This window comes from Phoenix dactylifera, chromosome 15 (assembly GCF_051530095.1).
Source record: "Phoenix dactylifera cultivar Ajwa chromosome 15, Ajwa_hap1_PhDact_Kaust_v1.1, whole genome shotgun sequence".
In the NCBI taxonomy this organism is placed as follows: domain Eukaryota; kingdom Viridiplantae; phylum Streptophyta; class Magnoliopsida; order Arecales; family Arecaceae; genus Phoenix; species Phoenix dactylifera.
This window is the reverse complement of record NC_143204.1, coordinates 4,990,751-5,062,839: the sequence shown is the minus strand read 5'-3', so window position 1 is coordinate 5,062,839 and position 72,089 is coordinate 4,990,751. Positions and strand designations below refer to the sequence as shown.

The 72,089-nt window shown below is 40.2% G+C and overlaps 1 protein-coding gene and 1 long non-coding RNA gene across 3 annotated transcripts; one reads left to right on the top strand and one right to left on the bottom strand.

Annotated features, from left to right (window-relative positions):
• Positions 1-37,266: 37,266 nt before the first annotated feature.
• On the top strand, positions 37,267-40,185 carry LOC103723591 (putative cytokinin riboside 5'-monophosphate phosphoribohydrolase LOG4). Its single transcript, XM_017846754.5, has 7 exons — positions 37,267-37,684; positions 38,130-38,227; positions 38,357-38,387; positions 38,460-38,559; positions 38,645-38,715; positions 38,807-39,012; positions 39,105-40,185. Exons 1-6 carry the CDS (start codon positions 37,550-37,552, stop codon positions 39,008-39,010), a joined length of 639 nt encoding a protein of 212 aa, XP_017702243.1. The 5' UTR covers positions 37,267-37,549; the 3' UTR covers positions 39,011-39,012; positions 39,105-40,185.
• Positions 40,186-42,803: 2,618 nt separating this feature from the next.
• Positions 42,804-55,781, bottom strand: LOC149751200 (uncharacterized). 2 transcript variants are annotated; one of them, XR_016398496.1, is made up of 4 exons: positions 55,562-55,770; positions 55,055-55,400; positions 54,537-54,728; positions 42,804-43,184 (listed from the first exon to the last, which is right to left on the bottom strand). It is a non-coding gene; the product is annotated as an uncharacterized LOC149751200 (long non-coding RNA). The 2 variants fall into 2 exon arrangements; XR_016398495.1 differs by lacking the exon at positions 42,804-43,184 and having other exon boundaries at positions 53,397-54,728; positions 55,562-55,781.
• Positions 55,782-72,089: the final 16,308 nt, after the last annotated feature.

Here is a 72,089-nt window from a genome sequence, read left to right as displayed (position 1 = left end):
TCCAGGATAGTTTTTACTGTATTAACAAGACCAAGGCAATCAGACCTTGCCAATAATCACTATTCCTAGCAATCCAGTTTGTCTATAAAATTCATAAACATTATTCATAATAAAAACAAAGAACAATGCCAAATAGTTCAAAAATATTTTAGAAGGAATAGTCGTGTTCAACTAAGTGCCTTTTATATTAACATTTCTTGTTAAATACTCCTTAAATGGCACATCTTATTTCAATATTGGAAAGGACTACTGTGAGATACGAGGCTGAAGTTGGCAGCCCCAGCTGGCTTCAGCCCCATGCCCCTTTTTGGAAGGGGCCAAAGCAGGGGATCGCAATCGTGATCCCCCCTCCGGCTTCTTCAGGCGCAGCGGGGGCGGAGGCGTCGCAAAGATTCCGCGATTGCTCCGCGTCCACCCTGCGGCCGCACGAGTGTCTGTTGATTTTGCTCCACCACTGTGATTCCCACGGCAGAAAGCTGTTAAAATGGGGTGATAAAACCCCCGTTCTTCGACCTAGAGATCACCCGAGCCCTCCTCCCTCTCCTCTGTCTCCTCCTCTTCCTCTCCTCCCTTCTTCTCCTCCCTCTGCTCTTACTTTCCATGTGGCTGGCGTGCCGCCCGATCAACCACCATCACCAACCGCGCCTTCCCCTGTTTTGAGATCCACTTCCCCTTCGAAAAGCACCACCGCCGTTAGCCGCCGGACTGAGCCGCTCCTCTGCTGAGATCCCTCCTCTCCACCACCTCCGTTGCCCATCGGTGAGTCTCCCTCCTCCTTGTCTTCGTTCTATTGCCAAATAACTTGATTTCTTTCTCTGTTCGACCCTAAATCGAGACCACTTTTGGTCTCTTCTACATGCCCGTCGCCGCAGTAACCGCCGGCCGCCACTGCGGCCTGCTGGCCGTCGACCGGGGGACGATCCCTGGCCACCTAGGCCGGCCATCCGGCCGACCCTTCCTCCTCCTGCCGGCTCCTTCCTTCTCCTGTTCATGGGGAGGTTTGGGGAGGAAGAAAGCCCACCGTGGGCCGAGCTGGGCAAGCTTAGGCCCAATTCACTGTGGGCCCAACTTGGGCCCAGTTCGAATTCGAAGCCGAAGCCAAACTCGAAACCCGGAACCCGGAATCTGAAACCCGAACCCGTTTGGCCAATAAATAGAATTTTATAGTTAAGCCCTTGGCAGTATATTATTTCAAAACAGGGTCTTCTGTAATTTGTATTTGATCCCTATAGGAAAGATTTATTGCATAAAAGGTCCCCAACTATATTTGTTTGGTCCTTTTACTCAAGCTTTATTACGAAATAGTACTATATAATTAGGTATTGGCCCCTGAAATGAATTTTTATTGTATAAATGAATCAATTAGAGGCCAACCTTGGGGCCCCTATTGGGTCGGGTCTATGCGGGCCTATTGGGCCATGTCCGATGTGCGCCCAATCGGACCATGTTCATTATGGACTAACTCCGGACTCTGTTGGGCCGTGCCCAGTAGTATTATTTCTGAATTTTGCTTAGCTCTGAAATTAACAAGGAATTAATTAAATTTAAAGAGGTGAACCTAATCCGCCTATCTGAAGTAGGGGTTAAGCGAGAAGAGGTAAGTAACTTAATACTTCAAGTGTGATTTCTAAATTATTTGATAAACTGATTAAGTTTTGACATCCGTTTGTATTCTGTAAAATTGGTCAGGCAAGTTAAATTTTATTTGAAAATCATGTTATATGCTCTGAAATCTATGAAATATGACTGGACAATTTATGAAATCTATTTTTGTATATATGAAATCCCAGCATGGCTATGACCTGTTCTGTTCCATTTTGGCCCGGCCAATGGGGATTATACATTGGACCTTTCGACTTGTAATCTGTGAGGAACCGATTTCGACACCACTCCACCGGTGATTAGAATAATGGTTTCTGGACATCGTTGCCACTAGTAACTAACAATAGTGGTTTCTGGCACTCTGTGCAACCCATGCCAAGAGGTTACATGGCCGTAGCCTATTATGTTGAGATTCTAGTATCAGAGTTTTTGGAAAAATGATAATAAGTTTTGAAAACAGTAAAATAATGTTATTCATAATTTATTCCAGACATTATCCTGTATTTTGATTTGATATGCTCTGCCCCACTTTGGGGTATTTTGTTTCTTACTGGGCTAGTGTAGCTCATTATTTTATTTTCTCTATTTTTCAGATCCAGAGGCTTGATCGCACATGATTGGGGAGTGCGTTAGATTTTTCGATAATTTCTTCAGTTAGATCAGTTTGGACATTTGAATTATATTAGCAAATGTTATTTTAAAATTTTGTAAGACTGCTTTTGAATGACTTTAAGTATTTTTGTTAATTTTAAGCATCTGTGACTAACCCTTAAATAAGTTTTGAACATCTGTATTTTCTCCGATATATTTTGATGCTTTGCACACCTGTGCGGCCCGCCGTGCGGGCGTGCAGCATCTGCCGCACCTCGAGCTTGGAGCATGACAAATTTGGTGATATCAGAGCTCAGGTTTTAGATTCCTAGGGATTGTGTTTGAAATAGTCAACGGAGCTTAAGTTTTAGGATTTTTAGAATTCGTCGGAAGTTTGAGAGATGGATAGACATTAGACCATTAGATGAAGATATTTATTTGCTTTTGTTATTGATAAATTTATGTTATTTTATCAGAATTTTGAAATGCTAAAATGCAACCTAATTATGGTCTTAACCGAAGTGTGAATAAGCTATTCCGAGAGTTTTCTTGGTAGAGCTATTTGTATTTCAAGTTATGATTAATTAAATTTTGACTAAATTAAGTGAAGGAATATTAATCATGGGATATTATCGTGCAATGTAATTATTTTGGAAGTTCAACTTGATATCAGGTATTGTGGATATTACTTCTAGTTTGAAGTTAATTATTTGGTGGCAAGTTAAGTTTCGTTCATTAGAAGTTGTCTAATGTTTGAACTTGGAGAGATTTTATGATATTCTTCGAGGTTAAAATATGTAGATGGATCAAACATGAAATTGTTATATATAAGTAAAATATATTTAAGGATGAGACTCAAGAGTTCTTCTATGACTCTACTTGGGACCTGAAATTTTATATCTTTTTGTTTTACAATTAAGATTGGTATTTTGATGGAAAATCAATTAGTACATCTTGAGAATATTAGAGGATTAAAATATTTTTGGGTTGGTCAAAAATAGGACCTCTTTGATTTGGAAAGTTCTTGATGGTTTTTCTTGTTAATGAAAAATTTTGTTGGAAAGTATAGTGTTTTTGATTTTGATCGATATGGATATCATTGTGTTATTAGTAGATTCTTTTATCTGCAATATATATATATATATATATATATATTAAAAAAAAGGGAACTATTACTAAAGGGATGAAATAGTTAATGAGTTTGTGGTGTTTTAAATAGATTCTCTAAGTCAAGTAGTTTACAAGATTTCGAAATGTTTGCAGCATTGTAAATAAAAATATTTTACTTATTTAAGGAATTGATCTCAATGTAAAATCATAGAGCTTATATCTTGGTGGAATTTTTCGTAAATCATTGAACCGGATTATTAGATTTTTGTGAGTTAAATATTTATAAATCAAGGCCATGAGTTGATTATAGATTTTGTATCACAATATGAGAAATGCAAGTGGGATTTTATGAGAGGCCCAAACAAGTTTAGCCTAAAAGAAAAGATTCGGGATGATTGAGTAAGCTCCTGAGTTAGTTAATCTAGAATCTTTTAATTATCGAAGCTTAGAATAAATATCAACTTGTATAATGGAATTGTCAAGGGAAACTAAAATTGGCTTAGTTGAAATTTGGATCTAGAATATGATTACTTGATCATATGATGGTACAAATACGGCAACTATATCAAGGGTTAATCATGACCTAGTGTACTTGGGAAGCAAGGATAAAATTTTGCTTGGATATTATAAAAAAAAATGTTGACGATCTAGGATCATTAAGAAATTTTGGAGAATATTGATCAGAGTTGCGCAACGAAAGTATGATGGACTGCATCAATTTAAACTGGTCAAAAATATTGACTGTGTTTCGGTAACATGTTATTATGAAAGACTATATTGTTCAATAATGAAAGATTTTGTTAATAAGGGAAGGTGAATACTATTAATTCTCAGATCAATCATCATATGATTATGTTAACTCTTGGATAGACTTTGCCATTTTTGGGTATTCTAAGAAGAATTTGAGTATATCATGACCAGGATTGGTTGATTATTGATTAAATACTGCCTAATTTGTTAAGTATCTAAATAAACGATGCATTATTTGCTCCTATGTTATGATTTATAAGTTTAAGTTAAAAGCTTTGCGACATATTGAATCATAGTATCAATACTTTGCCTTTCCATACTTGCTTTTGTGATTTGATGCAAATCATTTTTGAGATAAATCATTGCTATCTAATGATCATCAGTACATGTTCATTTTGTGAATCATATTCTTAGCAATATAATGATTTGACTTTAAGGTTGGTCATTATTTATTGTGGGATCAGCTCCTTACCATAATATGGGCATCAAATTCATTTTACTTCAGGTTCTATCCCAAATATAATTAATTTTAATCAATCCGGTTGAGAATCGATCCTAATCCGATCTTGAGTGAACGTGCATCAAGATGATAATTTCAATCGGAGATTTTAGTTAGTCACTTATCTCGTGTTAATCTTGCAAGTTTTATGAAATTTTTGATAGTTGATCCAAAGTTATCTATCACACTGATTTTGATCGAGGAGAATGAGATCTTGGATTTATACTACTCAATGGGCCGAGCATCTTTAAATTTGAAAGGCCTAGAGCTCTCAAATTTCGAGGACGAAATTTTCTTAAGGGGGAGAGAATGTGAGATACGGGGCTGAAGTCAGCAGCCCCAGCCGGCTTCAGTCCCATGCCCCTTTTTGGAAGGGGCCAGAGCAGGGGATCGCAATCGCGATCCCCCCTCCGGCTTCTTCGGGCGCAGTGGGGGCGGAGGCGTCGCGAAGATTCCGCGATTGCTCCGCATCCACCCCGCGGCCGCACGAGCTGCTGCTGATTTTGCTCCACCGCTGTGATTCCCACGGCACAGAGCTGTTAAAATGGGGTGATAAAACCCCCGTTCTTCCACCTCCGGAGATCACCCGAGCCCTCCTCCCTCTCCTCAGTCTCCTCCTCTTCCTCTCCTCCCTTCTTCTCCTCCCTTTGCTCTTGCTTTCCAAGTGGTTGGCGTGCCGCCCGATCAACCACCATCACCAACCGTTCCTTCCCCTGTTTTAAGATCCACTTCCCCTTCGAAAAGCACCGCCGCGTTAGCCGCCGGACCGAGCTGCTCCTCTGCTGAGATCCTTCCTCTCCACCGTCTCCGTTGCCCATCGGTGAGTCTCCCTCCTCCTTGTCTTCGTTCTATTGCAAAATAACTTGATTTCTTCCTCTGTTCGACCCTAAATCGAGACCAATTTTGGTCTCTTCTTCATGCCCGTCGCCGCAGTAGCCGCCGGCCACACTGCAGTCGGCTGGCCGTCGACCGGGCGACGATCCCTGGCCACCTAGGCCGGCCATCCAGCCGACCCTTCCTCCTCCTGCCGGCTCCTTCCTTCTCCTGTTCATGGGAGAGGTTTGGGGAGGAAGAAAGCCCATCGTGGGCCGAGCTGGGCCATCGTGGGCCTAATTCACTGTGGGCCCAACTTGGACCCAGTTCGAATCCCAAGCCGAAGCCGAACCCGAACCCAAACCCGAAATCCAAAACCCGAAACCTACAACCCGGAACCCGAAACCCAAACCCGTTTGGCCAATAAATGGAATTTTATAGTTAAGCCCTTAGCAGTATATTATTTCACAAAAGGGTCTTCTGTAATTTGTATTTGATCCTTATAGGAAAGATTTATTACATAAAGGTCCCCAACTATATTTGTTTGATCCCTTTACTCATGCTTTATTACGAAATAGTACTATATAATTAGGTATTGGCCCCTGAAATGAATTTTTATTGTATAAATGAACCAATTAGAGGCCAACTTTGGGGCCCTTATTGGGCCAGGTCTACGCGGGCCCATTGGGACGTGTCCGATGTGGGCCCTATCGGACCATGTTCATTATAGACTAACTCTGGGCTCAGTTGGGCCATGCCTAGTAGTATTATTTCTAGATTTTGCTTAGCTCTGAGGTTAACAAGAAATTAATTAAATTTAAACAGGTGAACCTAATCCGCCTATCTGAAGTAGGGGTTAAGCGAGAAGAGGTAAGTAACCTAATACTTCAAGTGTGATTTCTAAATTATTTGATAAACTGATTAAGTTTTGACATACGTTTGTATTCAATAAAATGGGTCAGGCATGTTAAATTTTATTTGAAGATCATGTTATATGTTCTGAAATCCATGAAATATGACTGGATAGTTTATGAAATCTATTTTGGTATATATGAAATCTCAGCATAGCTATGATCTGTTCTGTTCTGTTCTGGCCCTGCCAATGAGGATTATACATTGGACATATCGACTTGTAATCTGTGAGGAACCGATTTCGACACCGCGCCACCGGTGATTAGAATAGTGGTTTCTGGACACCGTTGCCACCGATGACTAACAATAATAGTTTCTGGCACTCTGTACAACCCATGCCACTAGGTTACGTGGCCGTAGCCTATTATGTTGAGATTCTGGTATCAGAGATTTTAAAAAAATGATAATAAGTTTTGAAAATAGTAAAACAATGTTATTTATGATTTATTCCAGACATTATCCCGTATTTTGATTTGATATGCTCTGCCCCACTTTGGGGTATTTTGTTGCTTACTGGGCTAGTGTAGCTCATTATTTTATTTTCTTTGTTTTTCAGATCCAGAGGCTTGATCGCACAGGATTGGGGAGTGCGTTAGATTTTTCGATAATTTTTTCAGTTATTGGCATTTCAGTTAGATTAGTTTGGACATTTAAATTATGTTAGCAAATGTTATTTTGAAATTTTGTAAAACTGCTTTTAAATGACTTTAAGTATTTTTGTCAATTTTAGGCATTTGTGATTAATCCTTAAATAAGTTTTGAACATTTGTATTTGCTCCGATATGTTTCGATGCCTTGCACGCCTGTGCGGCCCGCCGTGCGGGCGTGCGGCGTCTGCCGCGTCTCGAGCTCTGGGCGTGACAGATTTGGTGGTATTAGAGCTCAGATTTCAGATTCCTAGGAATTGTGTTTGAAATAGTCAACGGAGCTTAAGTTTTACGATTTTTAGAATTCGTCGGAAAGTTTGAGAGATGGGTAGACATTAGACCATTAGACGAAGGTATTTATTTGCTTTGGTTATTGATAAATTTATGTTATTTTATCAGAATTTTGAAATGCTAAAATGCAACCTAATTATGGTCGTAACCGAAGTGTGAATAAGCTATTCCGAGAGTTTTCTTAGTGGAGCAACTTGTATTTCAAGTTATGATTAATTAGATTTTGACTAAATTAAGTGAAGGAATATTAATCATGGGATATTATCGTGCAATGTAATTATTTTGGAAGTTCAACTTGATATCAGGTATTATGGATATTACTTCTAGTTTGAAGTTAATTATTTGGTGGCAAGTTAAGTTTCGTTCATTGGAAGTTGTCTAATATTTGAACTAGGAGAGATTTTATGATATTCTTCGAGGTTAAAATATGTAGATGGATCAAACATGAAATTGTTATATATAAGTAAAATATATCTAAGGATGAGACTCAAGAGTTCTTCTTTGGCTCTACTTGGGACCTGAAATTTTATATCTTTTTGTTTTACAATTAAGATTGGTATTTTGATGGAAAATCAATTAGTACATCTTGAGAATATTAGAGTATTAAAATATTTTTGGGTTGGTCGAAAATAGGACCTCTTTGATTTGGAAAGTTCTTGATGGTTTTTCTTGTTAATGAAAAATTTTGTTGGAAAGTATAGTGTTTTTGATTTTGATTGATATGGATATCATTGTGTTATTAGTATATTCTTTTATCTTCAATATATATATATTAAAAAAAAAGGGAACTATTACTAAAGGGATGAAATAGTTAATGAGTTTGTGGTGTTTTGAATAGATTCTCTAAGTCTAGTAGTTTACAAGATTTCGAAATATTTGCTGTATTGTAAATAAAAATATTTTACTTATTTAAGGAATTGATCTCAATGTAAAATCATAGAGCTTCTATCTTAGTGGAATTTTTCGTAAATCTTTGAACCGGATTATTAGATTTTTGTGAGTTAAATATTTATAAATCAAGGCCATGAGTTGATTATAGATTTTGTATCACAATATGAGAAATGCAAGTGGGATTTTATGAGAGGCCCAAACAAGTTTAGCCTAAAAGAAAAGATTCGGAATGAATGAGTAAGCTCCTGAGTAAGTTAATCTAGAATCTTTTAATTATCGAAGCTTAGAATAAATATCAACTTGTATAATGGAATTGTCAAGGGAAACTAGAATTGGCTTAGTTGAAATTTGGATCTAGAATATGATTACTTGATCATATGATGGTACAAATACAATAACTATCTCAAAGGTTAATCATGACCTAGTGTACTTGGAAAGCAAGGATAAAATTTTGCTTGGATATTATAAAAAAAATGTTGATGATCTAGGATCATTAAGAAATTTTGGAGAATATTGATTAGAATTGCGCAGCGAAAGTATGATGGACTGAGTCAATTTAAACTGGTCAAAAATATTGACTGTGTTTTGGTAACATGTTATTATGAAAGACTATGTTGTTCAATAATGAAAGATTTTGTTAATAAGGGAAGGTGAATACTATTGATTTTCAGATCAATCATCATATGATTATGTTATCTCTTGGATAGACTTTGCCATTTTTGGGTATTCTAAGAAAAATTTGAGTATATCATGACCAGGATTGGTTGATTATTGATTAAATACAGCCTAATTTGCTAAGTATCTAAATAAACAATGCATTATTTGCTCCCATGTTATGATTTATAAGTTTAAGTTAAAATCTTTGCGGCATATTGAATCATAGTATCAATACTTTGCCTTTCCAGACTTGCTTTTGTGATTTGATGCAAATCATTTTTGAGATAAATCGTTGCTATCTAATGATCATCAATACATGTTCATTTTGTGAATCATATTCTTAGCAATATAATGATTTGACTCTAAGGTTGGTCATTATCTATTGTGGGATCAGCTCCTTACCATAATATGGGCATCGAATTTATTTTACTTCAGGTTCTATCCCAAATATAATTAATTTTAATCAATTCGGTTGAGAATCGATCCTAATCCGATCTCGAGTGAACGTGCATCAAGATGATAATTTCAATCGGAGATTTTAGTCAGTCACTTATCTAGTATTCATCTTGCAAGTTTTATGAAATTTTTTATAGTTGATCCAAAGTTATCTATCACATTGATTTTCATCGAGGAGAATGAGATCTTGGATTTATACTACTCAATGGGCCGAGCATCTTTAAATTTGAAAGGCCTATGTTGACCCCCTAATGGATTTTAATGAATACAAAACACTAGAGTATAATTTCATTTATCTTAACAATTTAATTGAGAAATTCATGTGTTTTATTAAGAATATTGTTAAGAAATGTCTAGGCAAGTTCCCATAATTTTTATGAATTTATTGAAGAATTTTTTGAGATGAAAGAAAAAGTTCAGGGACAGCCGAGACGTCTCCTGATAGTCTCAGAGACGTCTCTGGCACAAACAGGAAGAACTGGCACACTTGGAGACGTCCCCGGCACCTGCCGAGTCGTCCCCACGATAGCGGAGTCGACTCTCTCAGTAGCGGAGTCGACCTCTCAGTGGCGGCAGAAAGGCAGTTTTCAAGAGATATGCGCGAGATGTCCCCACCGCAAGCAGAGTCGTCCCCACAAGTAAAAAGGAGACTTCCCGAGTCGTCCCCAAGATAGCGGAGACGGCTCTCTCAGGGTTTTCCAGAGAATGATTTTTTCGGTGATAAGGCAGCGGAGACGTCCCCTGAAAGAGCGGAGTCGGCTCTCTCAGGGAATTCCAGAGGACATATTTTTCGGAGATAAAGAAGCGGAGTCGACCCCGAGACAGCGGAGTCGTCCCCATTCAAAAAGTGCAAACAAGCAGAGTCGTCCCCGTAAAGTGCCGAGTCGACCCCAGACAACGTAAAAAAGTAAAATCTTGTAGCCAAGACGTCTCTCGTTGAAGCGGAGACGTCCCCGGAACGCCTGGGACGCGACTGACAACTTTTACAGGTTTGGTTTGAATTTCAAATCTCTTTTACTTTATCTCTAACGGCTATATTTGCTTTTTGGGCTATAAAAGGGAGCTCTTAAGTGCTTCAAAACAACTTTTCACCAACCCAAAAGCTAGATCATTTAAGAGAGAAGCAAGAGAGAGAAGTTCAAGGGAGTGAGTGCATTCAAGTGAAGAAATCAAGTGCTTTCAAGCTTCCCAAATGATTTCAAGCTCAACCACTCTCTTCCGCTCGTGCATTCAAAGCTCACACTCAAATCTACGCGATCCACATCGGAAGAATCACCATTTCCCACGCTTCCAACGGCAAAAGGATTCTTCCGAGTTCTATTATTCATCATTGCCATATTTGCTTTTCTAGAGCTTTTCTTTTCTGTGTAAACTCTTTCATTGTGGTGCTTGTTCCAGTCAAGGGACTTGGAACAAGGGAAAGGCGTCCCAAGCCTAAGTAAAATTGGGGGTGTTAGGGTTTGTTGTGAGCCCGGTGTAAAACAACGAGTTAGGTAGTGAACTCGCAAAACTACCGTACTGTAATCTTGGATTATAGTGAAAATTCCCAAAGGTGATTTGGGGAGTGGATGTAGGAGCAGTGGAAGCTCCGAACCACTATAAAACCTTGTGTTTGCGATTGACCTTTCTCATTCCTCCTTCTTTACTTTAGTGCATATATTTGTGTGTTTTATTTTTAATTAGGCGAAAAGTTTTAAAACACCCAATTCACCCCCCCTCTTGGGTGACCATCTCTGGGCAACAAGTGGTATCAGAGCAGGTGCTCTGTGTATTTCTTGAAAGACCTAACCGTCTTAGCCAAAGATCTAGATGGCAACACCCTTTAACAATGTTCCTGCCGAGGGGCAAGCAACCAATAGACCTCCACTCTTCAATGGGACAAATTATACCTATTGGAAGACTAGAATGAGAATTTTCATTCAAGCACAAGACTATGCCTTGTGGAGGGTTATAGTCAAGGGACCACAAGAACCATCACACGTGGTTAATGGCATTCGAGTTCCCAAACCTGAGGAGGATTGGGATGAGAATGATGATAGGATGGCTCAACTCAATTCGAGAGCCATGAACTCATTATTTTGTTCTTTAGATGTAAATGAGTTTAATAGAGTCTCCACATGTAGTTCCGCTAAGGAAATATGGGATAGGCTTGAAGTTACCCACGAGGGTACAAATCAAGTCAAAGAGTCCAAAGTGAACATTCTAGTTCACAAATATGAATTGTTTAAGATGGAACCTAATGAAACTATTACATGCATGTTTACACGCTTTACCGATATTATTAATGGTCTAAAGAGCTTGGGTAAATCTTACACTAACCCGGAACTTGTGAGTAAAATTCTCAGGTCTTTGCCAAAAGCATGGGAAGCAAAGGTCACGGCGATCGTAGAAGCCAAAGACCTCAACACCTTGGGGCTAGAACAACTTTTGGGGTCATTGATGACGCATGAGCTCACGATGAAGCAACATGAAGAAGAGTTGCCGAAGAAAAAGACAATCGCACTCAAGGCTACCTCAAGTGTGTGTGAAGAAGAGAGTAGTGAGAGTGAAGAAGAAAGCCAAGATGAGGACTTGGGTTTGATAGTAAGGAAGTTTAAGAAATTCATGAGAAGAAAGAAACCCTTCCCAAGAAAGAAATTTGGAGGGAGAAATGATTGGGAAAAAGAAAAGGAAAAAGAAAGAGACCCAATCATATGCTATGATTGCAAGAGACCGGGACACATTCGTTCCGAATGTCCTCAACAAAAGAAGTATTTTGGAAAGAAGAAGAAGAAGGCATTGAAGGCAACATGGGATGATAGTGACACATCATCCTCCGAGGAAGAGAAGGAAGAGACCGCCAATTTGTGCTTCATGGCATTCGAAGACGACGAGGTATGTCAAAACCCAACCATAAATTTTACTTTAGAAGAATTGTATGAAGCTTTTCAAGAACTTATGGGTGATTATAGTATGTTAGGAGCAAAAAATAAAGAATTAAAAGCCTCCAATCAAAAACTGAAGGAAGATATTGAAAACCTATTAATTGAAAAGGAGAACGTTAAAAATATTAACACTACTAACCTAGAAATCAAAAATTCAAAACTTACCATTGAAAATGAAAAGGCAAAAACAGTAATTAAGGAATTAAATCTAAAAGTAAAATCCCTACTCGATAATAATACCTCACTTGCACAAAATGTTGAATCTCTTAAAAAGGATAAGGAAGAACTAGTCAAAGAAAATTTGAATCTTAAGAATGAGGTACATAAGTACAAACCAATTGTTGAAAAATTTACACAAAGCTCTGAAAAATTAAATCTTATTCTTTCAAATCAAAGAGCTGTTTTTAATAAAGCCGGATTAGGATATAAAACTAACAAGCAACAAAAGTATCTAAAGAATTTCTTTGTAAAAGCAAAAGATGTAAAAACTGAAAAACCTACATGCTTTCATTGTGGAAAGAATGGACATAAAGCCTACTCTTGTATTCAAAGAAAGATCCAAACTAACAAGAGTACATTTGTGAAAGCTAAAAACATAACTAAAGTATGGGTGCCTAAGGGAACCAACTACACTAACCACGAAGGACCCAAGAAAACTTGGGTACCTAAGAGCTTCACGTGATCATTTTGCAGGTATGCCTTGCAGCCGGAAATAAAAAGAGAATGTGGTATCTTGATAGTGGCTGCTCAAGGCATATGACCGGTGACAAGAGTCTCTTCGTCACCTTGGAATCAAAAGAAGGAGGAGTAGTCACATTTGGAGACAATGCTAAAGGCCGAATCATTGGTGTTGGTAAAATCTCCATATCACCCTCCTCATTCATTGATAATGTATTGTTAGTTAATGGACTAAAACATAATTTATTAAGTATAAGTCAATTTTGTGACAAGGGATTTAAAGTATCATTTGAATCATCACTATGCATAATTAGTAGTCCAATTGATAATGAGATCATACTCACAGGACATAGGCATGGAAATGTTTACATGGTAGATCTTGATGATCTCACCATGAAGGATGGCCAATGTCTTGTAGCCATGAATCCCAAAGTCAATGAGACTAGTTGGTTATGGCATCGTAGGTTAGGGCATGCTAGCATGGATTTAATCTCTAAATTAATTACAAAGGATCTAGTTAAAGGACTACCAAAAATAGACTTTGAAAAGAATAAAATTTGTGCTGCATGTCAATTAGGGAAACAAACAAGAAATTCTTTCAAGTCTAAGAACATAGTCTCAACAACAAAACCCTTGGAACTAATTCACATGGACTTGTTTGGACCCACTAGAACTGCTAGTCTAGGGGGTAAGAAATTTGGTCTTGTAATTATTGATGATTTTTCACGTTTTACATGGGTTTCATTTCTTGCACATAAAGATGAGTCCTTTCCCGCTTTTATCAAGTTTCACAATAGAGTTTCGAATGAACTCAATCTTAAATTAAAAGCAATTAGGAGTGATCATGGTACCGAGTTTGAAAATCAGCACTTTGAAAAGTTTTGTGACGAAAATGGTATCAATCACAATTTCTCGGCACCTAGAACACCCCAACAAAATGGGGGTGGTAGAGAGGAAGAATCGCACACTAGCAGATATGGCTCGTACCATGTTGTGCGAATCGGATCTACCAAAATATTTCTGGGCTGAAGCAATAAATACTGCATGTCACATTTTGAACCGTGCATTAGTTAGATCCATCTTGAAGAAAACACCTTATGAGTTAATAAAAGGTAAGAAACCAAATATAAGCTATTTTCATGTTTTCGGTTGTCGATGCTTTGTTTTAAATAATGGAAAGGACAATCTAAGCAAATTTAGTGCTAAATCAGATGAGGGGATCTTCTTAGGTTATTCCTCATCTAGTAGAGCATACAGGGTCTTCAACAAGAGAACTCTTGTTGTTGAAGAATCCATTCATGTTGTTTTTGATGAAGCTAATGGAGATTCTTCTAGAAAAGAAGAAGATGGTGATGCAGGTATACTTGAAGACCGAATGAAGGAATTCTCCATACAAGACAAACAACATGAGGATGAGATCAAAGAAGATACAAATCAGCAAGGTGAAGAAGATCAACCTCCATCAAGAATTCAAGATCTTCCTAAGGAATGGAGGTATGCACATGGTCATCCAAAGGATCTAATCCTTGGTGATCCTTCACAAGGTATAAGAACTAGATCCTCTCTAAGAAATACTAGTAATTATCTTGCTTTCGTTTGACAAATAGAGCCTAAATCACTAGAAGAAGCTGAAAAAGATGATAATTGGATGAATGCTATGCAAGAGGAATTAAATCAATTTTGTTGCCCAGATAGACAACCCAAGAGGGGGGGGTGAATTGGGTTTTAAAACAATTTGGATAATTTAAAACGTTATGGATGATTAATTAAAAACTATGCCAAGTTATTTAATTAATTACTATGTGCTGTGAGCAATATGAAATGAGAAGAGGAAGAGACAATCAATCACAAACACAAGTTTTATAGTGGTTCGGAGCTATCCCTTGCTCCTACGTCCACTCCCCAAGTTTCTCTTGGGAATACACTATAACCCCCTTGGATTACAGCCGGTTGTTTTGCAAGCTCACAACCAAACTTGTTGTTTTACGAGCTAACAACGAACTCGGTCGGTTTTCCCAGGCTCACCGACTAGAACCAACCCCGATTGTTTTCCCGGGCTCACAATCAAACCCTTTCACACGTTGGTTTTAAAACTGGCTCACCAACTAACCTTTATCCCCTTGATTCAATCCCCCGATTGAACCAAGTAAATACACGTAGTAGAAAGAAAACAGAAAATAAGCTTCTCAAAAGCAGGTATGAAACAATATATTCAAGGATGAGTTTAGAAGCCCTCAAACGCTTTTAAGCTTAAGTAGAGGAATGGCTTCTTGACTCTGGTCTCCTCTTGGATGAGTGATCGACTTGAATGTAGGAGGAGGAAGCTTTGAATGCTGGGGAGAAGTTGGTGGCGCAGTAAATGCTGATCTCCCCTTTTTCTCGTTGAAGAGCACTTGCAAAGCTTGAAGACTTGAATGCTTGGAGTGGAATGTATGTTCTCTATTTTGCTACAGTCTTCTGTGGCTATTTAAGCCAACCCCCACGGAAACTAGCCGTTACTCCACTTTTTCTGGCCGTTCTGCACACTCTGCGCAGCCTGACAATGTGACCGTTGGTGGGTTGGAGTCGACTCGCGCGATCAGGAGTCGACTCGGCTGTAGCGGGAGTCGACTCAAGCTTTTCAGGAGTCGACTCGGCAACTGTTCCAAGTTTGAATTAAAGTTGCCGTCACGACTGGGAGTCGACTCGTCTTGGCCCGGAGTCGACTCGCCAACTTCTGGCGCTGACCTGGCAATTTTGGAGTCGGCTTTTCCTCTGTAGACCGTGGATACAAATTTGAATTTTGCCCTCTCGAGTCGACTCGACTGTCCTGGGAGTCGACTCGAATCTCAGAGCCCGAACTCCCGATTCTCTGTCTTTTGGCTCATCCAGTCTTGGAGTCGACTCGAACTTCCTTGGAGTCGACTCGGCTCTCAGTTTCCGAAAGTTGGTCTTCTGCCTTTTGACGTGAAGCTTGTCTTGGTGTCGACTCGAGCTGTCTGGGAGTCGACTCGAATCTCAGTGGCAGTAACATGGTTTTCTCTGTTGATGGTCGCACAATCTTGGAGTCGACTCGCGTAATGCGGGAGTCGACTCGAATCTCAGAGTCCATAAAACACTCTCTGACTTTTTCTTTGTGCACCGGTGGGAGTCGACTCGCGTTCCACTGGAGTCGACTCGAATCTCAGAGTCCATAAAATACTCTCTGACTCTTTCTTTGTGTACCGCTGGGAGTCGACTCGCGTTCCACTGGAGTCGACTCGAATCTCAGAGTCCATAAAACACTCTCTGACTTTTTCTTTGTGCACCGCTGGGAGTCGACTCGCGTTCCACTGGAGTCGACTCGAATCTCAGATCTGAAAGACTGCTCTTCTATCCTTCTGTCTGTTTTCAGTCGGAGTCGACTCATACTGATTAGGAGTCGACTCGAGCTCGTGCCAGTGACCTTGATACGCTTGGAGTCGACTCGTGAAACTCGGGAGTCGACTCGAGTCTCAGACATTGGTTCAGCAGACTTCTTAACTTATCCAAAATACTGTAAACCATGTCTAGAAACACTTGAGCAGGATTTTCACTGAAACACTCAATTGAATTCATTAGTAATCACACGATATACTCAAATGCTTTGAGCTCATCAAAATCAAACGGGGTTTTAATCAATCACTCCACAATCTCCCCCTTTTTGATGATGACAAAACTTTGAGTATACGTAAAATGAATTGCTCAATAAATAATGAAATAAAATTCACAAGTGAATTCAAATGTCTGAAAATTTAATTTATCCAAGTTTGAAAGGTGTGAAACATTTAAATTTCGGAGTTAAAGCTCCCCCTTTCATTTGGAATTATATAAGCCTCCATATTATGCAATCAATTGTTTGGCTTATATGTTATCAATGATTTATCTTGATTAAAATTCAGATTCTCCCCCTCAACATATGCATTCAACTAGTTTTAGTTTTCTGAATTTCCTTTTAATGCTTTGAAATTTTTGAACTGAATTTTTTGTTTTTAGAGGGAAAATCTGTCAATTTGTTCTTGAGTACGATTAAGCTAATCTCCGAATATCCCTTGAATAGATTCTGGAGATTACTCCATTAGGAGCCCCAAAAGAGAGATAATGAGCCTCGAGGTACCGAATCCACTTAGAACAAATTTGTGTGTGTTTTTAAGAGTTCTTTTACATATTTTAACCATATTTCTCCCCTTATTACATATTTTATACATATTTCTCCCCCTTTTTGTCATCATATCAAAAAGGAGGTAATCACACACACAATCAATGGCACAAATGGCACAATCAAACATCAAATGGCACAGTCAATTGGCACAGAAATAAAGATAAGATGTCTACTCATTGTATTGATATGAAGGTGAATACATTTGAGCATACTATAAGTAAGGTAAAAACAATACAAAAGAAGATAAAACACAACTCAAAATCATCTATGTCCTCCTCGAGGATGTAGCTCCCCCTCTCGAGGATGTAGCTCCTCCTCTCGAGGATGTAGCTCCTCCTCTCGAGGATGCGTCTCCTCCTCTGGAGGATGTGGCTCCTCCTCCCAATCTGCTCCGCTCCATGAGGAGGGCGACTGCCTCTGTGACATGGCTAAGCTGTGTGATGATAGACGAGGTGGCTCTGCTGTGCATAGTGGAGAGCTCAGTCACCGACGTCTGAAGCCCAGTCACTGAGGTCTGAAGTGCGTCCAGCTTGCCGACAATCACATTCGACAAGCGCTCGGCCCCCTCGGTAGTGGTGTGCATGTCACGGCCTATCTCCTCTCGAAACTGTCGAGTGGTGCTCTTGATCTCCCTCATGTTGCGGAACTGGGCCTGCATCAAATCCCTGATATTATATATCTCTTCCCGCACTTTAGCCGTCATGTCTGTCACGGCTGTCAAGGATGGCACCAATGCGGAGGATGGAGTGGGTGCAGGAGTGGGTGCAGGAGTGGCAGCTGGCACGGAACCTCGGAGCTCCCGGAGCAGCTCGTCCCTCAAATCTCGGACGATCTCCTGCCGCAGCTCTCGGAGCTGCTCTGGATCAATACGGACCTCCATAGATGGTGGAGCTGAGGAGGAAGGTCCGGCAGAGGTGGTAGGAGCAGGAGGAGTGGATGGAAGGTCTGGATGATGTGGAGAGTCTGGGTAATCAGAGTCTGGCTCAGGACTGGGTGATGGTCTGGTGGTCTGAGCAGTGAGAGTGGACTTCCTAACCCAGATCCCGTCTTTCTTCCGAAATTCCATCCTGTGCATGGTCCCCGTACCCAAGCGATCAGTCCATCGCAAGGCACGAGAGGGTTCCCTCTCAGGAATGGAAATTTCGTACTGCCTAAACAGGAGAGTGAATATCATCCCGTATGGGAGGGAGAGCCTAGGTCTATCTAAAGGCTCACACATATACCTATAAATCAGCTTGGGGAAGTTGACCGGGGTGTCCTGAAGAATGTAAGACATAATAGCTAGGTCCCTCTCATTCACAAAATCAAATCTTCCTGTCTTAGGGAAGATGGACCTGGATAGAATGCTCAAGAGGATTCTCACTTCAATAGGAAGTGAGCTAGCAGATACCTCATCTAGGGGGGACTGAGGTGGCTGCCCTAAGACGATCGTAAGGGCCTCAAATCTATCCTCAGGATGTGCAGGAGCTACCCCTACCAGTGGGAGGTGGAGGATATGGGCAACGAGATCCTCCGTGACACGTAATGGGACACCTAATACCGTGCCCTCAATACCTCCATCTCCCCGATGGACGGTACTATAGAACTCTTGAACTAGGCCAGGATAGGTGGGAAGGTCCAAGGTGAGGAAGTACTCTAGACCCTGGGCTCTAAGCCTATCGCCTATGGTGAACCCTTCCCGGGAGAGGAAGTCAAAATCGACATACCTCCCGGTGGAGACGGCCTTCCCGGCCAATGGCCTAACATGAACCTCCCTAGGCGGGGAACGATCCGGAGGTGGTTGCCTCGCGGGATCATGCCGCGCCTTGGAGCGCCGCTCGGGAACGGCCGCGGGACGGGACCTCTTCCTAACGACGGCCTTACGAGGCATCTTGACCTAAACGGGAATAAAAATACCTTGAGGACGATGAAGGACGGACAGAGGAAGCTCGGGACGGACCGGAAATGACCTAGGAACGGATGGAAACTCAATGTCCGGCGAAGAATCGACGGGAAAAAGGCTTGGAGACGATCGGGGATGACCTAGGAGTCGGCTCTAGGGCTTTGTGAACAGTGGCGGCTTGAGGAAAAGTGTTTGCGAAACGACAAACCTAGGGTTAAAAAGTCGGATCCCGACTGCGAGTCGACTCCCCTGAGTCGCGAGTCGACTCGACCTCGAGTCGACTCCAGAATATGCGCGAGTCGACTCCCCTTTTGCTGCCAGCTTTGCGAGTCGACTCCCGCAAATGCGCGAGTCGACTCCCCCTTAGGAGCCGGCTCTGAAACTTACTCGAGTCGTCTCTAACCTTGGCACGCACTTAAAACTCTTGCTATAATCGCGCCAAATGAGGGAAAATCACCTAATTAAGGACTGATATGATGATCATTGAATAGAAACTCTCTTTTAACCTCATTCTCATCATCAAAATCAATTAATCTAGTGGTAACTCCCACTAGGATGGATCAATCACTCCTAATCCCCTTCTAAGCACACTAAATCTCTCTTCACTTAGGGGTTTTGTGAAAATATCTGCTAATTGATTATCAGTACACACAAAGTGGAGTGACACATCACCATTCAATACATGATCTCTTATGAAGTGATGTCTTATCTCAATGTGTTTAGTTCTTGAGTGTTGAATTGGATTTTTAGTTAGATTTATGGCACTTGTGTTATCACAATTAATGGGGATTTCATCTTGTTTAATGCCATAATCTTCTAATTGTTGTTTAATCCATAAGATTTGAGCACAACAACTCCCGGCTGCAACATATTCAGCTTCTGCAGTGGATAATGCAACCGAGTTTTGTTTCTTGCTAAACCATGAGATTAGGTTTTCTCCTAGAAATTGACAAGACCCGCTGGTACTTTTTCTATCAAGTTTACATCCAGCGAAGTCTGAATCTGTGTACCCTATTAAGTTTAGGCTAGATTCTTTAGAGTACCACAGTCCTATGTTCTTAGTTCCTATTAAGTATTTAAAGATTCTTTTAACTGCAGCTAGGTGTGATTCTTTAGGATTAGCCTGATATCTAGCACACATGCACACACTAAACATAATATCAGGTCTACTTGCAGTAAGATACAGTAAAGAACCTATCATACCTCTATAAAGTTTTTGATCGACGGATTTACCTGATTCATCTTGGTCTAACTTACATGATGAGCTCATGGGGGTGCTGATTGATTTGTTTCCCTCCATATCAAACTTCTTGAGCATCTCCTTGATATATTTTACTTGATTGATGAAGATGCCTTCTTCAGATTGTTTGATTTGAAGCCCGAGGAAGTAGTTCAGTTCTCCCATCATGCTCATTTCAAACTCACTCTGCATCAAATCAGCAAATTCTTCGCAGAGGCGATTGTTAGTGGCACCGAAAATGATATCATCAACATAAATCTGTACTAACAACATATCCTTATTTTGTCTTTTCAGAAATAATGTTGTGTCTACATTTCCCCTAGAGAATTCATGTTCTAATAGGAATTTACTAAGTCTCTCATACCATGCTCTAGGTGCTTGTTTTAACCCATAAAGTGCTTTGTTTAGTTTATACACATGATTAGGGTATTGATGATTTTCGAAACCAGGAGGTTGTTCTACATACACCTCCTCATTAATATACCCATTTAAAAATGCACTCTTTACATCCATTTGAAATAGTTTGAAATCTTTAGAGCATGCATATGCTAATAATAGTCTAATAGCCTCAAGTCTAGCTACGGGAGCAAAGGTTTCATCAAAGTCTATACCTTCTTCTTGATTATAACCCTTTGCTACTAGTCTAGCCTTATTCCGTATAACAATTCCATTTTCATCTAGCTTATTTTTATATATCCATTTTGTACCAATAATTGGATATTCAGAAGGTCTCTCTACTAGATCCCACACTTTGTTTCTAGTAAATTGGTTTAGTTCTTCTTGCATTGCATTTATCCAATTTACATCATTTTCGGCTTCTTCTATATGTTTGGGCTCAAAGTGTGAAACAAAGGCTAGATGATTATTCATATTCCTAAGGGATGCTCTAGTCCTAACCGGTTGTGATGGATCATCTAGAATTAGTTCCTTAGGATGCCCGTGAGCATACCTCCAAGCTTTAGTTAGCCCATGATCCACTATAGGCTCTTGGTTTGATGATTCTCCTTCAATCAACTTTTGATTATCATCTCGTAATCCCATCTCATCTATCTTTTCTTCAAGTATTTCAATATCATCATCAAAATTAACCTTCTTACTAGATGAGATGTCACTAGAGTCATCAAAAACAACATGTATGGATTCTTCTATAACTAGAGTTCTTTTATTAAAGATTCTATAGGCTTTACTAGTTGTAGAATAACCTAGGAATATTCCTTCATCAGATTTAGGGTCAAATTTCCCTAGATTATCTTTCCCATTATTATGTACAAAACACCTACATCCAAAAACATGAAAATAGTTAACCTTTGGTTTTCTGTTTTTCCACAGTTCATATGGTGTTTTCTTTATGATGGGTCTTAATAGAACTCTATTTAATATATGGCAAGAAGTATTAATGGCTTCTCCCCAAAAATACTTAGGGAGGTTACTTTCACATAACATCGTTCTAGCCATTTCCTCTAGTGTTCTATTTTTCCTTTCAACAACTCCATTTTGCTGTGGTGTCCTAGGTGCTGAGAAATTATGGGTTATCCCCTTTTTGCTACAAAATTCATCAAATAATTGATTTTCGAATTCGGTACCATGGTCACTTCTAATAGCTATAACTGAGGATTCTCTAGCATTTGTTACTTCCTTGTGGAACTTCTTAAACATAGAAAATGCTTGATCCTTATGCGCTAGAAACATGACCCATGTGTACCTAGAGTAATCATCTACTATAACTAGACCATATTTATTTCCACCTAGGCTTGTTGTTCTAGTAGGACCAAATAAGTCCATATGTAATAATTCTAGAGGCCTAGAGGTAGAGACACATTTTATGGATTTAAAAGAATTCCTAGATTGTTTGCCAAATTGACATGCTTCACAGATTTTGTTCTTTTCAAATTTTAATTTTGGCAAACCTATCACGGAGTCTCTTTTAACTAGTTTAGTTATTGTGTCCATGCTTGCATGACCTAACTTACGGTGCCATAACCAACTAGCATCATTTTCTTTGGTTTCATTTACAACTAGACATTGGTTATGTTTTGCAAGATCTTCTAGGTCTACAACATATACATTTCCACGTCTAATCCCTTTAAAGACCAAACTATTATCATTAGGATTTGTTACAATACATAGTGATGGTTTAAACATAACATCATATCCTTTATCACATAATTGACTAATGCTTAACAAGTTATGTTTAAGACCATCAACATATCTAACATTATCTATAAAAGTAGAAGGGGTGATTTGAACTTTACCAATGCCAATGATGTGACCTTGGTTGTTGTCTCCAAACGTCACAACACCTCCCTTCTTAGCTTCAAGGGTGAAAAATTGGTCTTTATCACCCGTCATGTGCCTTGAGCAGCCACTATCCAAATACCAGCAATTTTTGTTGACCTTGGCTGCAAGACACTCCTACACAAGCAAATCATGTCATCTTAGGTACCCAAGTTTTCTTGGGTCCTTCATGGTTAGTCAAGTTGGTTCCTTTTGGAACCCATACCCTTTTAATTTTTCTTTTAGTTTTCCTTTTCCTATAGTCACATGTATTTGCTTTATGTCCTATATTTCCACAACAGAAACAGGTGATTTTCTTAGTTTTTGTTTCCCCAGCTTTAACAAAGAAATTACTAAGAAGTTTTTGCTTATTCCTTGGTTTGTACCCTAAGCCTGCTTTATTAAATACTGCACGTTGACTATTTAGTATCATGTTTAACTTTTCTGAACTATATGTAAATTTTTCAACTAAGGGTTTGTATTTGTTAAGTTCTTTAGTTAATGTTTGATTTTCTGTTTTTAAATCATTTAGTTCTTTTGTTAGATCCTTGTTTAAGACTTGTTTATGGTTTGAAAGTTCCTTAGTTAGTTTTTCATTATCTTTAGTTAAGGTGTTAGTCTTCTTAATTAAAAGTTGATTGCTTGTCTTAAGTTCTAGATTTTCTTTGGTAAGATTATCTTTATCCTTAATTAATGAATCATGCTTATGAATATAAGTTTGATTAGTTACTTTTAGTTCTCTGTTTTTAACATTTATATTCTTATACTCAATCATTAATTCATTGAACGCATCATAAAGTTCATCAAAAGAAAAATCAGGATGCGTATCGGAAGTTACCTCGTCTTCGTTGGCCATGAAGCAGAAATTGGCCTTTTCTTCTTGTTCCTCGTCAGAAGAGGAGGATGATGAGTCGGAGTCGGATAGTGTAGTGACAAGAGCTTTCTTCTTCTTGTACTTACTCCCCTTCTTCAGTAAGGGGCATTCAGCTCTTATGTGACCCGGCTTCTTGCACTCGTAACATCCAATCCCCTCGTTTTCTCTTTCCTTACCTTTGTCCTTCCGGTAGAAATTTGAGGGCCCTCTCCTTTGATGATAGGACTTCTTGTGGTTGATGAATTTCTTGAATTTGCGCACAAGAAGAGCCTCACCACCATCTTCCTCATCTTCTTCTTCTTCACTGCTGCTGCTGCAAGATAAGTCCTTGTTAGAAGAAGTAGATTTTAAAGCTATTACCTTTTTCTTATGGGAAGACTCTTCCTCGTGTTGTTTCATGGTGAGTTCGTGAGTCATCAGGGATCCAAGGAGCTCCTCAAGTGGAAGCTTGTTCAAGTCTTTAGCTTCTTGGATCGCTGTCACTTTAGCTTCCCACAACCTCGGTAGACATCGAAGGATTTTCCTGACAAGCTCACTGTTAGTATAGTTCTTGCCAAGGCTTTTTAGGCCATTGACAATATCAGTAAACCTAGTGAACATGGATGTGATAGTTTCATTTGAATCCATTTTAAATAGTTCATATTTATGAACCAAGATGTTTATTTTGGATTCCTTGACTTGATTCGTGCCCTCATGGGTCACTTCAAGTCTGTCCCAAATTTCTTTTGCTGAATTACAAGTTGAAATCCTATTGAATTCATTACGGTCTAAGGCACAATAGAAGACATTCATTGCTTTAGAGTTTAATTGTGCCTTCCTCATGTCATGTTCATCCCAATCCGTTTCTAGTTTGGGTACCTTGACACCATCTATATATATGGATGGGATGTATGGGCCATTTACAACAATGGTCCACATCTCATAGTCTTGGGCTTGGATGAATATTTTCATCCTAGCCTTCCAGTATGAGTAGTCGGATCCATTGAAGAAAGGGGGTCTTTGGGTGGACTGACCCTCAATGTGAGAAGATCCAAATGGGGTTGTCATTTTGATCTTTTAACTCTTGAGTGGAAGAGTTTTTGGCTCTGATACCACCTGTTGCCCAGATAGACAACCCAAGAGGGGGGGGTGAATTGGGTTTTAAAACAATTTGGATAATTTAAAACGTTATGGATGATTAATTAAAAACTATGCCAAGTTATTTAATTAATTACTATGTGCTGTGAGCAATATGAAATGAGAAGAGGAAGAGACAATCAATCACAAACACAAGTTTTATAGTGGTTCGGAGCTATCCCTTGCTCCTACGTCCACTCCCCAAGTTTCTCTTGGGAATACACTATAACCCCCTTGGATTACAGCCGGTTGTTTTGCAAGCTCACAACCAAACTTGTTGTTTTACGAGCTAACAACGAACTCGGTCGGTTTTCCCAGGCTCACCGACTAGAACCAACCCCGATTGTTTTCCCGGGCTCACAATCAAACCCTTTCACACGTTGGTTTTAAAACTGGCTCACCAACTAACCTTTATCCCCTTGATTCAATCCCCCGATTGAACCAAGTAAATACACGTAGTAGAAAGAAAACAGAAAATAAGCTTCTCAAAAGCAGGTATGAAACAATATATTCAAGGATGAGTTTAGAAGCCCTCAAACGCTTTTAAGCTTAAGTAGAGGAATGGCTTCTTGACTCTGGTCTCCTCTTGGATGAGTGATCGACTTGAATGTAGGAGGAGGAAGCTTTGAATGCTGGGGAGAAGTTGGTGGCGCAGTAAATGCTGATCTCCCCTTTTTCTCGTTGAAGAGCACTTGCAAAGCTTGAAGACTTGAATGCTTGGAGTGGAATGTATGTTCTCTATTTTGCTACAGTCTTCTGTGGCTATTTAAGCCAACCCCCACGGAAACTAGCCGTTACTCCACTTTTTCTGGCCGTTCTGCACACTCTGCGCAGCCTGACAATGTGACCGTTGGTGGGTTGGAGTCGACTCGCGCGATCAGGAGTCGACTCGGCTGTAGCGGGAGTCGACTCAAGCTTTTCAGGAGTCGACTCGGCAACTGTTCCAAGTTTGAATTAAAGTTGCCGTCACGACTGGGAGTCGACTCGTCTTGGCCCGGAGTCGACTCGCCAACTTCTGGCGCTGACCTGGCAATTTTGGAGTCGGCTTTTCCTCTGTAGACCGTGGATACAAATTTGAATTTTGCCCTCTCGAGTCGACTCGACTGTCCTGGGAGTCGACTCGAATCTCAGAGCCCGAACTCCCGATTCTCTGTCTTTTGGCTCATCCAGTCTTGGAGTCGACTCGAACTTCCTTGGAGTCGACTCGGCTCTCAGTTTCCGAAAGTTGGTCTTCTGCCTTTTGACGTGAAGCTTGTCTTGGTGTCGACTCGAGCTGTCTGGGAGTCGACTCGAATCTCAGTGGCAGTAACATGGTTTTCTCTGTTGATGGTCGCACAATCTTGGAGTCGACTCGCGTAATGCGGGAGTCGACTCGAATCTCAGAGTCCATAAAACACTCTCTGACTTTTTCTTTGTGCACCGGTGGGAGTCGACTCGCGTTCCACTGGAGTCGACTCGAATCTCAGAGTCCATAAAATACTCTCTGACTCTTTCTTTGTGTACCGCTGGGAGTCGACTCGCGTTCCACTGGAGTCGACTCGAATCTCAGAGTCCATAAAACACTCTCTGACTTTTTCTTTGTGCACCGCTGGGAGTCGACTCGCGTTCCACTGGAGTCGACTCGAATCTCAGATCTGAAAGACTGCTCTTCTATCCTTCTGTCTGTTTTCAGTCGGAGTCGACTCATACTGATTAGGAGTCGACTCGAGCTCGTGCCAGTGACCTTGATACGCTTGGAGTCGACTCGTGAAACTCGGGAGTCGACTCGAGTCTCAGACATTGGTTCAGCAGACTTCTTAACTTATCCAAAATACTGTAAACCATGTCTAGAAACACTTGAGCAGGATTTTCACTGAAACACTCAATTGAATTCATTAGTAATCACACGATATACTCAAATGCTTTGAGCTCATCAAAATCAAACGGGGTTTTAATCAATCACTCCACAAATTTGAAAGAAATAAAGTTTGGACTCTAATGAAAAGACCCCCTAATGTTTCAATTATAGGCACCAAATGGGTATATAGAAATAAACTAGATGAAGATGGGATAGTAATAAGAAACAAAGCCAGGCTAGTGGCCAAAGGATATAATCAGGAGGAAGGAATAGACTTTGATGAAACTTTTGCTCCTGTTGCTAGATTAGAAGCTATTAGATTACTTTTGGCATATGCATGCTTCATGGATTTTAAACTCTATCAAATGGATGTAAAAAGTGCATTTTTAAACGGCTATATAATGGAGGAAGTTTATGTAGGACAACCTCCAGGTTTTGAAAATCACTTACATCCAGATTATGTGTATAAATTGCATAAAGCATTGTATGGCCTTAAGCAAGCCCCTAGGGCATGGTATGAAAGATTAAGTAATTTCCTAATTGAAAACAAATTTAAGAGAGGAAATGTAGACAAAACCCTCTTTATTAAAAGAAAAGGAAATGACTTATTGCTTGTACAAATTTATGTGGATGATATAATTTTTGGTGCTACTAATGATAGTCTTTGTCAAGAGTTTGCCAAGCTTATGCAGGGAGAATTTGAAATGAGCATGATGGGTGAGCTCAACTTCTTCCTTGGGCTACAAATAAAACAATCAGAGGAGGGCATCTTCATCAGTCAGTCCAAATACATCAAGGAAATGTTGGAAAAATTCAAGATGAAGGATGCAAAGGAAATCAGCACACCCATGGGCTCAAGTTGCAAGCTTGACAAAGATGAAAAAGGTAAAAGTATAGACTGCAAATTGTACAGAGGTATGATAGGCTCTCTACTTTACCTTACTGCTAGTAGACCAGATATATTATTCAGTGTTTGTATGTGTGCTAGATACCAAGCATGTCCTAAGGAATCACACTTGCAAGCTGTTAAGAGAATTTTTAGATATCTAGTAGGGACATCTAATGTAGGCTTATAGTATTCTAAACAATCTGACATAAATTTAATTGCTTATTCCGATGCTGATTTTGCCGGGTGCAAACTCGACAGAAAAAGCACAAGTGGCACATGTCAATTCTTGGGTGCCAATTTGGTTTCTTGGTTTAGCAAGAAACAAAATTCAGTTGCCTTGTCCACAGCTGAGGCTGAGTACATTGCAGCTGGAAGCTGTTGTGCCCAAGTTCTTTGGATTAAGCAACAACTTGAAGATTTCGGTATCAAAATGGATAATATACTAATTAAATGTGATAATACAAGTGCAATTAATTTAACAAAAAATCCTGTCCAACACTCTAAGTCAAAGCATATAGAGATTAGGCATCACTTTATTAGGGATCATGTGCTGGAAAATGATGTGATGATTGAATATGTATGTACTGAAAATCAATTGGCTGATATCTTTACAAAGCCCCTTTGTAAAGATAGATTCAATTTCTTGAGGAATGCTTTAAGCTTGTATGATCCTAGCAAATGAATTGAATTTGTATTGCATTGCTTTGCTACTCAAACTAGTAATCCATCTCAAGGTCAATATAAGTGAAAGCATGAATCCATCTAATCTAAATGACGAACTGTTTGACTTTCCGGAGGATGGTTACCCTCCCTTGGACTCTTCATAGAGATATTTTCAGAGCCTATATCATAGGTATTCGAAATTTGGTCAAACATTCCTCATTTCAATATTAATAATTCAAAAATCATAACCAAATTATTATAGGGTGTATTATTAATGGAGAGGATCACAAACAAATTCACTCTGTGTTTATCAAAAGAAATCATGTTGTTTAGGGCGATTAAATAAAAATTTGGGAAAAGATAAAATTCAGTCTGAAATTTTTCAGTGCCGGAGACGTCTCTGGCAAGTCGCAGAGACGTCCCCCCAGGCGAGACGTCTCGCCTTAGTCGCGGAGACGTCTCGGGGACCGAACTAGGGTTTTTAAAATAAGTGAAACAGCTCGAGCCGACCCGAGCTATCTTCTCTCATCTCCGACCAAAAACGAAAACCCTAGCCTCCATTTGTTCTCCATCACAAACCCTAGCCTCCTTCTCCACTTTTTCTTAGGATTTCCAATCATGGCACCCAAAAGAGCTAGGACAACCCGTGGAAGGCGACCTAGGGCAGCGGCCGACGATGAGGAACGGAGGGAAGAACATTCCCCGCCGTCTCCTCCGGTTGCTCCGCCAACCACGACTATTTTCTATGCAAATCGCACAGTCACGACCGGAAGGTACATAGATTTCTCATTTTTAGATCATGAGGGGTTCTCTATTGGAGAGAGACTCCGAGCCCAAGGGTGGGAGCACCTTTGTACCCTAAATACCTCGACCTACCCCGGCCTAGTTAGAGAACTTTTTAGCAATATGGCCTTAGGGGACCAAGGGTACACTGCATATGTCCGGGGGACATTAGTAGAAGTCAATGAAGATGTCCTATCCACTGTCTTACAAATCCCTAAGGACGGTGAGGCTCCAACCTCACATTCCCAAAGGGAATCAGCCCTAAATCTACTTTTAGGAAGAGAGGACTGCGGCCCTCTTGATGTTGTCAATTCCCAGGACCTAAATGCAGAGATGAGACTTCTTTTAAGTATTGTCAACCGGGTCCTATTTCCCAAAACCGGTCGCTTCGATTTTGTTTCGGAGCGAGATTTAGTTATAATGCACCATATCCTACTAGGGATACCCCTAAACCTCCCTAGACTTATGCTAAACTACATTGCCCTATGTCATAGGTATTCTAGGTTTAGTTTACCCTACGGCATGATCTTTACCTTAGTTTTCAAACACTTCAAAGTTCCCATTCCAACAAATGAACCTGCAAAGCCCTTGAGAAACACCGACTATTATAATGAGGGCACAATGAGAAGAATGGAATTTCATAAGATAGATGGGTCGTGGGTGAAGGTACCAAAGAGAAAAGCCCAAATTCTAGAGCCCGAGAACCCACATCATGAGTCTGACCATCACTCTCCTCCACCTAGCCACTTGGATATCCCTGATATACCCTCCAGCTCAGCTGGACCTTCCACATCCATGCCACCACCTCCTCCAGTTAGCGGGCCCTCCTTTCTTTCAGAAGATCAGATGCGCACCCTAGCATCTGCCATTTGCCAACAAATGAGGGAGGAGATGAGATCCATGATCTCTACAGAGTTGGCCCCCTTCAGAGCTTCACATGAAGTGCTTCTACAAGAGCTGAAGGACATTAGAAGTCAAATTGAAGCCACAACACATGAAATAATTGGTGTGGATGCCTCCCAAAAATTCAGATCAATAGAGCTCAAGGACAGCTTGAAGACCATTTCCAAGAGCCTCAAAGAGTTGACAAGCCCAGGAGGCAATGTGGGCACTTTAGTTGCCCAACTTAGAGGGAGGATTGAAATGGCAACTGAAGAATTTGAAGCACTTGTGGCAGCCTTCCACAAGTCACAGGGAGATCAATTTAAGACCCTAATGGATTCAATCAATGCTTTTATAGATGCAGCTTGTAGGATTTATGAGCAACGTCGCCGATAAGGGACGCTTTGTAAACATCTAGGAATCTTCTTTTTGAAAACCCTAGGCTATTTTGAAACACTTTTTGTATTAGAAATCAATACTTGTAATGATTTCTTCTTTTGACTATGTACTGACTTCAAAGGTTTACAATGACATATGAATGACATACAATCTCTTTTGAAACCCTGTGTACATTTCTAATTCTGTGTATGTGATTGTGTATGTGAGTTTGTGATGTGCCATAAAAATCTTATCACATACCTTGAGTGTTCAAATTTAATACAAAGAAACAATGCATATAAAACAGAGGGAGCACATCTTGTGATAACTATACTAAACAAAAAGATGAGTCTGAAATGAATTCCAAAACAAAGGGGGAGTGATATGAATGACTGAATTCATTAATAGAAATGACTTGGATAGGGGGAGCACAACTTGAATATTCTTGAGTCGTTCATGGAAATATGCTGAATCTTACTAGGAAGTATGCTTTAAGCACCTACAGATAATTTGTCCCCTTCATTGTTGATGACAAAAAGGGGGAGTAGAACCATAGAACCAATATGGATAAGGGGAGTAGAACCAATATGGATACATTGGAATGCAAAATACAAAATTCATGCTTAAAAGTTGAATTAGAAGAGATAAAATTGAAGAATATTGGCTTTAAGATAATTGCCCTTCTGGAAAAGAAAGGGGGAGTCAAAAAGAACTTAGCTTTCAATTATCTTTATACCTGTACATCTGAGCAAATACTGTGTATATGTTTAAATTTCGAATTTTGCATATACTCAGTGTTTTGTCATCATCAAAAAGAGGGAGATTGTTGACCCCCTAATGGATTTTGATGAATACAAAACACTAGAGTATAATTCCATTTATCTTAACAATTTAATTGAGAAATTCATGTGTTTTATTAAGAATATTGTTAAGAAATGTCTAGGCAAGTTCCCATAATTTTTATGAATTTATTGAAGAATTTTTTGAGATGAAAGAAAAAGTTCAGAGACAGCCGAGACGTCTCCTGATAGTCTCAGAGATGTCTCTGGCACAAACAGGAAGAACTGGCACACTTGGAGACGTCCCCGGCACCTGCCGAGTCGTCCCTACGATAACGGAGTCGACTCTCTCAGTAGCGGAGTCGACTCTCTCAGTGGCGGCAGAAAGGCAGTTTTCAAGAGATATGCGCGAGACGTCCCCACCGCAAGCAGAGTCGTCCCCACAAGTAAAAAGGAGACTTCCCGAGTCGTCCCCAAGATAGCGGAGACGGCTCTCTCAGGGTTTTCCAGAGAATGATTTTTTCGGTGATAAGGCAGCGGAGACGTCCCCTGAAAGAGCGGAGTCGGCTCTCTCAGGGAATTCCAGAGGACATGTTTTTCGGAGATAAAGAAGCGGAGTCGACCCCGAGACAGCGGAGTCGTCCCCATTCAAAAAGTGCAAACAAGCAGAGTCGTCCCCGTAAAGTGCCGAGTCGACCCCAGACAACGTAAAAAAGTAAAATCTTGTAGTCGAGACGTCTCTCGTTGAAGCGGAGATGTCTCCGGAACGCCTGGGACGCGACTGACAACTTTTACAGGTTTGGTTTGAATTTCAAATCTCTTTTACTTTATCTCTAACGGCTATATTTGCTTTTTGGGCTATAAAAGGGAGCTCTTAAGTGCTTCAAAACAACTTTTCACCAACCCAAAAGCTAGATCATTTAAGAGAGAAGCAAGAGAGAGAAGTTCAAGGGAGTGAGTGCATTCAAGTGAAGAAATCAAGTGCTTTCAAGCTTCCCAAGTGATTTCAAGCTCAACCACTCTCTTCCGCTCGTGCATTCAAAGCTCACACTCAAATCTACGTGATCCACATCGGAAGAATCACCATTTCCCACGCTTCCAACGGCAAAAGGATTCTTCCGGGTTCTATTGTTCATCATTGCCATATTTGCTTTTCTAGAGCTTTTCTTTTCTGTGTAAACTCTTTCATTGTGGTGCTTGTTCCAGTCAAGGGACTTGGAACAAGGGAAAGGCGTCCCAAGCCTAAGTGAAATTGGGGGTGTTAGGGTTTGTTGTGAGCCCGGTGTAAAACAACGAGTTAGGTAGTGAACTCGCAAAACTACCGTACTGTAATCTTGGATTATAGTGAAAATTCCCAAAGGTGATTTGGGGAGTGGATGTAGGAGCAGTGGAAGCTCCGAACCACTATAAAACCTTGTGTTTGCGATTGACCTTTCTCATTCCTCCTTCTTTACTTTAGTGCATATATTTGTGTGTTTTATTTTTAATTAGGCGAAAAGTTTTAAAACACCCAATTCACCCCCCTCTTGGGTGACCATCTCTGGGCAACAGCCTAGATCTCTCAAATTTCGAGGACGAAATTTTCTTAAGGAGGAGAGAATGTGAGATACGGGGTTGAAGCCGGCAGCCCCAGCTGGCTTCAGCCCCATGCCCCTTTTTGTAAGGGGCCAAAGCAGGGGATCGCAATCGCGATCCCCCCTTCGGCTTCTTCGGGCGCAGCGGGGGCGGAGGCGTCGCGAAGATTCTACGATTGCTCCGCGTCCACCCCGCGGCCGCACGAGCGGCTGCTGATTTTGCTCCACCGCTGTGATTCCCGCGGCAGAGAGATGTTAAAATGGGGTGATAAAACCCCCGTTCTTCCACCTCCGGAGATCACCCGAGCCCTCCTCCCTCTCCTTTGTCTCCTCCTCTTCCTCTCCTCCCTTCTTCTCCTCCCTCTTCTCTTGCTTTCCAAGTGGCTGGCGTGCCGCCCGATCAACCACCATCACCAACACCTTCCCCTGTTTTGAGATCCACTTCCCCTTCGAAAAGCACCGCCGCCGTTAGCCGCCGGACCGAGCTGTTCCTCTGCTGAGATCCCTCCTCTCCACCGCCTTCGTTGGGCGTCGGTGAGTCTCCCTCCTCCTTGTCTTCGTTCTATTGCCAAATAACTTGATTTCTTCCTCTGTTCGACCCTAAATCGAGACCACTTTTGGTCTCTTCTTCATGCCCGTCGCCGCAGTAGCCGCCGGCCGCCACTGCGGCCAGCTGGCCGTCGACCGGGCGACGCCCCTGGCCACCTAGGCCGGCCATCCAGCCGACCCTTCCTCCTCCTGCCGGCTCCTTCCTTCTCCTGTTCATGGGAGAGGTTTGGGGAGGAAGAAAGCCCACCGTGGGCTGAGCTGGGCAAGCTTGGGCCCAATTCACTGTGGGCCCAACTTGGGCCCAGTTCGAATCCGAAGCTAAACCCGAACCCAAACCCGAAATCCGAAATCCGACACCCGAAACCCGAAACCCGAGACCCGAAACCCGAACCCGTTTGGCCAATAAATGGAATTTTACAGTTAAGCCCTTGGCAGTATATTATTTCACAAAAGGGTCTTCTGTAATTTGTATTTGATCCCTATAGGAAAGATTTATTACATAAAGGTCCCCAACTATATTTGTTTGGTCCCTTTACTCAAGCTTTATTACGAAATAGTACTATATAATTAGGTATTGGCCCCTGAAACGAATTTTTATTGTTTAAATGAATCAATTAAAGGCCAACCTTGGGGACCCTATTGGGCCGGGTCTATGCGGGCCCATTGGGCCGTGTCCAATGTGGGCCTTATCGGGTCATGTTCAATATGGACTAACTCTGGGCCCTGTTGAGCCGTGCCAGTAGTATTATTTCTGGATTTTGCTTAGCTCTGAAATTAACAAGGAATTAATTAAATTTAAATAGGTGAACCTGATCTGCCTATCTGAAGTAGGGGTTAAGCGAGAAGAGATAAGTAACTTAATACTTAAAGTGTGATTTCCAAATTATTTGATAAACTGATTAAGTTTTGACATACGTTTGTATTCAGTAAAATGGGTCGGGCATGTTAAATTTTATTTGAAAATCATGTTATATTCTCTGAAATCCGTGAAATATGACTGGATAGTTTGTGAAATCTATTTTTGTATATATGAAATCTCAGCATGGCTATGACCTGTTCTGTTCTGTTCTGGCCCTGCCAATGGGGATTATACATTGGACCTGTCAACTTGTAATCTGTGAGGAACCGGTTTCGACACCATGCCACCGGTGATTAGAATAGTGGTTTCTGGACACCGTTGCCACCAGTGACTAACAATAGTGGTTTCTGGCACTCTGTGCAACCCATGCCATTGGGTTACGTGGCCGTAGCCTATTATGTTGAGATTCTGGTATCAGAGTTTTTGAAAAAATAATAATAAGTTTTGAAAACAATAAAACAATGTTATTTATGATTTATTCCAGACATTATCATGTATTTTGATCTGATATGCTCTGCCCCACTTTGGGTTATTTTGTTGCTTACTGGGCTAGTGTAGCTCATTATTTTATTTTCTCTATTTTTCAGATCCAGAGGCTTGATCGCACTGGATTGGAGAGTGCGTTAGATTTTCGGATAATTTCTTCGGTTATTAGCATTTCAGTTAGATTAGTTTGGACATTTAAATTATGTTAGCAAATGTTATTTTGAAATTTTGTAAAACTGCTTTTAAATGACTCTTTATATTTTTGTCAATTTTAAGCATCTGTGATTAACCCTTAAATAAGTTTTAAACATCTGTATTTGCTCCGATATGTTCCGATACCTTGCACGCTTGTGCGGCCCGCCGTGCGGGCGTGCGGCGTCTGCCGCGCCTCGGGCTTGGGGCATGACAACTACGCTGATATTGGAAAATGATTTTGTATCTTGTCAGCAATTCCATTTTAATCTCAACAGAGACCTAGTTTTAAACAAGTAGCAATGATAGAATCATATACTCTCCCATTTCCTATAAGAATGGCATGGCTTGTGAATGGTACTAATCAAAGAGGAGTAGATATGAATTATGAGTATCGAACAACATGATTTGATATCAAATCATCCGATCATGGTCCTCTAACCCCTATCAATTCTTTCCTCAAAAAAATGTACCTGATCTACGATCATCGAATATGATGTTGACCACTTTGACTACTATGAGTATTTAGGAGGATCACCAAACTCGATAAAGAATTCTACTAGAATTAGGAAGAGAAATCCGATCCAAATTGTTTTAGGGTAGATCTCACATTATAAATAGAGGCTTTGTACCTCATTTTTTTAATCATCAATAAAAGAAAAGGGGACTTAAAGCCCTACTGTCGAGATTTCTTCATTTTTTTCTAGTTTTCTTTTGAGAGACTCGAGTTGAGTGGGTTGAAGAAAATCTTTTTCTCTCCAATCGGATCAAATTGAAGAAATAAAATATCTCATAAATCATGAAAAAAGGATGATCAAGAATGGACCAAGAGAAATGGAGTAAAAGCTAATATTTTCTAAAATACTATCTCCTATCTTTTTTAAGCTGAGTGGGGATATCCCTGCACCTAGTTCGCTTTATTCCAACCCTCTTTAACTGGAAAGACAAACAGCGAGCACAATCAACAAACACAAGAAACTATGCAAGGCACCAGACGAAGTAGTTCGACTCGAGGCATGGGCCCTCTATGAAGGCAGCCCTTTTCTACCCTCCCATATTCTTCCAAAACCAAGCACTATTACTGATGCCATGAGCCAATCCCCAAGTTTGTCGAGAACAAGCATCAATGACAAATGGTTAGGATGAAAAGAAATCCATAAGACTGATTCTTCTTCTATTTGGCACTTGTAGAAAGAGCCAAGCTAAACCAGAAGACTTCCAGGCATGACAAGATTACTATATTTCTGATGAGATAAAACATAGTAAATGTCGATAGCGCCAGTTGATCCTTGTAACAGTGGCAGCGGCCATCATTTTGTGGTGGGGTCTGCAGCTGTGGATAAATGGGCCTTACCAGCTGACGCAAGACAGAGAGAGGAGGAGGGGAGAGAAGAAGAGGAAGAGGAAGGAGCTGGAGGAGAAGAAAGTGAAAAAAAGGAGAAGAAGAAGGTAGATAGAGAGACAACTCAAAATTTTCGAATCTCAAATTTTAATGCCGCGTGCTTGTGTTCACAATTACATAGCAGTGGATTTATGTAGATCCAAAACTTTAATAAGAGTCTGTATAGAAATAAAATACGAAAATCGCCATTAAATTATAGCCCTAGAGACCAACTAAAAATACTCTTTTCTTACTTCTAAAAGAATAAAATTTTCTAATTTCTATATTGATGCCTAATAGAAGAGCACCTCGATTTCTTATAGGACAATCCTCCATCAACGGCAACCATTCGATACATGTTAATTTTCCAATATTTCCTAAGCCTGACGTGCAAAATCACTGTCTTGATACAATTATGAAATTCTTTTAGTAAATTGGATAAATTAAACTATTCAAATATAGATACATTCATAGGAATCAAAAAACAAAATATTTAACAATTGAACTGGATTTTTTTCTAAAGAATCCTATAATGTATCTAATATAGGTGGCCACATTAGATGCTATTCAATCTACCGTTCTATTAGCTTCCTTGTAAATATGTTTTACCTCAATAGAAAATAATATGCACATCATCCGTCCACAATCTGATAAAAATATAATTCTGTATCTTTCGAGAACCATTATAGTAGATTTTTATCATAGAAAAATATACATCAGAGCATGCTAACTTTGAAATTGAATTCTGCACCTCTAAGCTTGTATAGGTGAGCAGGCCTTGCTTGTATTAATTCGTATTTTAACCAGTCAAAGAAAAGGTAAATAAGGTTTGAGACTAAAGCTGAAATTGGATTGGATACTACTATATCTATATCTAGATTTATTTTGTTTGATGAGTATAGATATATGTTAGTCGGATGCAAAAATTTATATTATATTTGTTTTAAATAGATACAGATATAAATCGGATATCGAAGGCATAGATATAAATATGGATAAAATTCAGATAATTAAACTTTATGACTATGGAATCAAAGGTTATTAAGTGGATCATAAATCATGTTAATAGCATAATTAGGTGGTCATTTATTTTTTTAAAATATTCATAAGAGTTATATAAAATTAAATAAGATTATAATTAGAATTGAATATTCGGATATAGATAAGAAGTTATCTATCTATGTTTATACCTTTTTTTTTTGATGAATAAGAATACGGAAACGGATATTAATTAGATGTTTGAATTTCTATCTATATCTGAATAAATTTGAATATGAAAACAGATCTAGATAAATATTATCTGTTCCATTTTTATCTCCACTTTGAAACTTAATTGGATAAGCATTCTCTTACACGTCTGGAAAAGACTCCAAGTTTAAAGGACAGATAAAAGCAAGAAGAGACGAGGAACGTGTAGGTAAAAGAACAGTGCCAAATAAGGGATGGTAGGCCCTAGGGGTCGATAACTTCCAAAGATGTGGATGGGGTTATTTATAAAGACAGTGGTAAATGGCAGCAAGTGCGGCCAAGGGAGGGAGAGAGATGTTCAAGTGTATTTTAGTTGGACATACAACTACCCAAGCACTGATTGGATGGGCATGAAAGAAAATATATTTGTAAGGAGAGAGAGAGACGTAGTAAGGGGAGGCAGGGAGGGAGGGAGGGAGGGAGAGAGAGAGAGAGAGAGAGACGTAGTACTCGGAGTTTAAGCAGACAAAAGGAAGTATTAGGTATAAAGGAGAGAGGGAGATGCAATAGGAAAATTGTCAGATTCTTTTATTTTGTTGGAGTGGTTGAAATCCGTTCTTCTTGGCTTTCATTGCCTCTGCCTCTTCTCTCGCTCTCTCTCTCTCTTTTCTTTCTTGTGCCTTTGATTGCGAGCATTGCTTCTTTCTTCTGTTGTTATAATTCATCTTCTAATTTTTGAGGGGATGGAAGCAAGCCAACAGGAGGCAGTCGAAAGTGAGAACAGAAGTAAGTTTAGAAGGATATGTGTCTTCTGCGGGAGTAGGTCAGGGAACAGGACTTCATTCAGTGATGCAACTCTTGACCTTGGGAAGCAATTGGTGAGAAATTGGAAGGCAAATCTGAAAGCAAACTTCCGCCTGACATAATTGAGTTCTACGAAGCTAACTTTATGACGAACACTCCTTAATTTTCTCTCTTATCTTGTTTTCCATTTTCTCGTGAAGTTTGTCCCTCTTTTAATTGTTTCTCTTGAGAATAAAAAAAAAATGTGATGTGATTCTTTGAAGAAAAAATGTTTATCTTTTATATTCTTCTTTTAGTTTGTTTTTTTCCTTCTGGTTACCTCTGGGAAATAAGAACATTGGTGCATCCATGTGAAGAATGATTTTCTTCTCTGATAGTCCTTTCAGTTCTAGTCTTTGTTTTAAAATAAGTGTTACTTTTGTGGTCTTCTAAGACTTTACAAGCTTGATTCCTTCTGTTATTCTTGTGTTCTTTGCTATAGAAAATTAGTTCATTTTGACTTGCTCATTTCTCTTTCAGGTTGAGAGAAAAATACACCTCATTTATGGTGGTGGAAGTGTAGGTCTGATGGGCCTGATATCTCAGACTGTCTACAATGGTGGATGTCATGTTCTCGGGTAAAGAGTATATAAGTCCATGTTTTAACTCTTCACTTTGATTTTTTGTTACATGTAATACATTTTTGTTAGACTTTCATGATTCACATGAGAAGATAAGTTCCTTGCTGATCCATTCTCTCATCACAGAGTCATTCCTAAAGCTCTCCAGCCACATGAGGTTAGTTCCAAACCCTCTTCTCTCTTGTCTCTGATCTTCACTTAAAGTTCAGCAGCTGTTATTGCTTTCCAGATATCAGGAGAGACCATTGGAGAGGTGAAGACAGTAGCAGACATGCATGAGCGGAAGTCAGAAATGGCTAAACATGCTGATGCCTTTATTGCCCTTCCAGGTGAAACCCCAAGTCAATTCCTACTCCAATGCCAACTAGGCTCTAATAATCTCAAAATTCTAAGTTTCAATATAAACCTCTTTAGGTGGTTATGGAACCATGGAGGAACTTTTAGAGATAATAGCATGGTCTCAGCTTGGAATCCATGATAAACCAGTGAGTTATTGTCTTACTTAGCTGCTTTCCGATTTAATATTACATCTGGGAGGTCATGCTTCATCAAGTCTTTGGTTCTGAAATTTTTCAGGTGGGGTTACTGAATGTGGATGGGTACTACGACAGTTTGCTTGCACTGTTTGACAAAGGGGTGGAGGAAGGCTTCATAGAGGAGTCAGCAAGAAATATTGTGGTTTCAGCAGAGAGCGCAGAGGAGCTGATCAGGAAAATGGAGGTAAATGAAGGAGGGAAAAGGAAGGTAATCACAAGCCTAAAGAGGAAGCGGAGCTGCTAGAGGTGAATTCATTTGTTTGAGGGCTTCATTCTCTTCCTTTATTTGTTTCTCGTTTTCATTTGGTTGGTTGCTGAATTATTGAGTTGGGTGACAGAGACACAGGTTGCAGGAAAAGCAAGGAATGATATGTTTTTGGCTCTCACTGTTACCTGCAGCAGTATGCGCCACTTGATGACAGGGTTGCACCCGGACAAAGCTGGGATGTGGACAAATTATTAGAGTCTGCCACAAATGAGCCTACTCAAATGTCTTAAAAATAAACCCAACTCGCTTTTGTGTCTATATATGTCAACATATTCCCTTCCCTTTTCTATATAATTGTCTCTCTCTCTCTCTCTCTCTCTCGCTCCCTCCCTCCCTCCCTCCCTATGTGTTTGTGTGTGTGTGTGTGTGTGTGAACCCCCCAATGAATCATCAAGGGAAAGAAACGGGTGGCCAAGGAAAGGAAATTATATTGGCATTTCTCCCCTTTCTGTGATGCTGTTTCTTTTCTTCTTCTTTTTTGGATTTTAATCTGTGGATGGGAATGTTTGGCTCTCTTTGCTATGTCACTATAGCTGTTTTATGTAGATGGGGCCACGCTTGTCAGTTTTCAGTCTTCTTGGCATGTGATCCAATGGCAATGGGAGTCATCCCATAAATTCAGTAATATGACATCATTTTTAAGGATTAGGAAATCTGTCGACCAATTCTACCTGATTGTAAAATGGAACTAATTAAGCATCTTGAGTAAAATCTTCACCAAGTTTTAAACATAGTTAAAAAGAGCTTGTTTAGGTATTGCCTTAACTATATAAATGATGCTTTTCACATGGTTGCAGATATGCTGCATTACTGATTCCTTTTTTGGTGTTCTTGTTTTTGGTATAATTGATTAATTTCTTCTTGGAGGTATTTGGAGGTCCCTAAAAATTGGGCCGAAGTGGAGCTCAACTGAGTCACTTACTCCATTCTAAGGAAGAAAAACCCAAAGTAGCTTCAGTCCAGGGGAGCGGAAGCAACTTAATCAAATGTGCTTCAGCTATGTCCACTTACACCAAATCAAATGAACCCTTTCGTTAGGGAAAACAGGTCCGAGGATAGCCTGATGTCACGGAGAGGGGGATTCACAACCCGAAAGCATAAGCTGTTAAGAGAACCTGCCTAGGCTAATATATCAATGTGCACTCCTTTTATGAATGAATGCGGCACTATGACAATCTCTCCCACTTAGTCTCATAACACCCTCATCACGATTGGATCCTACTCGAGAGGGGGATGTCTACCCATGGCCTAGGTCCTATTTAACCTTACTGGATCCTCCTTGACCTTGATATCCTTCAGTGAGAGGCCTACATGGCTAATCAAAATTATGATACGTAGTATATATATTTTAGCTCTAATACAATTTATCACGAACTCCCAAGCTAAAAACTTAAGCTATTAGGAAGAGAATCAGCTAGGCTAATAAACTCATATGACACTCATTTTATTAATCAGTGTGGGACTATGATACCAAGCATCCTCCTTCTTTAGGCTCCTAATATAATGCCACATTAGAAAAGACTGATCTGCCTGCCACTTCTGTAGACTCAATAAACTGATGTTATGGTATTTGTTAGCTTCTTCTTAATCTTAATGCAAAAGTACAAATATTGCAGATGTTTGAAAACATTTGTAACCCACATTTTCAAATGGTATAACAACTATAGTTACAAACTGATTGTAAAATCATTCCTGCAAAGTTTTAAGGGCTTATTTGAACATCCATATCTATTATAACGTCCGCCTTATTGCAATGGGCCTGCTTACGGGCTCAACACCGTTCTTGCCCTTTTTGGGTAATAGGGGAGTGAGATGACTCATTGGAAGTGAATAAACGCGATGCCCCTTGCATCTGCGTAATAAAATAAGGCAGGAGGAAAGTCTTCAAACCAAACTCTTCCCGCTTGCTCGATGCTTACTATGTTGGCCAAACAGTCAGCTACGTGATTAACTTCTCAAAAACGTAGAGCCAAGATAAGTTAATAGCCAGACCCTCGACCTGAAATCACAAGTACCTTCTACGAACAACCGCCACATACTCATAGAGTACCTTCTACGAGCATGCAAGATATCTAACATAATATCAAATACAATGTAGTGGAAAGAATTTCATTAACTAAAATCCAAAATTCAATAATTAACCAATCAAAAATAATGATCAAGATTCAAGAGTCTCACATTGGTTATACTTCATTTACTAATTAAAAATAGGCCCGCAAAAGATTCTAATAGTAATATTAAATCTGAACTTTATCTATATGGTTGAATCTTGCTTTTATTCTTATTCCCATAGCAGTACCTCATCTATAATTAGTTTTTTGAATCCAGAAAAGAAGGGATAATGAGTTTGACTACCCAAAAAGTAATGAATACATGTAATAATATAATATTCAATAGACAAATACAAATTCTCATGAATCGGTATAAAAATATAGAAAAAATTAATGGCCAGTTCATCCTTAGACCGGACTTAGAACTTTTAGTCCCTGTTGACTAGTTTTATAACAACTGGTCCAACGACATTTCAACATTTAACTATTTTCCATCATGAGACGAACATACCCCCCATTCTTCCGCTCTTCCTCTCTTTCAGGAATAGCAACCTATTTGTGGAAGACGGTGAGGTTGACGGATGCGTTGTTGGGCACCTCGGCCACCAGGTACAGTGGGGACCACTCCTCCCTTCAGTCATACTCCTCGGCAGCTTCCTCCTCTTGCTGCTACAAAAAGAGAGAGACTAACTGGGGAAAGGCTGAGGGAAGCTCTCCCTTGAGTCACAAACGAAGGAAAGAGAAAATGAGAAGAAAAGAAGAAGAAGAGAAGAAGAAGAAGGGAGGCCGGGCCACGGCCGCCGCAACCCGTTCTGGGCGCTCTGGCGAGGGACTCTTTCTCAAGCTCGCGGGAGGAGAACACATGAGAAGAAGGGACGAGAAGAAAGAAGAAAGAAGAAGAAACTTCGGGAAGAAGAGAAGAAAAAAGAAAAGAAAAAGAAAAGAAAAGAAAAAGAAGAAAAAGAAGGAAAAAGAAGAAAAACAAAGAAAAAAAGAAAAGAAAAGAAAAATAAAGAAAAGAAGAAAAGGCAAAGAAAAGAAAAGAGAAGAAAAATAAACAAATAAATGCATAAATATATATATATATATATATATATATATTTTAAATAAATAAATAAATATATTTCAATGAAATAAAATAATAAAATAAATAAATAAAAAGAAAAATAATGAGTGAGTGGCAAATAATCTAATCTTTATGATATTGATAAGTGCAATGGATTTGTTATCATTGCAATTAATTAAGTAAGCTTGGAACTTAGTTTATATAGCCCCGAATACAGTTAACTAACCATTGCAATTAGGTTACACTACAAGAAAATTCATCTTTCCCGATGCTTTTTATAATCTATACTGACGCTTATAAGCGTTGGCTAAAGTTCCCGCGACGCAAACAGAAGCGTCGCAAAAGCGTCGGCGATACCGGAGTGCCAAAAGTTTTTGCCGACGCTAAGAGAAAGCGTCGGCAAAAACAGGGCTTTTCCGATGCTAATAAAAGCGTCGGCAAAAACGACATTCGCTGACGCTTTAAAGCGTCGGCGTAGGCTGTTTACCGACACTTTAAAGCGTCGCCAACACTTTAAAGCGTCGGCGTAGGCGTGCCACAACTTTTATTTACCAATGCTTTAAAGCGTCGGGATTGCTATTTTTTAAAAAACATAAAAATACGAATGTAAATTATAAAAACACATTATAACAATATGAACCTATATTACATTTATATTGACACAAACATTCAAATCATTCGAAATATTTAAATTGTCATATCTTAGAATTACAATGTACTTTGCGAAATAAGAAACATATACAAGTTTAGAAGGTATCAAGGACGGGATTCAGCTCCATCATCATCATCTCTATGAGCTCTTGAAGTCTCAGAAATCTGCAAAAAAAAAAAGGGAAAACCATATATGTAAATTAATTTATTTACTTGTTTCTCTTCTAGAGAACTCTCTGATGGAATGGCTGACGCACTTTTATGAACTCCAGCACCTTGCTCCGAGCTGCTTGAGTGTGAGTATTTTGGATTTGAATATGCTGAACCATGACTTTTAATTGGTGGAGGGAGAGCAGTCATTTCTGGTGTTCCTCTTCATTTACTGGGGAACAAAAAGGAAATAACTTGAACAGAAACATTGTTTAATCAGAATCATGAATCAAAATCATGAATCAGAAACATTGTTGCTTTATAAGAACGAATAGGAAAAATAAAAATCTACGAATAGGGAAAATAATAACGAAAAATTGAAAAGAGAAGCATCTTAAATAGCTGACCTGTCCATATGCTATTATAAGAAGAACATGATATTGGCCACCACTATTATCTACAATGCCGATGGCTGTTTCAATTATTGGTGCAAAGGATGTTGGTCCTGTCAAGAAGGTCCAGAGTCATGACCAAATAGGAACTTCACTTAGATGCCCACATCTAATCTATTAAAGAAACATTTTGCTGGTTTAAAGTTCTTTCATCAAAATAGTATTCCTAGTTGGGGTCCACAATGCACCAAGTATAGCTTTGATACCACCGAGCAAAGGAATACATGGAATAGTGAACTAGAGAACATCATTGTCTTCCTCCCTAGATAATTGTTGGGAACCCGCCCATGCCGCTGATATTTCAAAAATTTTCAGATGGCAGCGGAATCGGCATGCGCGAGTTCGACGTTCATCGCATGAACGTTGTTTCGTGACCTTTCGTAATTAGGTAAGAATTAAAACTTTTAAAACTACTAGGAAGATCAAATCTTCACCTTGCGCGGGTAGATGATCACCGTGAATCTGAATTCGTGGTTTTAGGAAGAGGGTTCGCTTGAAGCCGTTCAAACGTCCGGCCTCTACGGGTATCCACACGAAGTAGAGAACCGATCAAAGCTTTCTTGTCTTCCCGGGGTGCTAGCTCCCTTGCAAAGACTCCTTTGATGGCTGATCTCTTCTCTTTCTTTCAACTCTTGAAAGTGCTTGAGAGGAGGAAGAAGAAGGATGAAGAAGAGGAAGTAGATGAACCCCTGCACAGCCTTCTTTCTGTTGCTTGCGCTGGATGAAGAAAAGGAAGAGGAGGAAGCCGCCAACACTTGGAGGTTCCTTCTTTCTTGCTTGCGGCTGCAACTAAGAGGGAGGAAGAGGGTGGCCACGGCACAAGGGAAGAGGGCTCCAATGCTTAGGGCGCCGGCCTCATGGTGCTTCTTATAGCTATCAAGGGCTCCTCCAAAGTTGGAGCCCTAGATAACTTTCCAAAGAAAGAAGGGGGCGCCGGCCCTAGCTCCTCTCTTCTTGTCGCCCCAAGCAATTGGAGAGGGGCTGATGCCCCTCTTAGTTGGTTAACCTAATCCTCTTCCAAAGAGGATTAGGTGCCTCTCTCATGGTTTCATCCTAATCTAATTAGGATTAGCCAATTTGGGTTCAATCTATGCTAGTCCCAATCTAATTAGGACTTGAATGGATCATGACTCAATTGAACTCTTCAATCCTAATCCAATTAGGAGTCATGTTGATTCATTAGATTAATAATTAATTAGGACTTAAGGAATCCTAATCCAATTAGGATTTGTTTAATTTTAGTCCTAATTCAATTAGGACTCTATTTGAATCCGAAGTCCTAATCCAATTAGAATTTCTAGGAATCCTACTCCAAGTAGGAATCCAATTTTAATTCAAAACTCCTAATCTCATTAGGATTGAGGAATCCTATTCCAAGTAGGAATGCCAGTCCTAATCCAATTAGAACTCTAGGTATCCTACCCGAAGTAGGATTCTTGTTTCAAGTCCAATTAATTAATTCCTTTTCCTTCTTCAACTTCTTATCAATCAAATTGATTTCTTGTGATTCCTAATCACGATTTCAACCATCGGATCGGTCAATACTTCTAGTGTGTGTGACCCCATAGGTTCTATTCTGACTGGTAGTGAGATATATTGTGATCTCTATCACTATATCATTGAAAACTCCTTTCAATGGGTTGGAACGATTCCAACTCAACTCATTAGGGTTTATCGATCATCGAGATAATCCCTGTGAGTCCCACCATCCACCAGTGACACCTAGCAGCATGTAGTGGCTACCCAGCAGAATGGAATGATGAACCTCTAGGTGCAGTTAACATGTGATACAATCCTACTCTCGTGGATCCCTACAGGACGGAGGTCATGGACAACTCGTCAAACCCCATCGTCTGTCATATGTCAAGATTTATTCGACTTGAGTTCGATAGTGGAAAACTCTTTCTCCACTTTACTGCCCTGGCCAAGGTCTTAGAACTCAGTCTAACAAATCACATAGGATCACTCCTCTTCTATCAAGGTCGATAGATTCCTTATAGGTGCATACCCTACTCCTACAGTGAACCTACTGCAGCCAATCTACACTGCATGGACCCATATGGCTAGAGACCATGTATGTGTGCAGTCAAACTACAATAACCTCACTGTGAGTAGCCGAAGCACCGCAGGTCAAAGGACCAGTCACACTACTGCAACATCAAGTAAGTCACTGACGAGTGGATAGACATCCAAGTGACTTCTTGTCTTGGTCACGCTCAGTACCCTTGTTCTCTAACAAGCACCTGCACTATCACTTCAGTGTCCCTACACTGTGGACTCAAGTCTCGTCCATCCAGGAGGAAAGTGATCTGTGCACTGATCGGATCGATCACCGTCCTCGTGATGATCTATTGATCAGGAGCATTTAGAAATTAATCACCAATGATACATGGCTCAAATTCTCAACTCTTGAGAATATGTATCATCATCTTATTAATTTCTTGGACGATTCATAGACACATAAACAATATGAATGAAAAAGATGCCTTTTATTTATTCAATAATAAATAGTCAAGTACAAAAATATGTCCCTAGAATCAACAATGTGTCAGCCAAATTGGCTTCTAGGGCATACATCTAACAATCTCCCACTTGCACTAAAGCCAATTGGTCATATATCTTAGGCCCATCTTCTCAAGGTGGGCTTCAGTCTTTTGCTGACTCAGCTGCTTAGTGAAAGGGTCTGCCACGTTATCCGCGGAGTCTACTCTCTGCACCTCTACATATTTCTTCTCCACATAGTCGCGTATGAGGTGAAAGCGCCGCTCTATATGCTTAGACTTCTGATGAGACCTTGGCTCCTTAGCAAGGGCTATGGCGCCATTATTATCGCAGTAGAGTGTTATGGCATCTGATGTCATCACATCCAGCTCTGCAATGAATTTCTTGAACCAGAAGCCTTCCTTAGCAGCTTCAGAGGCGGCGATGTATTCGGCTTCCATAGTAGAATCAGCAATGATCGGTTGTTTAGAACTCTTCCAATTCACCGTACCACCATTGCACAAGAACACGTATCCAGATGTTGACTTCCTGTCATCGACATCAGTCATGAAGTCTGAATTTGTGTACCCTTCTACCTTTAACTCTGATGATCCTCCAAAAACCAAGAATAAATTTTTAGTTCTTCTCAAGTACTTAAGAATATTCTTCACAGCTGTCCAGTGTTCTTCACTGGATTCGACTGATATCTGCTTGTGACACTCACAGCAAGAGCTATATCAGGTCGTGTACATAGCATGGCATACATGAGGCTTCCTATTGCCGATGCATAAGGAATCTTGCTCATGCGTTGAATCTCCTCAGATGTGTTGGGGCACATCTTCTTGGAGAGATGAATTCCATGCCTTAGGGGTAAGAGACCCCTCTTGGAGTTTTCCATGCTGAACCTCTTCAGCACCTCCTCTATGTACATTTTCTGTGACAGGCCAAGCATCCTTTTAGATCTATCTCTATAGACCTTTATTCCCAAAATATAGGATGCTTCCCCAAGGTCTTTCATGGAGAATTCTTTTGACAACCAGACCTTGACCGAGGTTAGCATGGGAATATCATTCCCAATCAGGAGAATGTCACCTACGTACAGTACGAGAAAAACGACAGCACTCCCACTAACCTTTTTATAAACACATGGTTCCTCCTCGTTTTTGATGAAATCAAACGTTTTGATTGCATCATCGAAACGAGTGTTCCAACTCCGAGAGGCTTGCTTTAGTCCATAGATGGACCTTTGCAGCTTGCAGACCTTGTGATCTCCATCACTGGAAGTGAAACCCAAAGGCTGTTCCATATAGATATCTTCATCAAGATATCCATTCAGGAAAGCAGTTTTCACATCCATCTGCCAGATTTCATAATCATGAAATGCTGCAATGGCAAGCAATGTTCGAATGGATTTTAGCATGGCTACAGGTGAAAAGGTCTCCTGATAGTCAATGCCTTCGCGCTGACTATACCCTTTCGCCACAAGCCTTGCCTTATAGGTCTCTACCTCTCCATCCGAACCTATTTTCCTTTTGTAGATCCATTTGCATCCAATAGGTACAATACCTTCTGGTGGATCTACTAAGGTCCAGACTTGGTTGGAATGCATGGAGTCTATCTCTGACTTCATAGCTTCCAGCCATTTCTCGGAATCGATATCAGATATCGCCTCGCTGTAGGTTTTGGGATCCTGTATATGATCCCTATCTCCCACTAGGAACATTTCCTCGGTATCCTCTTCTAGTATACCTAAGTATCTATCGGGAGGATGGGAGACCCTACTAGATCTACGAGGTGGTCGAGGGACATCGTGTACTGGCTCTGTATGAACGGGTTCAATAGGATCCATAACTCGTTGCTTTTCAGAGACTTTCTCTTCAAGCTCAATTTTCCTCCCACTGCCTCTATCAAGGATAAACTGATTTTCCAAGAAGATGGCATGACGGCTCACAAACACATTGTGATCCTCTGAGACGTAAAAATTATATCCTAATGACTCTTTAGGATATCCTATAAAACGAGCACTTATGGTCCTAGCCTCTAACTTGTCCGCCTGTAGTCTCTTGACGTGGGCCGGACATCCCCAAATCTTGAGATGACCCAGACTTGGTTTCTTACCATGCCATATCTCATACGGTGTGGTAGGAACGGATTTAGAGGGAACTCTATTCAATAAATAAATCGCTGTGAGTAAGGCATCTCCCCAAAGGAACATAGGTAAATCAGTGAAGCTCATCATGGACCTGACCATATCCAATAGGGTCCGATTCCTCCTCTCTGACACCCCGTTGAGTTGAGGTGTACCCGGAGGTGTCCATTGTGAGACTATGCCGTTTTCTTTGAGATAGTCCCGGAATTCTCTACTAAGGTATTCTCCTCCTCGATCTGATCGAAGAGCCTTAAGAGGTTTTCCAGTTTGTTTTTCTACTTCATTCTTGAACTCTTTGAACTTTTCAAAAGAGTCAGACTTGTGTCTCATAAGATACACATACCCATACCGTGAATAATCATCGGTAAAGGTAATGAAGTAAGAATAACGTCCCCTGGCTAGCACATCGAATGGGCCACATACATCTGTATGTATTAGGGTAAGTATTTCAGTGGTCCTCTCCCCATGTCCTACAAAGGGCAGTCTAGCCATTTTTTCTTGAAGACAGGACTCGCAAACTGGACATGACTCGGAAGTCAATGAGCCGAGAAGCCCATCTTTATCCATTTTGTTCATCCTATCCTCTCCAATATGGCCAAGTCTGAGGTGCCACAAATATCTTTGGTTTATCTCATCTCTGGATCTTTTGGATCCTTTGGCACTCACATCTTGCTCGGTAACATTCACAGATACATCCATATGTAAATGATAGAGACTGTCAATCATGAAACCACGTGCGACTATTTTATTTCTCAAATAAATAGAACAGCAGTCTTTGTCAAATGTAAAAACATGACCTTCCTGTGCTAGACATGAAACAGAAATCAAATTTCTGCTAGCAACAGGTACATAATAGCAGTCTCTAAGTATTAAACTAAATCCAGACGGTAGTCGCAGATGGTAGGTGCCCACAGCCACAGCAGCAACTTTTGCCCCGTTGCCAACCCTAAGGGTTACCGCACCTTCCGCCAGCCTTCTACTTTTCTTTAGACCCTGCATGGTAGTGCACAGATGAGCACTAGAACCAGAATCTATAACCCAACTAGAAGTAGAAGAAACCGTTAGATTAGTTTCAATTATGAGCAAGTCTATACCTTCTGAAGGTGTGTCACCTTTCTTGTTCTTCAGGCTCTCGAGGTATGAAGGACAGTTTCTCTTCCAGTGGCCTTCGACATTGCAGTGGAAACATTTTCCTTTGTCGTTAGCACTTTTCTTTTGAACTTCCTTCTTTGGCTTCTTGTCTTTCTTCTGCTTCTTAGCAGGCTTCTTTTTCTTCCAAGTAGACTTTCTCTTGGAACCAGAAGTCAACTCAGCAGCAAGGACATTGCCCCTTGAACCTTTCAAGGCTCCCTCAGCAGTTACCAACATGTTGATTAGTTCAGTCTTAGTGCATTCAATCTTATTCATGTGGTAGTTTACTATAAACTGAGCAAATGAATCAGGAAGTGACTGTAGGATCAAATCCACTTGTAATTCCTTGTGCATGTCCATACCGAGCTTCTCAAGCTCCTCTAGGTCCTTGATCATGGTCAGACCGTGATCATGGACAGACTGCCCCTCGCGCATCTTCGCTTTGAAAAGCCTCTTGGACACTTCAAAACGAGCTGTGCGACTCTGCTCACCATACAACTCTTGCAGGTGTGCCAGTATATCCCTAGCAGTCTTTATATTTTCATGCTGGCATTGGAGTTCATTAGACATAGATGCCATCATATAGCATTTTCCTCTAATGTCATCGTCCAACCACTTTTATGCATCTCACGCTGAACATCAGTGGGACGTGCTGGTAATGTGGGGATATCTGAATCGAGTATGTAGCCTATCTTCTCACAGTCCAAAACTATTTTGAGATTTCTAAGCCAGTCCTTGTAATTGGTTCCGGTCAGTCGGTTGGTCTCAAGAATACGGGTCAAAGGGTTTGAAGCCGACATTGTATCTGCAGAGAGTAAAGATTCTAGTTAGACTTTTGTACTTGATCCTAATCTGTCCTAAGGTCTTTTAGAACAAATTGTGACTCCCACTATTTTCTCGAATTCCTCACACTCCCCTGGTAGGAAAACGGAAATCCCACACGACTAGGGTTTCTAGTGGGTACTGCGGTCCCACCGATTTACATGCCACCTCACCTAACAGTTATTGGTGACACATAGATGGATGAGTGTACAACTCTTGTACAATGCTTCTCAAGCATGTTGCAGTGTAACTTGGTCTCTAAGCCATGAAGACCTCACCTAACAGTTATTGGTCCCATTTCTTAGTTAAGTCAGACCCACCGTATAACCGTAGGAATAAAGTCGTCATTGGGTCCTCACCTAACAGTTATTGGTGCCCAACCCCACCTTTACCCTACAACATCTCATGTCTATAGAGAGGTCCAGCCCCCCAATGCAACTTGACCACTGTATCCAGCCGAGACAAGTCAACATCAGAAAGGCCTTAGCAGCTCTACTACAGTGGAAGACCTATTGACTTAATATTGGTTAATCAGGTCTTAGTGTTTGCAACTTGAACCTTTCATAAGAGGTAATCGAACAATTGGCCAGGTAAGCAGGTGGGAGGCTCCCCTTACTCAGAGAGTAAGGTCCTAATTAAGTAACCACCTTTCATGCTTTCCTAGACACCAATTAGATCAATTAATCTAATATGACTTGCTCATGTCGGTTCACTCTCGACTTGATTGAGGAGGTTTTGATTTAGGTCTCAATTGAGTTTGCTACATCACATGTAAGCCTATCTACCCGACTCTCATTCACATCACATGCAAACGGCGCATTGCAGGCAGTTATAATCGCGGCAATAATTAAAGCTAAACTTTAACTAGGTGATGATCATGGATTCTAATTAGGTCGTATTACAAGCACATGCACATCAATCGATCAAGTGGTCTTCAACTCTTGAATTGATTCCAAGCTTCCTTGATTCGATCCTTGATCAACTCTTGATCCCATCGCCATCAACCGCTTAGATCACCGTCATCTCATGCCTTTGCTTCAACTTGATCGTTGATGTACATCACATCACAGAAATACAACCAGATGTAAAAATAAAAATAAATTACATCTCCTTTTAGGAGGCACGCGGCCTCTCAAAACATCAAATAAGATGCATGCAAGCATCTGTAAAATTTACATGACATCGCAGATCACATCGCAGGTCATTACATTTGATACCAAAAGGGTTTGAATCCTATGATCATCACCGTATGCTACAATTATAATTTCAGATCTGAAAACTAACTGATTATATCATGACATAGGTCGCTGATCATGCTAATCATGATTCTAAACTTTGTAATCCCATTAACAATGCAATTAGAATCATCTTTTTATCACATAAAAATCAGCATGTAAAAAATCAGCACCCCTGAAAAATCTGCATGCAGAATTTTTCAGCATGCATGATCATTCAATTTTCAGATCTAATAAGCCTTTAGATATTTAATTCTTACCTTAATCTACGAAGCCTAGGCTCTGATACCACTGTTGGGAACCCGCCCATGCCGCTGATATTTCAAAAATTTTCAGATGGCAGCGGAATCGGCATGCGCGAGTTCGACGTTCATCGCATGAACGTTGTTTCGTGACCTTTCATAATTAGGTAAGAATTAAAACTTTTAAAACTACTAGGAAGATCAAATTTTCACCTTGCGCGGGTAGATGATCACCGCGAATCTGAATTCGTGGTTTTAGGAAGAGGGTTCGCTTGAAGCCGTTCAAACGTCCGGCCTCTACGGGTATCCACACGAAGTAGAGAACCGATCAAAGCTTTCTTGTCTTCCCGGGGTGCTAGCTCCCTTGCAAAGACTCCTTTGATGGCTGATCTCTTCTCTTTCTTTCAACTCTTGAAAGTGCTTGAGAGGAGGAAGAAGAAGGATGAAGAAGAGGAAGTAGATGAACCCCTGCACAGCCTTCTTTCTGTTGCTTGCGCTGGATGAAGAAAAGGAAGAGGAGGAAGCCGCCAACACTTGGAGGTTCCTTCTTTCTTGCTTGCGGCTGCAACTAAGAGGGAGGAAGAGGGTGGCCACGGCACAAGGGAAGAGGGCTCCAATGCTTAGGGCGCCGGCCTCATGGTGCTTCTTATAGCTATCAAGGGCTCCTCCAAAGTTGGAGCCCTAGATAACTTTCCAAAGAAAGAAGGGGGCGCCGGCCCTAGCTCCTCTCTTCTTGTCGCCCCAAGCAATTGGAGAGGGGCTGATGCCCCTCTTAGTTGGTTAACCTAATCCTCTTCCAAAGAGGATTAGGTGCCTCTCTCATGGTTTCATCCTAATCTAATTAGGATTAGCCAATTTGGGTTCAATCTATGCTAGTCCCAATCTAATTAGGACTTGAATGGATCATGACTCAATTGAACTCTTCAATCCTAATCCAATTAGGAGTCATGTTGATTCATTAGATTAATAATTAATTAGGACTTAAGGAATCCTAATCCAATTAGGATTTGTTTAATTTTAGTCCTAATTCAATTAGGACTCTATTTGAATCCGAAGTCCTAATCCAATTAGAATTTCTAGGAATCCTACTCCAAGTAGGAATCCAATTTTAATTCAAAACTCCTAATCTCATTAGGATTGAGGAATCCTATTCCAAGTAGGAATGCCAGTCCTAATCCAATTAGAACTCTAGGTATCCTACCCGAAGTAGGATTCTTGTTTCAAGTCCAATTAATTAATTCCTTTTCCTTCTTCAACTTCTTATCAATCAAATTGATTTCTTGTGATTCCTAATCACGATTTCAACCATCGGATCGGTCAATACTTCTAGTGTGTGTGACCCCATAGGTTCTATTCTGACTGGTAGTGAGATATATTGTGATCTCTATCACTATATCATTGAAAACTCCTTTCAATGGGTTGGAACGATTCCAACTCAACTCATTAGGGTTTATCGATCATCGAGATAATCCCTGTGAGTCCCACCATCCACCAGTGACACCTAGCAGCATGTAGTGGCTACCCAGCAGAATGGAATGATGAACCTCTAGGTGCAGTTAACATGTGATACAATCCTACTCTCGTGGATCCCTACAGGACGGAGGTCATGGACAACTCGTCAAACCCCATCGTCTGTCATATGTCAAGATTTATTCGACTTGAGTTCGATAGTGGAAAACTCTTTCTCCACTTTACTGCCCTGGCCAAGGTCTTAGAACTCAGTCTAACAAATCACATAGGATCACTCCTCTTCTATCAAGGTCGATAGATTCCTTATAGGTGCATACCCTACTCCTACAGTGAACCTACTGCAGCCAATCTACACTGCATGGACCCATATGGCTAGAGACCATGTATGTGTGCAGTCAAACTACAATAACCTCACTGTGAGTAGCCGAAGCACCGCAGGTCAAAGGACCAGTCACACTACTGCAACATCAAGTAAGTCACTGACGAGTGGATAGACATCCAAGTGACTTCTTGTCTTGGTCACGCTCAGTACCCTTGTTCTCTAACAAGCACCTGCACTATCACTTCAGTGTCCCTACACTGTGGACTCAAGTCTCGTCCATCCAGGAGGAAAGTGATCTGTGCACTGATCGGATCGATCACCGTCCTCGTGATGATCCATTGATCAGGAGCATTTAGAAATTAATCACCAATGATACATGGCTCAAATTCTCAACTCTTGAGAATATGTATCATCATCTTATTAATTTCTTGGACGATTCATAGACACATAAACAATATGAATGAAAAAGATGCCTTTTATTTATTCAATAATAAATAGTCAAGTACAAAAATATGTCCCTAGAATCAACAATGTGTCAGCCAAATTGGCTTCTAGGGCATACATCTAACAATAATTGCACCCTTAAGTCCAAAATCTCTCTCTCAAACTCCAAAAAAGATGAATAAAAATAGCAAAACTACTTGAAATTCTTAGGATAGTTGATATGAAAAATTGTAACATCTCATCATCATCCATGTTCGCATGCCTTCTTATGATTTTAGACTGAAATCACAATATAATACCGTTCCAAGCTTAATTGCAAGCTGTAGCAATCTATTACCAGCTTGCCAGTCTCCTAACTAATAGGACTCAACCTAGACCAGGGCCACTGAAACTAACAAGTCGATGTAGTATTAATTGTTTCCCCCTAATGTGCAGGACACACCTAAATTCCAAGCAAGAAAAATGATTCCAAGTAAATTCTAACCTCGACGGTCCCACATCATCATAATTCTAGACTCCATTCAAATTTTAGGTCCCCTGATTAAGAAAAGTCCAAGGCAAAGACTTTCCTGTTTGAGTACCCTTTATATTCTATTAAATATGGAGAAATTTATTTGACAGTCTCATATTTATCACTTCCAGATGAACATATACGTGTCCTAGTATCATTTGAAGTCGCCATAATCCAAGTCTATTAAAAAAAAATTAAAAATTCCAATATCTCATGCATACGGGCAAACAACATGTCATCATACCATTAATCAGGGAATTTTATAGATAAATACAGTCACACATAGCAAGAAAAAGGTCTCTATTAGGACACGTTAGCCACTTACATTCAGAAGGGAAGAATCGGGCATTGGCCATTTCGCAGGTGGGTCCTCGTCCGTAGGCTCGAGCGGGTGATCTACCGGCTTGAACTCTGCATAGATCTCCACCACCACATCGTCTTCTTCCCTCCCAGCATCACCATGGACATCGATTTCATTGGTCCCAGCTTCCTCTGCAACCTGCCCTTCCTTCTTGTCCTAAAACTCACAACAAACCCAAAGCAGACTAAGAAAACCCATTTCTATCACTACAAATCCACTGGGAAAAACATCAAATGACAAGATAATAGAAGTCAACAACCCCAAAAGGGATCTCTTACTAAACCATCCTCACACGGATGCCCCATCTACACAAGCTACCAGCTTCATCAAAGCTCAAAGAAGTGAGAAGGGAAAGCAAATAAAAGAGAAAAACATAACAGAAAACACAAAAGAGAAGCAGAGAAATCAACGGAGGAATAGAGAACAGAGGAAAGCTTTTTGTTTTTATGCAGGAAGGAGAGCAAAAGGGAAAGAAGTGGTACCAGAAGAGAGGGTTGGGGTCTCGTCATATAGCCTTGGAAGCGTGCTACGATCCCTACCATTTCTCCTCCTCTTTTCCTCCTTTCTCTGCACCTCTCTATCTATGCAGATTTTTCATTCCATCTTGTATGGACTGAAGTATTCATTCTTTTCCTAGAATAAAATGCATATCTTCTCCGCTCTGATTGCGGCCTCACAAGCAGCACATACCAACGACTGCAATTTCACAAAGACCACCAAGCAATAACCTCAAACAAGGGTTTGTCGTACCTCAGTAACTACAGCGTTTCCTCCACAAAACGTCTCAATTCCGAGGGTTTCCACAGCAAGAACTCAGCTCCAGCAAATCTACCATCAGACACAACAGATGTTTAAGATATTAGGGGATCCAGAGAGCTAATATTTCTAGAGCACATCCAAGAAGCCTAAGAGATATTAACAAGAAGCACTGTTTGCCAAAAGATCTCTACATAGAAACACAAGCTAGGTTTCATGAAAGAATCATATACCTCAACAACCACAAAATGTCTCGAAATCAAATCATTTTCTCCAAGAAATCCCTCGATCCCCAGGGTTTCCGCGCCGCCGGCGAATGCACTAGTCCGATCTTTCAGCGAGGGAATCGGCAAGAACCTGGAGAAGACAAGAAACCCGAAAAGAAGCCGAGAACTAGGGTTCTTGGAGCATCTCCGAACTCGAAGGCAGGGTTCTTGGAGCACTAGTCATCCCAGATGAATTTAATTCGACCTGCATACATTAGATGGACCAATAAAATCGAGCAAAATCGAATTATTTTTAATAATGCAAGGACGAAGGGGAACACATTTTCTTATGTTAAATTTAAAATATGTGCAAAGAAAATAATGATAAGTGCTGTGTAAAATAATTAAATATCTACATTATTTAGCACTTATCAATGACTCTTTAGGATGTCCTATAAAACGAGCACTTATGGTCCTAGCCTCTAGCTTGTCTGCCTGTAGTCGTTTGACGTGGGCCGGACATCCCCAAATCTTGAGATGACCAAGACTTGGTTTATTACCATGTCATATCTCATACGGTGTGGTGGGAACGGATTTAGAGGAAACTCTATTCAGTAGATATACTGCGGTAAGTAAGGCATCTCTCCAAAGAAACATAGGTAAATCAGTGAAGCTCATCATGGACCGGACCATATCCAATAGAGTTCGATTTCTCCTCTCTGACACCTCGTTGAGTTGAGGTGTACCCGGAGGAGTCCATTGTGAGACTATGCCATTCTCCTTGAGATAGTTCCGAAATTTGTCACTAAGGTATTCTCCTCCTCGATCTGATCGAAGAGCCTTAAGAGTTTTTCCAATTTGTTTTTCTACTTCATTTCTGAACTCTTTGAACTTTTCAAAAGATTCAGATTTGTGTCTCATAAGATACACATACCCATACCATGAATAATCATCGATAAAGGTAATGAAGTACGAATAACAACTCCTAGCTTGCACATCGAATGGGCCACACACATCTATGTGTACCAGGATAAGTATTTCAGTGGTCCTCTCCCCATGTCCTACAAAGGGCAATCTAGCCATTTTTTCTTGAAGACAGGACTCGCAAAGTGGATATGACTCGGAAGTCAATGAGCTGAGAAGCCCATCTTTATCTATTTTGTTCATTCTGTCTTCTCCAATATGGCCAAGTCTGAGGTGCCACAAATATTTTTGGTTTATCTCATCCCTGGATCTTTTGGATCCTTTGGCACTCACTTTTTGCTCAGACACATTTACAGATACATCCATATACAAATGATAGAGACTGTCAATCATAAAACCACGTGCGACTATTTTATTTCTGAAATAAATAGAATAGCAGTCTTTGTCAAATGTAAAAAAACATGACCTTCCTGTGCTAGACATGAAACAGAAATCAAATTTCTGCTAGCGACAGGTACATAATAACAGTCTCTAAGTAATAAACTAAAATCAGACGGTAGTCGCAGAGGGTAGGTGCCCACAGCCACAGCAGCAATTTTTGCCCTGTTGCCAACCCGAAGGGTTACCGCACCTTCCGCCAGCCTTCTACTTTCCTTTAGACCCTGCATAGTAGTGCACAAGTGAGACTAGAACCAGAATCTATAACCCAACTAAAAGTAGAAGAAACCGTTATATTAGTTTCAATTACGAGCAAGTCTATACCTTCTGAAGGTGTGTCAGCCTTCTTATTCTTCAGGCTCTCGAGATATGAAGGATAGTTCCTCTTCCAGTGGCCGTCGACATTGTAGTGGAAACATTTTTCTTTGTCATTAGCCTTTTTCTTTTGAACTTCTTTTTTTGGCTTCTTGTCTTTCTTCTGCTTCTTTGCAGGCTTCTTTTTCTTTTAAGTAGACTTTCTCTTGAAACCAGAAGTCAACTCAGCAGCAAGGACATTGCCCCTTGAACCTTTCAAGGCTCCCTCAGCAGTTACCAACATGTTTAACAGTTCAGTCTTAGTGCATTCAATCTTATTCATGTGGTAGTTTACTATAAACTGTCCAAATGAATCAGAAAGGGATTGAAGGATCAGATCTACTTGCAATTCCTTGTGCATGTTCATACCGAGCTTCTCAAGCTCCTCTAGGTCCTTGATCATAGTCAGACCGTGATCATGGACAAACTGCCCCTCGCGCATCTTTGCTTTGAAGACCCTCTTGGACACTTCAAAACGAACTGTGCGACTCTGCTCACTATATAACTTTTGCAGGTGTGCCAGTATGTCCCTAGCAGTCTTCATATTCTCATGCTGGCATTGGAGTTCATTGGACATGGATGTCATAATGTAGCACTTGACCCTAATGTCATCACCTGTCCTCTTTTCATGCATCGCACGCTGATCAGTGGTCGGACGTGCTGGTAATGTGGGGATATCATTGTCAAGCACATAGCCTATTTTCTCGCAACTCAGAACAATTTTGAGATTTCTAAGCCAGTCTCTGTAATTGGTACCGGTCAGTCTGTTGGTCTCAAGAATACGGGTCAAAGGGTTTGAGGCTGACATTGTGATCTGCAGAGAATAAATATTCTAGTTAGATTTTTGTACTTGATCCTAATTTGTTCTAGGGTCTTTTAGAACAAATGTACCTCCCACTATTTTTTCGAATTCCTCACACTCCTCTGGTAGGAAAACGGAAATCCTACACGACTAGGGTTTCTAGTGGGTACTACGGTCCCACCGATTTACATGCCACCTCACCTAACAGTTATTGGTGACACATAAATAGATGAGTGTACAACTCTTGTACAATGCTTCTCAAGCATGTTGCAGTGCTACTTGGTCTCTAAGTCATAAAAGACCTCACCTAACAGTTATTGGTCCCATTCCTTAGTTAAGTCAGACCCACTGTATAACCGTCGTCATTGGATCCTCACCTAACAGTTATTGGTGCCCAACCCCACCTTTACCCCTACAATATCTCATGTCTATAGAGAGGTCCAGCCCCCCGATGCAACTTGCCCCCTGTGTCCAGCCGAGACAAGTCAACACCAGAAAGACCTTAGCAGCTCTACTACGGTGGAAGACCTATGGACTTAATATTGGTTAATCATGTCTTAATGTTTGCAACTTGAGCTCTTCATAAGAGGTAATCGAACAATTGGCCAGGTAAGCAGGTGGGAGGCTCCGCTTACTCAGAGAGTAAGGTCCTAATTAAGTAACCACCTTTCATGCTTTCCTAGACACCAATTAGATCAATTACTCTAATATGACTCGCTCATGTTGGTTCACTCTCGACTTGATTGAGGAGGTTTTAGTTTAGGTCTCATTGGGATTACTCTACTAGTTTGCATCATATGTAAACCTATCTACCCCACTCACATTCGCATCACATGCAAACAGTACATCGCAGGCTGTTATAATCGCAGCAATAAATAAAGCTAAACTTTAAATAGGTGATGATCATGGATTCTAATTAGGTCATATTACAAGCACATGCACGTCAATCGGTCAACTGGTCTTCAACTCTTGAATTGGTCCTGAGCCTCCTTGATTCGATCTCTGATCAACTCTTGATCCAATCGCCATCAACCGCTCAGATCGCCGTTCATCTCATGTACTGTCTTCGACTTAATCGTTGACGTACATCACATCACAGAAATACAACCAGATATATAATAATAAATTACATCCCCTTTTAGGAGGCACGCAGGCCTCTCAAAATATTAAATAAGATGCATGCAAGCATTTAAAAAATTACATGACATTACAGATCACATCGCAGGTCATTACATTTGATACCAAAAGGGTTTGAATCCTATGATCATCACCGCATGCAACAATTATAATTTTTAGATCTGAAATCTAATTGATTATCTTATGACATGGGTTGCTGATCATGCTAAACATGATTCTAAACTTTGTAATCCCATTAACAATGCAATTAGAATCATCAATTTATCACATAAAAATCAGCATGCAAAAATCAGCAACCCTGAAAAAATCTGCATGCAGAAAAATTTCAGCATGCATAATCTTTCAATTTTCAGATCTTATACGCCTTTTAATAATTAATCCTAACCTTAACTACGAAGCCTAGGCTCTGATACCACTGTTGTGAACCCACCCATGCCGCACAAAATTAAAAATTTTCAGATAGAAGCGGAAGAGGCATGCGCGGGATCGACGTTCATCTCATGAACGTTGTTCAAAAACCGTTCGTAGATAGATTAGGATTAAAAACTTTTAATAACATTAGAAAGATCAGATCTTCACCTTGTGCGGGTAGATGATCACCGCAAACTGATGATCGTGGTTTTGGAAGAGGGCTCGCTTGAAGCCGTACAAGCGTCCGGCCTCTACGGGTATCCACACGAAGCAAAAACCGATCCAAACGCTCCAATCTCCCCGGGGTGCTAGCTCCCTTGCAGAGATATGTTTTGATGGCTGATCACCTCCCTTTCTTTCAACTCTTGAATGTCAGAGGGAGGAGGAAGGAGAAGATGAAGCCAAGGAAGAAGATCACCAAGCCTTGCAGCCTTTTTCCCTTGCTTGCGTTGGAACCCAAACAAGAGATGAAGGAGGGGCCACCAAGAGCTTTTGCTTGCTTCCTTTGCTTGCGGCTGAAAACCAAGGAGAAGGAGGAGGAGGCCACGGCTGGAAGAAGGGGATTTAAATGCCCTAGGGTGCCGCCAAGGCCTCCTCTTATAGATATGCGGAGCTCCTAACTTTTAGGAGCTCCTAATTTACTTCCAAAGAGGGGCGTCGGCCCCTCTCTTCATGCCGCACCAAAGAAACCAAAGGAGGGGCATGAGCCCCCTCCCTCTTGTATTGCCCTAGTCCTCCTCTAAGGAGGATTAGGAGGCCCCTATTTGGTTTAATCATAATCTCATTAGGCTTTAACCAATTCATGAACCATTTGGGTTTAATCTAGGTAAGTCCTAATCCAATTAGAACTTAAATCAATTATGACTCAATTGAACTCTTCAATCCTAATCCAATTAGGAGTCTTGTTAATTCAATAGATTAATAATTAATTAGGACTTAAGAATTCTAATTCAGTTAGGATTTATTCAATTTTAGTCCTAATCCAATTAGGACTCTAATTTGAATCCGAAGTCCTAATCCAATTATGACTTCTAGAAATTCTATTCTAAGTAGGAATCCAAATTGAATTCAAAATTCTAATTCAATTAGGATTGTAGAAATCCTACTCCAAGTAGGACTCCCAATCCTAATCCAATTAGGACTCTAGGAATCCTACTCCAAGTAGGATTTGTGTTTAAGTCCAATTAATTAATTTCCATTGTTCCTTCTTCAATTGATTATCAATCGGATTGATTACTTGTGATTCATAATCACATTTCAACAATTGGATCGGTCAATACTTCTAGTGTGTGTGACCCCATAGGTTCTATTCTGACTGGTGGTGAGATATATTGCGATCTCTATCACAACATCATTGAAAACTCCTTTCAATGGGTTGGAACAGTTCCAACTCAACTCATCAGGGTTTATCGATCATCAAGATATTCCCTATGAGTCTCACCATCCACCAGTGACACCTAGCAGCATGTAGTGGCTCCCAGCAGAATGGAATGATGAACCTCTAGGTGCAGTTATTGTATGATACAGTCCTATTATCGTGGATTCCTACAAGACGGAGGTCATGGACAACTCGTCAAACCTCATCGTCTATCATATGTCAAGATTTATTCGACTTAAATTCGAGAATGGAAAACTCTTTCTCCACTATGCATACTACCCCAGCCGAGATCTTACGAACTCAGTCTCATAAATCACATAGGATCTCTCCTTATCTACCAAGGTCGATAGATTCCATATAGGTGCATACCCTACTCCTACAGTGAACCTACTGCAGCCAATCTACACTGCATGGACCCATATGTCTAGAGACCATGTATATGTGCAGTCAAACTACAATAACCTCACTGTGAGTAGCCGAAGCACCGCAGGTCAAAGGACCAGTCACACTACTGCAACATCAAGCAAGTCACTGACGAGTGGATAGACATCCAAATGACTTCTTATCTTGGTCACGCTCAGTACCCTTATTCTTTAACAAGCACCTGCACTATTACTTTAGTGTCCCCACACCGTGGACTCGAGTCTCGTCCATCCTTAAGAAAAGTAATGTGTGCACTGATCGGATCGATCACTGTCCTCGTGATGATCCATCGATCAGGAGCATTTAGAAATCAATTACCAATGATACATGGCTCAAATTCTCAACTCTTGAAAATATGCATCATCATCTTATTAATTTCTTGGACGATTCATTGACACATAAACAATATGAATGAAAAAGATGCCTTTCATTTATTCAATAAAAATAAAGTTAAGTACAAATTATATCCCATAATTAATAATGTGTCAGCCAAATTGGCTTCTAGGGTATACATCTAACACTTAGTTAGTCTTTCTTTATCTTTAATTAAGGTACCAGTTTTTTGAGTTAGCAATTGGTTGCTTGTTTTAAGTTCTAAGTTTTCTTTGACAATAGAGTCCTTATCCTTAATCAATTTATCATTTTTATGAATGTAGGATTGATTAGTTAGCTTTAATTCTTTGTTTTTAAGGTTTATTGATCTATATTCATCCATTAGTTAATTAAAGGCATCATACAATTCTTCAAAGGTAAAATCTAAATATGTTTCAGATATTATTTCATTTTCGTTTGCCATAAAGGAGAAATTGACCTTTTCCTCTTATTCCTCTTCCGATGATGATGATGATTTATCGGAGTCAGTTCAGATGGTGACAAGAGCTTTCTTCTTCTTGTACTTGTTGTCCTTCTTCAGCAAGGGACAGTCGGCTCTGAAATGACCCGACTTCTTGCATTCATAGCATCCGATTCCCTCACTTTTCCTTTTCTTACCTTTATCCTTGTTGGAGGAACTCGAGGGAACTCTCTTATTATGGAAGGGCATCTTCCGATTGATGAATCTTCTGAATTTTCGCACAAGGAGAGCCTCTTCTTCATCTTCCTCATTGTCTTCTTCTGCACTGCTGCTACTGCAAGAAAGATCCTTGTTAGAAGAAGTAGACTTGAGGGCAATTATCTTTTTCTTATGGGAGGATTCTTCTTCGCTGTGTTGTTTCATTGTGAGCTCATGTGTCATTAGAGATCCAAGAAGCTCCTCGAGTGACAGCTTGATCAAGTCTTTTGCTTCTTGAATTGTCGTGACCTTGGCTTCCCATGACCTTGGTAAAGAGCGAAGAATTTTTCTGACAAGATCACTGTTAGTATAACTTTTGCCAAGGCTTTTTAAGCCATTGACAATATCAGTAAATCTTGTGAACATGCAAGAAATGGTTTCATTAGACTCCATTTTAAATAGTTCATATTTGTGAACTAGCATGTTAATTTTAGATTCTTTGACTTGATTTGTACCCTCGTGGGTCACTTCAAGTCTATCCCATATCTCTTTTGCAGAATTACAAGTAGAGATTCTATTGAATTCATTAGGGTCCAAGGCACAATAAAGAACATTCATTGCTTTGGCATTTAGTTGTGCCTTCCTTCTATCATTATCATCGCAATCTTTTTCAAGCTTGGGTATAGCGATGTTATCAACATAGATAGAAGGAATATATGGTCCATTAATTATGATGCTCCAAACATCATAATCTTGAGCTTGAATAAATATCCTCATTCTAGCCTTCCAATAGGTATAGTTAGCTCCATTGAACAATAGAGGCCTATTGGTGGATTGCCCCTCACTAAGGGAAAAACAGAAAGATTTATAGTGGTTCGGAGCCAACTCTTGCTCCTACGTCCACTCTCCATGTTGCACTTGGAAGTTCACTATAATTCCTAGGATTACAGCCGGTTGTTTTACAAGCTCACAACCCAACTTGTTGTTTTCACGAGGTCACAACGAACTCAGTCAGTTTTGACAGGCTCACGACTAGAACCACCCGATTGTTTTTCCGGATTCACAATCAAACCCAGTTGGTTTTCCCCGGTTCACCAACCACAACCTTGCACTGTTGGTTTTATCTTTGGCTCACCAACAAACCTTACAACCCTTGATTCAATCCTCTGATTGAATCAAGTATACAAAATAAGAGATTAAAAGTTCTCAAAGAAAGCTTCTAAAAAGCAAGTGTGAGACAATATAAACAAGGTTGAGTTAGAAGCCCTCAAACAGATTTTAGATGAGGAAGTGGGGGCTTCTCGATTTCTGAGTCTCCTCTTGAATGTGCCGAAGGATGGAGGACAGTAGTAGAGCCTTGAATGCGAAGGAAGCACTTTTTGGTTTGAGTTGAATGCACTTCTTCCTTCTTTTTCTTGGATTCACTCTTCGGAAGCTTTTGATGGATGAAATTACTTTAATGCTCAGATGGAATAGCTCTCTTCTTTACTACTACTGTTCACTCTGGTTATTTAAGTGGTTTCTTTCGAAAACTAGCACAGATGCTAGAGGTGGGTATTCATATTTCATTACGTTTACAGACGACCTTTCTAGGTATGGTTATGTCTATTTAATGAGACATAAATCTGAATCATTTGAAATGTTCAAATTGTATCGTAATGAAGTAGAAAAACAAACTGAAAAGAGTATTAAAACTCTTTGATCAGATTGAGGCGAATACCTTTCTAATGAGTTTTTGACATATCTAGAAGAGAATGGAATTCTCTCCCAATGAACTCCTCCTGGTACACCACAGTATAACAGTGTATCAGAAAGGAGAAATCGAACTCTGTTAGACATGGTTCGATCCATGATAGGATTTGCGAGTCTGCCCATATCCTTTTGGGGATATGCACTTGAGTCAGCCTGCTATATTCTAAATAAGGTTCCAAGTAAGTCTGTAAATAAAACACCACATGAGATGTGGACTGGACGTAAGCCAATGCTCTCTCACCTTAGGGTTTGGGAGTGTTCGGCATATGTCAAACGTTTGAAAACAGACAAACTTGAACCAAAGTCTGACAGATGTTTCTTTGTTGGTTATCCTAAAGAAACTAAAGGATATTACTTCTACTTTGCTGAAGAACAAAAGTTGTTCGTAAGCAATAGAGCTGTTTTCTAAGAGAAAGAATTTCTTAGTGAAGGAACTAAAAGCTCTAATGTTGAGCTTAGGGAAGTTCAACATGTAAAAGACCCGACACCATCTGCTAAACCAATTGAGTCGAATTTGATTAGATCAGATCCAGAACCCATCTTAGATGCACCATTAAGGCGATCAGGTAGAGTACCACGTCAGCCGGACAGATACTATGGTTTCTTGGTCCGGGACGGAGATCCTGTCGAACTTGATGAAAACGATGAGGATCCGATCACCTACATGGATGCGATGCAAAGGTATGACTCTGATAAATAGCTTGGAGCCATGCAATCCAAAATGGAATCCATGAAGGTCAATGATGTATGGACATTAGTTGACCCACCCGAAGGGATTAAACTCATAGGGTGTAAGTGGATATTCAAAAGAAAATGGGGCGCAGACGGAAAGGTAGAGACCTATAAAGCCCATTTGGTTGTCAAGGGATATCGTCAACATTATATTATTGATTATGACGAGACATTTTCTCCTGTGGCAATGCTCAAATCCATTCGAATTATGCTTGCGATAGCAGCACACTTAGATTATGAAATCTGGCAAATGGATGTAAAGACCGCTTTTCTAAACGGAGATTTAGAAGAGGAGGTGTATATGATGCAACCTGAAGGTTTTATTTCTGCAGACGAGTCTAAGGTGTGCAAGCTTCAAAAATCCATTTATGGATTAAAGCAAGCTTCACGGAGCTGGAACATACGATTTGATAAGGTGATCAAATCGTATGGCTTCATTAAGAATGAAGAGGAACCTTGCATTTATAAAAGGGCAAATGGTTCAGTTATCATATTTCTTGTTTTGTATGTGGATGACATTCTTTTAATCGGAAATGACATTCCTGCATTACAAGGAATAAAGGTTTGGCTATCATCTCAATTTGCCATGAAGGATTTGGGAGAAGCATCTTACATCCTAGGGATGAAGATCTATAGAGATAGATCTAGAAGATTGCTTGGATTATCTCAATCCACATACATTGATACTATACTGAAGAGGTTCAGTATGATTAATTTCAAGAAAGGCTATCTTCCGATGGGCCATGGAATTAACCTCTCTAAGAGGGATTGTCCGACAACCCCTCAAGAAAGAGAGAGTATAGATAGAATTCCATATGCTTCGGCAGTGGGATCTATAATGTATGCCATGACATGTACTAGACCAGACGTGGCATACTCACTAGGAGTAGTGAGCAGATACCAGTCAGATCCAGGTAGCAACCACTGGAATGTTGTAAAAATCATCCTTAAGTATTTGAGAAATACTAAAGATCAGTGGCTGGTCTACGGTGATTCTGACTTAAAACTTGTGGGATATACCGACTCAAGTTTTTAGTCAGATCAAGATGATAGCAAGAGCGTGTCGGGATATATCTTTACTGTTAAGGGTAGGGCCATCTGCTTGAAGAGTTCCAAGCAGCATACAGTGGCAGATTCTACATGTGAAGCAGAATATATCGCAGCATCTAATGCCGCCAAGGAAGCTGTGTGGTTGCGAAAGTTCATCACCGAGCTTGGAGTGACACACTCCATTGATGGTCCAGTGTCTATATTTTGTGACAATACTGGAGCCATAGCTCAAGCAAGAGAACCCAAAGCACATCAGCGGACCAAGCATATTCTACGTCGCTACCACTTGGTTCGAGATATCGTCGAACGAGGTGATATTGATCTTCAGAAGATCGACACAAAAGAAAATCTGGCTGACCCATTTACCAAAGTCCTCGGCATCAAAGAGTTCAACGAACACAAGTCGAAGATGGGTATTAGATACTGTGCTGATTGGCTTTAGGCTAAATGGGAGTTGTTGGGAATTGTATCCTAAATGTCAATCGTCAGCATGTTGATGATTGAATTTTATAAATGAATTGACAAATTAATAAAGTATTTTTTGGCATTATTCATCATTTTACATCTTCAAATGGACTCTTATATGATGAAGTCCTTAGGACTTATTAATGATAAAAGAGAATTTATCTTCGAGTCCTTAAACTAGTTCGCGACCAAATGATATGTTGTTACTAGGACGACAGTATTATCGAGATTAGGTCGTTGTGTGACATATACGTTGGTTATCCTCTTAACCAAGGAGTGTAGAGACACTGGTATGCCACACAGGTAAAGTGTAGGAGTACATTTCACTGAACGTGACCAATTCCGAAATGCTCTAATGTCAAGAGATGTTCCGAGTGGATATGGGTATAAGTTTGGCCCTCTGACCTGAGATCGTAACCTGTGACTAGCAAGCAACTCATTGTACTTTGGTACCGAACTACCAGAATTTCTAATTTAGTGAAGGAAGGTCACTGGGTGCAGTCAAGTACTTGCGTAGTCAGTTGTGAGTTGAGATGGAATTGACCCCTCTTGGAAACAGGAGATAATGTCTTGTGATTAATTTAGCAAAACCTTGGCCAGGGTAATCCCAGTGAGGAGTCACGGGATATCTAAAATTAATCACATAATGGATGTACTAATTATAGGGTTGACAGTGAGCTCTAAGTCATCCTGGCATTAGGAGTCAAAGGGATTGAATTATAAAGTAACCATAATTCAGGGTTCCAGAATACTTGCTTCGCATATATTCGGCCTATCCGGACGTCGGGTACCATTGTTAGATGGTCACATCGATTAGTGTAGGAAGTCGTTCCTATACTACCGGCTTAGGTTCGAACCTATGAGGTCACACACATAGAACATTCCTGATTGATCAAGAAGGCTGATGAATGATTAAGAATCATTTAGGAATAATTTGGTCAATTCGATTGGTAAATTATCTTATAAAATAATTAAAGTAATTATCGGAGGATTAATTAGTAATTAGATTGCTAATGAACTCAATTGGATTGAGTAATTAGACTAAGGATGAGCCAAATTGAATTAGATTCAATTCTGGGCTCAATCAGGGTTTTTGACCTGATTGGATTAGGTCTGAATCAAGAGAACTTAGGTTGACCAAATTAAATTAGATTAAATTTGTGCTTAATTAGGGATTGACCTAATTGGATTAGGTTCAACCCATGGTAATTGGATCATTCTATTTGTTAGGATTTAATTAAATTAAATGGGTTTGATCTGAAACTGTTCGGATCTTGAAATCCACTTGTCACATATCCATGCATGGCGCCATAAATTGATTTTTAATATGATTAAAAATTAATTTAAGTTATTTAATGGTGCCATGGGATACTTGGCAACATCAGAGACCTCTTTTGTTGCCCAGAGATGGTCACCCAAGAGGGGGGTGAATTGGGTGTTTTAAAAACTTTTTGCCTAATTAAAAATAAAACACACAAATATATGAACTAAAATAAGGATAAAGAGATAAGAAGAGACAACCACAAACACACGGTTTTATAGTGGTTCGGAGCCTTCACCGCTCCTACATCCACTCCCCAAAGTGCCTTTGGGAATTTCCACTATAATCCAAGATTACAGTACGGTAGTTTTGCGAGTTCACTACCCAACTCGTTGTTTTACACCGGGCTCACAACAAACCCTAAAACCCCCAATTTCTCTTAGGCTTGGGACGCCTTTCCCTTGTTCCAAGTCCCTTGACTGGAACAAGCACCACAATAAAAGAGTTTACAAAAGGAAATAAAAGCTCTAAGAAGCAAATATAACAATTATGAATAATGTAACCCGGAAGAATCCTTTTGCCGTTGGAAGCGTGGGAGATGTTGATTCTTCCGAGGTGGAGCGCGTAGGGTTGAGTGTGAGCTTCGAATCCCGAGCGCACGAGAGTGGTTGAGCTTGAAATCGCTTGGGAGACTTGAGAATACTTGATTTCCTTCCTTGAATGCACTCACTCCCTTGAGCTTTTCTTTCTAACTTCTCTCTTGAATGATCTAGCTTTTTGGTTGGTGAAGAGTTGTTGAGAACCACTTAAGAGGTCCCTTTTTATAGCCCAAAAAGCAAATATAGCCGTTAGAAACAAAAAGAGAAGGATTTGAAATTCAAACCAAACCTGAAAAGCTGTCAGTCGCGTCCCAGGCGCTCCGGGGACGTCTCCGCTACAACGAGGGACGTCTCGCCTACAGGATTTTACTTTTTATGTTGTCTGGGGTCGACTCGGCACTTTACGGGGATGTCTCGGCTTGTCTGCACTTTTTGCGTGGGGACGACTCTGCTGCCTTGGGGACGACTCCGCTTCTTTATCTCCGAAAGACATGTCCTCTGGAATTCCCTGAGAGAGTCGACTCCGCTCTTTCAGGGGACGTCTCGGCTCGTCTGCACTTTATGCATGGGGACGGCTCCGCTGTTTCAGGGTCGACTCCGCTGCCTTATCACCGAAAAAACCATTCTCTGGAAAACCCTGAGAGAGCCGTCTCGGCTATCTTGGGGACGACTCTGGAACTCTCCTTTTTACCTGCGGGGACGACTCGGCGTACAGTGGGGACGTCTCGCGCATATTTCTTGAAAACTGCCTTTCTGCCGCCACTGAGAGAGTCGACTCCGCTACTGAGAGAGTCGACTCCGCTAACGCGGGGACGACTCGGCAGGTGCCGGGGACGTCTCCAAGTGTGCCAGTTCTTCCTGTTTGTGCCAGAGACGTCTCTGAAACCATCAGGAGACGTCTCGGCTGTCCCTGAACTTTTTCATTAACTCAAAATGTTCTTCAATGAATTCATAAAAATTATGGGAACTTGCCTAGACATTTCTCAACAATATTCTAGATAAAACACATGAATTCCTTAATTAAATTGTTAAGATATAATGGAATTATGCTCTAGTGTTTTGTATTCATCAAAATCCATTAGGGGGTCAACATCTTTCATCATTAGATGGGTCGAAATTGAGAGATAAATTCATGAAAAGAATTGGATAAGATCAAATTCTCTCTTCATGGCATATGTCATCCTTATCTTTATCTCACTTCTAATTAAGGTTGAATTTCGAATTTAATCACCACAAAATCACCGCATGACCCTCTAATCTGATTGGGGGCATGGGAATTTCGAAATTGAAAGAGGGAAGTGGCAACATGATGAATGGTTTAGATTAGATCAAGCTTCATCATGTAATGGCACATGAACTTGAATTTTGAATTCAAAATTCAAAACCCCACAAAATCCTCCACAAATATGGGATGGTTGGCATGAAGTTAGAGGGGATAGCAACATTAAAAGGACCTCCATCAGCTGGTGGTCGAATTCAAGGAAAAAAGAGAGAAAAAGAAGAAGAAAAAAGGAAAAAGAAAAGAGAGGAACCCTAGTTCATGCATGGAAAAATTCTGCATTCAATCTAGCCGATTTCTTCCTCCTCTAAATCCATCGCGCCATTAGTGTTAGGGGTCCCTGATAAGAGTCTTTAGATCAGATCTAAGTCCTCTTCAATCCCTCCAAACCTTTCCTCCAAGTTCTTCCAAGAAGGCGGTTCAAAAGTTGATAGCGTTGGGAAGATCAAATTTTAGCCTTAAGAAATTCTACGCAAGCTAGCACTTCCGCAGAATTGAATCTCTTCAGAAACTTCGCGTGTACTTCTCGTACAGGCCATTCGTGTGCGTGGCTGCGAAGTCAAGGATCAGATCCACAACTTTCACCCATCATAAAAGGTATTAATCTAGCATTAATCATTTATTATGGTGTCAAGATCTAGGTCTGATTCCCCAAGGTTTTACCCTCTTTTGGGGCTCCTCACGGAGATATCTCTAGAATCTATTCGATGGATATTCGGAGATTAATTGGAATAGAGTTCTTAAGTTTCAGATCTGATAGTTAATCATGCATGAAAGTTTTAGCATAATTGTTTAAACAATTCCGGCATAATCCTATGTATTCTTAAGGTGCTGATTTCTAGATTTGATCTTGCAAGCATGCATGAATTAAATTGTTTGATTCGATTTTTCTGCTGCGTTTTTGAAACTTAAGAACTACGTATGGCTTGATCCCCCTTATGAAGGGGTACGTAGGCAACCAGATCAGGTTCAGCCATGGTTTTTTTTAAAAAAAATCAGCATGCTTAACACCGAAGAACTTAGGATTCACTTTCGGTGGTATCAGAGCCAGGTTCATGTTTAAACTTTTATGTTTTAATTTTTACAATTAAATATGAAATTATGAGTACGCTTAGATTAGATCTAAAGTATTTTTTATGATTGATTTAATTGCTGATTATGCATGATTAACTAGATCTGAAATTTTGAATGCATATGATGCATGTTTGTGTTAAGATTAGTAACATGAATAAATCTAAAATCATAATATTGTTTAGATTAGATCTAAACAAATTTTATGATTCATATAATCTCTGATTTTAATGAACAAATCACATCTGAAAATAAAAGTGAAAAAAACAAATACATAAGATGTATGTTGTTTGAATTAATTCATGTTGTTATGTATATGTGATGCATGAACATAAAACATAATGACTTAAACATGAATTAAATCTGATTACATATGATTAATTACAAATACTCAGATCTGAAAAAGAGTTTTAAGAACTGAAAGATTGTAATTAATATGTATTTAAAAGAAATATGCAATGATCAAAACTTTCATAAGTCTATACTTAATTAAAAATTAAGTGTTATGAAATAGAATTGTGACTCAACTAATTGACATTGCATAATTCTTTGGGCATATAGGTTAGCTTGAATCAAGTTCCTAGGATTGGGTTAGACCTAAGGTTAGAATCATACATGGACAAATAGAATTAATTGATCAAATCTAATTAAGTAGTAACTAGATTAAGTCAAAAAAATTCTAGGTCAATTTACAATAGTTGTGGATGGATCAAATCCATGTCTTTGATTAGACCAAAATGGAACTTGATTTAGGCTCAGAGGTGTAGCCCGAGTCATTTGAGTAATCAAATCGAAATTAATTAACCAGTCGGTGTCTAAGGTAAGTTTGGCAGTTTTGACCGGTGGTTTTTAATTGGGAGCTACTCGCACTGATTCGTTTTTGTCGAGTTAATGGCATATCCCTTCCACCGATCTTACTTATCTGGCCGACATGGTCAATCACATTTTGATTGGATCACTTAATGATTCGAGTTAGCTCATGCCTATAAGAAAAATCAGTTTGACTAATTTAGGTGCCTCCTTAACCGGTTTGAGTCTAATCTGATTTGGTGAAGTCAGTGGAAGAATTAGACTAACCGGATCTTCTCATCTATCCTAATTATGAAATCCTCTAAAATTATTAGGTCCTTAAAATGAAATGGTTATGGGGATAACTAGGTCATAGCCTCCCATTAAGTTGGGTAATAATGGGTCCAATGTTTTGATAATTATTGGAGGCGCGACACGCCTGGTACTTATTAAGTATTGGAATTGTCATTCAATATATGATGAGTTAAGTGTACCTTCAATAGGCGGTCAGGTGAGCCGAGCGACACTCGAACTTGGTCGTCTATTAGTTGATTAGACTTAACCCTATCATTTAATGGTTGGACCTGACTAGGGTATTCGGTGGAGGCGCCACACGCTTGCCGAAGAACCTAGGGCAAAATTATCACTAGAAGTTGCTTAGTGAAGCAATTAGTTTAGAACCTACCAATAGGTGCATAT

Coding starts and splice junctions, on each gene's coding strand:
- LOC103723591 (XM_017846754.5), top strand. CDS start 37,550: ATGGAAGCAAGCCAACAGGAGGCAGTCGAAAGTGAGAACAGAAGTAAG. Junction 37,685..38,129: donor TTGACCTTGGGAAGCAATTG/GTGAGAAATTGG, acceptor TTTCTCTTTCAG/GTTGAGAGAAAAATACACCT. Junction 38,716..38,806: donor TTGGAATCCATGATAAACCA/GTGAGTTATTGT, acceptor GAAATTTTTCAG/GTGGGGTTACTGAATGTGGA.